At 36.2% G+C, this 72089-nt stretch overlaps 1 protein-coding gene and 2 long non-coding RNA genes across 5 annotated transcripts in view; 2 read left to right on the top strand and 1 right to left on the bottom strand.

Annotated features, from left to right (window-relative positions):
- The window catches only part of LOC140864293 (U11/U12 small nuclear ribonucleoprotein 65 kDa protein), a 5734-nt gene extending 3413 nt beyond the window's left edge, over window positions 1-2321 (bottom strand). The window contains exons 1-6 of one of the 3 annotated variants that reach the window (XM_073268386.1): window positions 2082-2321; window positions 1739-2005; window positions 1583-1664; window positions 1304-1498; window positions 616-771; window positions 360-530 (exon numbers count right to left, since the gene is read on the bottom strand). In XM_073268386.1, coding sequence (XP_073124487.1) covers window positions 360-530; window positions 616-771; window positions 1304-1498; window positions 1583-1664; window positions 1739-2005; window positions 2082-2212 — 1002 coding nt within the window. In that variant the 5' untranslated portion in view covers window positions 2213-2321. Of the gene's footprint in view, window positions 1-359; window positions 531-615; window positions 781-1303; window positions 1499-1582; window positions 1665-1738; window positions 2006-2081 lie in introns of all 3 variants that reach the window. The other 2 variants (XM_073268387.1, XM_073268385.1) reach the window with 2 other exon arrangements.
- Window positions 2322-3451: 1130 nt separating this feature from the next.
- On the top strand, window positions 3452-4218 carry LOC140894468 (uncharacterized). The gene is made up of 3 exons (XR_012153837.1): window positions 3452-3724; window positions 3812-3835; window positions 4103-4218. It is a non-coding gene; the product is annotated as an uncharacterized lncRNA (long non-coding RNA).
- Window positions 4219-23520: 19302 nt separating this feature from the next.
- LOC140867275 (uncharacterized) lies at window positions 23521-52989 on the top strand. Its single transcript, XR_012145097.1, has 5 exons — window positions 23521-23546; window positions 23814-23878; window positions 52054-52114; window positions 52193-52224; window positions 52798-52989. It is a non-coding gene; the product is annotated as an uncharacterized lncRNA (long non-coding RNA).
- Window positions 52990-72089: the final 19100 nt, after the last annotated feature.

Raw genomic sequence — 72089 nt, 5'->3', positions numbered from 1 at the left:
ATCTTTAGTTAAATAACTGATGTTAAAACAAATAATATGAATAATACCATTAGTAAGTATTATAGTATTTAAGAACTGACATTGTGGGATAGTCGGTAAATATATTTCTATATCATTGTAATTATTTCATGCACTACCAGAACATAAATTTTATGAGCTGAACCAGTTTTCATTGACTAAGGACCATGGAGGGTGCATAAATTCATAAAAGCAGACATAAAACAGTTAAATTTATCATCCAAAGTAACAAAATCCTAGTTGGGACTTGGTTGTGTTGATTCCAGACAGATAATTATTAATAGGAAAAAGAACAAAAATTATAATGAATTGATCAACGGGTAGAAGAACAAATTTGATACCTTAAACCTAGGAAGTGATAAAATTTCCTCCGGAGGTAATTTTCCACTATTTAGTTCCTCTAGTGTAGCATAATGTTGCCGATCAGAATTCCCTTGGATCGTTTCTTGCAATTCCGTCACGGTATCATCATCTTTCTTATCAGGTTGAATCTGCTTTGGTGCTATTCTTATCTACAAACATACAAGTGCTTAAATTACAAATTTTCTATAGAAGAAAATCAAGTTACAATAGAATGTAGATGTCAAATGGTGAAACCTGCAGTAGAGGGTTCTTTCTTTTTAATATTGGCTTCTCTTTTGGCAATAAGGCTGCTGGTTTCAATCCAACAGTTTCGTGAGCCACGTCCTTATTGACAGCGGGGCCCACGATAGGTTGTCTCTTGATACGCTTTCGCTTAGGCATTCTCTCTCCCTGCACTTCCTAAACCATAACAAACACACAATTGACACCCACCAATAATGAATTTTCTATTATATGTAAAGCAATAAAGATTTTTAAAACTAGACCAAGAAACAAATGGAACAGCGATACTTCTGCATCAAACACAGAAAAACAGCTCTACCAGTATGCGTTCTCATGATGACTGATTGCAGATTTTGAAACATCAACCAAAATTCAAATGTGCTAAATGGCCTAAATCTAAAATGATTGTAGTTATGTGTTCTCTTCAAGAGCATAAAGCATCTCTTTTCCAGTAAAAAATGCATGAAGTTCTAAAAGGCTTAAGTTAACAACAAAATAAGGTATCATGAACACTCAGGTTTGAATATCACTTTTCATAATCCTTGAACAAAACAGACAGAAAACATGAAAAATGTCCTTACCTTAAGCTTTCCAAACGTGTTTTTTCAGTAAATGGTACTCCAATGAATCTCTTCTCGATGGCACAAAACTCAAATAAATTGGAAAGTGCATAAAAAGAACAGAGACAAGAGTAGATCACCTCATCCGATGACTCCATTTCTGACTCGCTGCCTGATAAATCTTCAATGTTAGTTTCTGAGGATAACGGGGGAGGAGGTGGTGGTGGTGGTGATGAAGGAGGCGGCGGAACAGGCACGGACCCTGGTAGAGGAGGAGTAGGCAGTGCCTTTCGGAAGGGAGCCGGAATATTCATTTTGTTCATTAAATGCAAAACCTGTATTGATGAATAAAAAAAGGATAAATAGAAGGAGAAAATGCAAGTGGGATATGAATTAAAAGGCGTAAAACTACATGTGACCTGTGTATAAAATCGGGGAACAGCAATAAGAGCATTGACTATGTTGGTCAGAATATGGCCATCAGGTGGTGGATATGCATATCTAACGAAACCCAGAGAAGCTATGGTTAGAAGATATACTGAGTGACACAAAAACTAGCATCAATAATCACATACTCAAAGTGGGGAGGAAATGAATAGTCGACACCAAGTTTTTCAGCAATGGGTTCACTCGGCCGCCTAAACCCATCAGAGAAATCTTTGGAAAGAGTAGAGGTTTTAACAGCAGAGGGGAGGTCTTGAATCTTGGTATTTTCAGCCACCGTGTTGCGAGCTCTCTCCACTGACAAAGCCTTGCCAAGAAACTGTAACCCATGAAGGTGTTTCTGAGCTTGAGCTGCCAAAGTTTCGTTCTTGAAATCAAGAAAAGCACAATTTTTCACCCTGCAAAAACAAAATCTTGTTCTTCTGAAAAAACAAAACTATCAACACGCAAATGATTGATGGATGAATAAGGAACCTTGCGGGGCGGACGGAAGAAGCGCCATAGTGGGAGAAGAGTCTTGAAAGAATGTCAGCAGGAATTGCCTCTGGAAGATGGCTTACAAACAGGCAAGCCGCTCTTTCTTCTTCCCCCATCACCTCAGCCATAGGGAAATTTAGGGAGATGGGAGTGGATTGTAAGGTATTTTAGTTTTTAAAAAAAAATACATAAGTCGATTTACTTGTGTTTTAAGGATAAATATATTGATTTTGGGTCTCTCTTATCGATTTTAGGTTTACCCTGGTGATTTTGAGTTTATCTACCCTGATGATTTTGGGTCTATCCCATTGTTTTGGGTCTTTCTTGTTGATTTTGGGTTTTTTGGTCAAGTAGACTCAATCCATTTTGGGTCTACCTTGTTGATTTTGGGTCTATCTCGATGATTTTTGGTATACCATGTTGATTTTGGGTCGACTTTGTTGACTTTAAAACATGAATCCAATAATTTCACTCGTGCATGTTTTAACATATAAATCCATTAATTTCATGAGTATGTCTATAATCGTACATGTTTTCACATATAAATCTATTAATTTCACGATTATGTTCTATAATCGTACATTTTTAACATATGAATCCACTAATTTGACAAATATGTTCTATAATCGTATATGTTTTAACATATGAATCCGCTAATATCACAAGTATGTTGACCTATAATCGTACATGTTTTAACATATGAATCAATTAATTTCACAAGTATGTTCTATAAAGACTAGTAAAAAAATGCACACGCTATGCGTGTGTAAAATAAAAGTTATTTTTAAACATGGAATAAGTGGGAGATTTAGTGGGATAGTTGAGAGGTTATGGATTGGGTGATCATGACTCACGTAATTGCAAAGTTGTGAGAGTAAGGATTGATGTATAAGAATTATTAAGATAGAAATGTGAAGAAAGGGTAAAATGAGAAAAAAAGTCGATGTCCTCAAACCAACAGTTATTCTAACCTACTCAACTATTATAAGATAGTAAAGATACATGTTTTAACATATGAATCAACTAATTTCACGATTATGTTCTATAATCGTACATGTTTTAACATATGTGTAAGGACCCGATGCTAATTACTCTATTATTTGGTTAGATTTGATAATAATAATTTTAAAGTGGTGAATTAAAATAATTAAGCCAGATAATTAAATTGTGTGTTAAAAATATGTATTAGAAAATATCGGTGTATAGACGGTATTAAAATACATATTTAATTTTTATGGCACACAAGAGTTGGAATTAAATTAACCGGGTCAAGTTTGGACTCAATTAAATATAGAACACACACAAAAGCATACAATATATTATTACATGCATTTCTCTCTCCTCCCAATCTTTATCGTGCGCTCTGCTCTTCTTTTCCTTTCATTTTTTTTCAATTTTCGTTGCCTTTGACCGGCGATATCTCCTCCGTCGTTGCTCCAAAAATTATTCCAAGCATAGTTCCAGAATCCTCGCGACGAGAGCTTTCTTTTAGTACCAATTTTGTAAGCTTTTATTAAACTTTTCGAAAACCCATCTCCGAACAGCCGCCTCCTTCGCCGCCCCTAGCCGCCGTCCGACCGCCGCCTGAGCTAGGAGGAAGGTTGTGTGAGTTGTTTGGACCTTCAATTCGGAACTTTGAGGTATATTTCGAATTAGGGTTTGAATTTGGGAATTTTTGGTTGAATTCGAATCCAAATAATTGATATATTATTATTTGTTGGTTGTAGGTGCTATATTTGAGCCGATTGGAGGTATAGATCGAATTCCTTATTTTTATGAAATTATTTTTGAAAATTCAGTATGTGTATATTAGGGATTTTCGAATTATGGTGTTGAATTATTGAATGTTTGGGTCTTGGAATACCTTAGAATTAATATATAATAGTTCTGGTATTTTTGGGAATTTATCGGAATTTTTCAGAATATTAATTTGGGTATTTTCGACCCTAGAATCGAATATTTGAATTGTTTGGAAATTAAAGTATATGTTAGACTTGATGGAATGGTAATTGACTCAGGTTTGGAGTAATTAGGATTGCACCAAGTTTGTAAGAATTACTCTGGTAATTATTTGGCAATTAAGATACGAATTGATCGCTATCTTACAGCCTTTATGAGGATATGTAAAATTTCTAATTGCTATTAGATGTATTGGCTTGTTTATATGTTTTTATATGATGATTGTGATGAATGATGCATTGCATTCATATTGAGCCATTGTCCTCTTATTTCTGATATTGTTATCCACTCTTTGATGAGTTGTTTAGAAATCAGAGCTAGCGTAAGGGCCGCGCAGTTCTGCAGACTGTCCCCCTTGACGCGTACTGATGTAGGGCCGCGCAGTGTTTGAACTGTCCCCCTAGCACAGGTGGCCACATATTAGCTATTACTCTTTGGATCCAGATTTGATACCTGATGTTCGTTGGTACCATTCACGTGCATTGCATTAGTTGTTTTACATATCATTTATTTTGCTATAATTTATTTGATCTTCGTACTGTGGTTTGACCCCTGTCCCTCGGGACTGCTGTGGTTTTGTTGTTATTACCATGGCAGGTAATATAGGCGGTTCTGTTGCCTCTGGTGGTGCATCTGCCAGTGGATCCCAGAGAGGGTATTGAGTCGTTGTGAGTTCCCAGTTATTATATATTATTATTGGAGTTTTTATTAGCCGGGAAGATGCCCCTTGTATCTGTATTGATATTTTTACGACGTTGGAATTTGCTTGTTGATGTGTTTAGTCCTGGCCAATGCGGCTGTAGGTTATGTGTTGTCGAATTGGACACTATTTTCGAGTATTGTATTGATGTCTGAGTTTTTGATTTCCCTGATATGTCCGATTTACGGGGAGGTCATGCCGAATTTTTGGTAGGCCCAAAAGCAAAATTTTAACTCATTTTCGCTGTTTACATTAATTAATCCTGATTGTATGATCATTAAATACTAATCAGAAACGGGCCCTCACATTTGGTATCAGAGCATAAACTGGGATATGCTCGAAATAGAGTCTGGTACACTTGAGTCTAGGCACGAATGAGGATGATTGCGTATTTGTTTGACTACTTTCTCTTACCTTTTATTTGTTATTTGAATGATTTGATTTAGAGCTAGTAGTTAACTGGGCTTTGACTTTTAGTTAAGCTGCTTTGCCTAAAATTACGTTATCATCTTGTGCTATCTTTTTGCCTTAAGATTTGACCTTGGATTTCTTTAGATGGCCCCTAGACTTCGAGGTGGAAAAGGAAAGAATGTTGTCCAAGAATCTGGCGGTCAGAATAAGGTTGGTCTTGATGGAGTTTTGCGTGGGAAACGTGGTCGTCCTACGAGAAATGCAATAAACGATTTTGATACTGAAGTGGACCAGTTGGGCAATCAAGTGGATGAAATGGAGTTGGTGGTTGCTAGGTTTCAAAGATTGAATCCACCCACATTCAGTGGAGATGAAGGCAGTGAAAAAGCTGAATCTTGGTTGAGAGCCATGGACAACCTGTTCGGGTTGGTGCACTATAATTCTGAACGAAGGGTAACAATGGTGGTTCTACAACTGAAAGATACTGCTTAACGTTGGTGGGAGGCTATGAGAACAGCTCTGGTTGAGGCTGGTAAACCTGTTACTTGTGATGTTTTCTGCTCCAAGTTCCGACAAGAATATGCTCCACCTTCTTTTGTGGCAGAGAAAACATCTGAGTTCTTCAATCTGGTTCAAGGTGATTTGAGTGCTGCAGAGTATGCCAGAAAGTTGTCTTCATTGTTTACTTATGTGCCACACATTGCTTCTAAAGATGGAGATAAACTTGAAAAGTTTATGGAAGGACTAAATCAGAATCTTTACTCCTTGGTCTTGGCCAGCAACCCAGTTGATTATGCTGATGCGGTTGACAAAGGCATCAGACAGGAAACAGGGTTAAGAAGGGGTCGACCGCAGTATACGATGCAAGCACCCTCTGGCAGTGCACCATTTTCAGCAAACACCTCTTTTGCACCCCAGCAATCATTTCAGCAAACCAGGCCACAAAGATTTAAGCCTAAGGGAAAGCAATTCAAGAAAAAGTCATTTAGCACTTCCTCTAGTTCTGGTAGTTCTCGTGGTGGGGGATCTTCATGGGTTCCTAGAGAGTCTTGCAATAGGTGTGGAGGATGGCATTCATCCGATCAGTGCGTAGCAGTGTTTTAAAAGGCGTAGCGTTAGCCTGTAGCGTTTTTGTCCTGTGATAGTGTAGCGTAAATAGCGCAGCGCTTTGCGTAAGCTATTCGTGCACACCAATTATTTTATTAAAAAAATAAAAAATATACTTATATAAGTAAATAAGTGAGATAATTAAATAAGAAACCATAATAATTTAAAAAGTCTTACAACTAAATCAACATAATCTATCCAACTCTACGTTACTATCTTCATCAAGACTATCTATGGTTGGAAATTTTCTTCTATCAAAGTTTGTTGAAGCCACTACAGTCTACACAATGAATTTCAGGATCAATATAGTTCTCTTCCTCATCAATACAACTCAATCCTGCTTATTTTTGTGGACAAAAAATCCTTCCTTACCTTTGACCCTCTTACTGCTCTGCCTTGAAATCATCTAGGGTTCATCTTCACCTCTGAAATCAGCTTTAGAAAGTTTTGATTCTGAATTGACTCTAAGTTTTCTTTGCGTGAGGAATTCTGAATTGGCTCTAGGGCTTGGAATCGATTTGTACGTATAAGTTGTAGGTCAATTAAAGAATTCATGGGCTTTTTTCTTTTGGCCCAAAAAGCATGCGCTATTCACAGAAAAGCGTAATAGCGCACGCTATTTGGGCCAAGGCGTGATTCTCTGTCAAATAGCGTGCGCTATTTGTGTAAACTGCTATGGATTGAGCGCTATGTAGCGCTGGGCATAAAAATTGCGCTATAGCGCGCTTTTTAAAACACTGGTGCGTAGGAGTTCAGGGAGTTTGTCGTACTTGTGGCCAACCAGGACATTATGCAAAGGTTTGTCCTAGTGGGGGAGGACAGCAGCATTAGTCTTCTCAGTTTAGCCAGTTTCCTAGAGCTCCAGCTCCTCGACCTTTCACTCCTCAGTTTGCGCCGCAACCCAGTTTCTCCCAACCGAGAGGTCCTTCTCAGCAGCAGTTCCCAGGGCCTCAGCAGGCTAGAGTTCATGCATTGACTCACGACCAGGTTCAGGATGCACCTAGAGGGGTTATAGCAGGTATATGTTTTATCTTTGATCATCCTACTCGTATATTGATAGACACATGAGCATCTCATTCATTTCTATCTGCTGCATTTATTGTTGAGCATAAGATTGCTACTACCTTGTTGATTGATCCAGTGTCTGTGTCTACCCCTGCCGGTGTGTATTTGAGATCGCGTGAGATAGTGGTAAACTGTGTAATCCGTTTCGATGAAAGCATTATGATAACCAACATGATTAAGTTGTCTATGCCTGATTTTGACTGTATTATCGAAATGGATACTTTGACCAACTATCGAGCTACCGTTGACTGTTTTCATGGAGTAGTGAGATTCTGACCGTATGTTGGTGGTAAATGGAATTTTTATGGTGATGATTCTCGATCCCATATTCCTTTAGTGTCAGCCATACAGATGTTTGGGTTATTGTTTACTGGGAATGAAGGGTATTTGATCTATGCATTAGATGCTACTCAAGACAAGGGATTGAAGGTTTCAGATATTCCAGTGGTTGAGGAATTTCCTGACGTATTTCCCGAAGAGATTCCAGGCTTTCCGCCTCAAAGGGAAATAGATTTTAGCATTGATTTGATGCCAGGAGCAAATCCAGTTTCCAAAGCACCTTATCGATTAGCTCCAGCAGAATTGAAAGAATTAAAAGAACAGTTGCAGGATCTCCTGGAGAAAGGTAACATCAGGCCAAGTATGTCGCCTTGAGGAGCTCCTATACTGTTTGTCAAAAAGAAAGATGGATCGATGAGGATGTGTATTGATTACCGTCAGTTAAATCAGATCACAGTGAAGAGGAAATACCCATTACCATGTTGGAACACGGTCGTTCTCCGGATTGAAAAAGAAAGTGATACCCGGTGCAGCGGAAGTTTTAAAATTTTATATGGAACGATTCCATATGGGTATCAAATTCCTACGATTAAAATTGATAATATAAAATTTAAACAATATAAATTTTACCTTAAAATCTCGAAACGAGATTATGGACACCAACAGATTAAACTGCTCTTGTTTTATATCCCAGGAACTGATGAACGAACAATTCTTCAATCAGGTCCACGAACAGAAGTTTAATCCCTCTGATAGACTGCACTAGAAAGTCTATCAGAAGTATCTACGAAGAGATAGAACAGATATGATCTGCTAATTCAGACTGCAAATTCGAAATTCGCAGACTGAAAATTCTCTAAGACAGAGAGAGGGGGCGGCCGAAATTCCTAGACTTGAGGCTAGGATTTTTGAAAATCTGAGTGTAAGTTGTGTCTAATTTCTGTACTGCAATAACTTATTTATTATGTGGGCTGCTAACAGCTTAGGGCCCATTAGTCCTAAGTTCAAGCCTGACAAGCAAAGCCCGCATGTTCAGAAATTAATATAAAATTCATCGTGACTCAGATTGATAAACCAATTTCACTAATATGCACAGAAACCATTTCTGCATCTTTTAAAGTCAAGATAAATTTTCTGAATCCGAATTCAGTGGTTTCCAAAAATGTCCATCACTATGTCATTTTAGGAAATCTTACTCCATCTACTCTTAAATAAGAAGTCCCACTTCTTTATTCACTAAATTTAACTTTTTAAATTTAATTATCTCAACGGGGATTAAAAATCCATTACTTGTGTGACCCTCAATGGTTCAGGGATACAGCTAGCCGTGGGCTCACAGCTCCTTGTGACTCGGAACAACAATTTCCGACTTGCCCATCGAATCATGGTAAGAGCGCCTAGCAACATCGCCCCATGATTCCCTAGGTATCACTGATAGTGCCTGCAAGAACCAATAGATTTTGGTTAGCGTACAGTACGGTCCCTTCATCCATATATCCCGATCGAATCAACAACCATTGGTAAATCGAGAGTCGTTCGAGATTCGATAACTATGCAATGCATCTTGAAGATCAAATAGTGACATCGCATGTGCTACTAAGAAACCATTTCTTAAAACACATCATGTACTCTGGCCAGAGATTCGTCACACTAATATCTCCTCAGATTGCATAGGATATCCACACTCGCAAGTATGTGGTGAATCCTTGACAGCAAAGCATCGACTCCTATATGTGTCGTAACTGTACCCAATTCCGACACCTGATGACCTCAATAGAGTCGGTAAACGAGTCAAAGTACAGTACTAGCATATAGAGTCTCAATGATGTTTCAAGTAGTAAGGACTAATGGTGTACAACCAAAACCGCGGACTTTATCCACTCGATAAGTGATAACCACTTGGAAAGCCCGGATAGGGTAGTTCGATCATTCATCGTATGAATATCCATTTGCATGCTTTGAACATCTCTATGTTCCATACCAATGAAACGTGGTACTCGGCATCGCAAATGCTAGTCTCAATCTCGAGCGATCCTTATCCTTATTTACGGACGGCTCAATCGACTAGGAACTGTTTAGAATATACAGTGACTATAAGATGTGTTTTATGATAGCCATCCCCATGTGCCACCACATCTTACATACATTATAGTATATTCAAGGTCTTCATCTAAACATCTTATAGTATGTCACAACATAATAATATGATAAAAGATAAAGTAAATGCCATTATAAAAGTGTAAATTATATTAAACAAAAGATTGTTTATACATAGAGTCATAAAAGCCCTTAGCCACAAGTTGGCTCACCGGACACCCACTCTTTCAATCTCCCACTTGCCCTAAAGCCAACTAGTCATACTACGTAGTCCCATTGCTTTGCGATGTTTGTCAAATAATGGTCCTGGAAAGGGCTTAGTAAGTGGATCAGCGATATTGTCTGCAGAGGCCACTCTCTCGACAGTGATGTCTCCTCTTTCCACGATCTCCCGGATGATGTGGTATTTCCTCAGTACGTGTTTGGATCTTTGATGAGACCTTGGTTCCTTTGTCTGAGCAACGGCACCCGTGTTGTCACAGTACACCGGGACTGGACCAACAGCTTCAGGAATAACGCCCAACTCTTGGACGAAATTCCTCATCCAAACGGCCTCTTTAGCAGCAGCTGATGCCGCAATGTATTCTGCCTCAGTGGTGGAATCCGCTGTGGTGTCCTGCTTGGAACTCTTTCAAGAGACAGCACCGCCATTGAGCATGAACACAAATCCAGAGGTTGACTTCGAGTCATCCACGTCACTTTGGAAGCTAGAGTCGGTATAGCCTTCCAATTTCAGTTCTCTTCCTCCATAAACCATGAATACATTCTTAGTTCTTCTCAAGTACTTAAGAATATCCTTCACGACTTTCCAATGCATTTGACCGGGATTGGCTTGATATCTGCTCGTGACACTCAGAGCAAATGCCACATCCGGTCTGGTGGATATCATCCCATACATGATACTCCCTATGGCTGACGCATATGGTATATGTGTCATTTTCTCTATCTTTTCGTCAGTCTTGGGACACATAGACTTGGATAGAGAAACTCCATGACACATAGGTAGATTTCCTCTCTTGGACTCATCCATTGAAAACCTTTTCAATATAGTGTCGATGTAGGTTGCTTGAGTGAGTCCTATCATTCTCTTAGATCTATCTCTATAGATCTGTATCCCTAGAATATAGGATGCCTCACCCAAATCCTTCATCGAGAATCTGCCTGATAACCATATCTTTGTTGACTGCAACATCCCTACGTCATTCCCAATGAGTAGGATGTCATCAACGTAAAGTACTAAGAATGTTACCGCATCCTTAACTACTTTCTTGTACACGCATGGTTCCTCCGGGTTCTTGATGAAACCAAAATCCTTTATTGTTTCATCAAATTTCTGGTTCCAACTTCTTGATGCTTGTTTTAGACCATAAATTGATCTCTGAAGCTTGCATACCTTATGCTCGCTTCCCATGGAGGTGAATCCTTCAGGCTGCATCATATAGATTTCTTCCTTAATGTTTTCATTAAGAAATGCAGTCTTCACATCCATTTGTCATATCTCATAGTCATACCATGCTGCTATGGCAATTAGGATTCTTATGGACTTGAACATTGCGACTGGTGAAAAGGTTTCATCATAGTCAACTCCTTGTCTTTGAGTATAACCTTTTGCAACCAATCGTGCCTTATAGGTCAACACCTTGCCATCAGGCCCAAGTTTTCTTTTGTAAATCCATTTACATCCTATTGGAACAATTCCATCAGGAGGATCTACTAAAGACCAAACTTGGTTTGAATGCATCGAGTCTATTTCCGACTGCATTGCTTCAAGCCATAAATTAGAATCCGCATCAGAAATTGCTTCCTTGAAGTTTCTTGGATCACATCCAATATGGGGTTCACTTTGATCCCCTTCAAGAAGAAAACCATATCTAACAGGAGGCCTAGAAGTCCTCTCGGATCTTCTAGCAATAGGCGTGTCTTGTGATGATTCTTGAGGTGTAGGATCGTTAATTTGTATTTCGGGTTCTTCTCGAATTTCTTCGAGTTCCATCATCTTGCCTTTCTTATCCAATAAGAATTCCTTCTCCAAGAAGGTGGCATTCCTTGAAACAAACACCTTTGTTTCAGCAGGATGATAGAAATAATATCCGATTGAATTCTTCGGATACCCCACAAAATAACATAAGATGGATCGACTATCCAACTTATCTCCCACTGTCTGCTTCACGTAAGCAGGACATTCCCAAATCCTCAAGTACGAATACTTAGGAGCTTTGCCATTCCATAACTCGTATGGTGTTTTATCTACTGCTTTAGTGTGAACGTTGTTCAACAACAAAACCGCCGTTTCAAGCGCGTAGCCCCAAAACGATGGTGGGAGCTCAGTGAAGCTCATCATGGATCGAACCATGTCCAACAAGGTTCTATTACGACGCTCCGAAACACCATTCAGCTGTGGTGTCATAGGAGGATTCCACTGAGAGAGAATCCCATTCTCTTTTAGATAATCCAAAAACTCGGCACTTAAGTATTCTCCACCACGATCCGATCGAAGTGCCTTAATACTTTTGCCTAGTTTGTTTTCTACTTCAGCCTTGAATTCTTTGAACTTTTCAAATGCTTCAGACTTATATTTCATTAAATATAAATACCCATACCTTGAATAATCATCAGTAAAGGTAATGAAGTAGGTGTGGCCAAATTGAGTACCAATTCTAAATGGACCACAAACATCTGTATGGATCAAATCCAACAGATTTTGACTACGCTCAGGTTTCCCCTTGAATGGAGATTTAGTCATTTTTCCTTTCAGGCAGGATTCACAAGTAGGTAGAGAGTTAATATCAGACATATCAAACATGCCCTCTCCCACTAGCTTGTTCATCCTCCTTGAGGAAATATGACCTAGCCTAGCATGCCAAAGGTTTACCGGGTTTTGACTATCGATTTTCCTTTTGTTCGTTGTTACCGGTTTATCAACATAATTTATTGGAACGTCTTTTAATTTTAAGTTATATAGATCGTTTTCAAGTTGTCCATTTCCAATCAAACATTCATTCTTGTAAATATTGCAAATCCCATTCACAAAATTGCAAGAAAAACCATCTCTATCAAGCATAGAAACAGAAATAATGTTTTTAATCAAGTCTGGAACAAATAAAACATATCTCAAAAGTAACTTAAAATCGTTCTGTAAAATTAAATAAACGTCTCCCACAGCTTTGGCTTCAACTCTAGAACCATTTCCGAGCCTCAGCTGGGTCTCACCCATTCTAAGCTTGCGACTTCTTGTCATCACCTGCAAATCATTGCAAATGTGAGATCCACATCCGGTATCCAATACCCAAGAAGTAGTATTAAGTGAAACATTTATTTCAATATAAAACATACCCTTCGCAGTTCGCAACTGCTCTAGATATTCCTTGCAGTTACGTTTCCAATGACCGGGTTTCTTGCAGTGATGGAAAACATCCTTGGACTTTTCCATGTTTGAAGCCTTTGTCTTGTTCTTCTTCTCGGGTCCGATTTTCTTGGATGGGGCAGAACGTTTCTTACCCTTTGTACTTGGCCCCTTCTTAGCAGAAGAAGAGGAGCCCACCAAGAGAACCGGTTTATCCTTCTTTAAAGTGGCTTCATAAGTTACAAACATATTGACCATGTCTTCAAGGGAGGCCTCTATCTTGTTCATATTGAAATTCACCACAAAACCGTCAAACGATGAAGGAAGAGAGAGAAGTAATAAGTCCACATTGAGTTCATGCTCCAATACCAATTCAAGCGTTACCAACTTCTGAATGAGCCAAATCACGCGTACCCCATGATCACGGACCGAAGTCCCTTCACGCATGCGACACGTCATTAACTCTTTTACAGTAGCGAACCTTTCAGCTCTCGATTGAGCCCCAAAAATTTCCTTGAGTTGTACGTGAATGTCATTAGCATTCACGGTATCCTCAAATCGCCTCTGGAGTTCATCAGACATCGAAGCTTGCATATAGCATTTGGCCTTGATATCATGGTCCCACCGTTTATCAAGTTTGGCCAACTCTTCCGGACTTATATCAGCTGGTGCTTCCTTCGGAGGAGATTTTTCTAACACATAGAAAATCTTCTCCGAGGTCAAGACAATCTTCAACTTACGGAATCATTCCGTATAGTTTGCGCCAGTCAGTTTATTTTGTTCGAGAATAGAGAATAGTGGATTACGCGAATTCATCTTAATGAAATACTGAAAAGAAACAGACAATAATCAGTGATTGTTTAATTAATTTACTAAGACATAAAATAGGCAAAATTTATTTTATGAATCTCACTCCCACTATTTTAACGATTTCACTACCCTCTAGTAAAAACGAGAAATATTTTCTTTAGTGGGAACATGGAGTCCAATTGACAAACTATAGTCCCGAATAATATCAGCCAACCATAATTTTCAAAAGGTAGAGCCCAATTGCTTCCAAAGAAATCTCCATGTTTTTACCTCATGTCCAATAAGGGCCCAATAATATGACGCCGTTTATTGTGACATGTCAAGATGACCCATCAATATTAAGTTGTGATGGACGGTCGCCATGTGGATCCCCAATAATATGAGCCAATCCCATGGGAGTTCCATCCAACTTACAACATGTGTCGATCCAATGTATAGCTTTCCGACGAACGGGCCCCCCCAATAATATGAGCCGGACCGTATCCGCGGGTAGCATCTCATACATTGATCGTTGATGGAAGGTAGGAACATTTAAACAATATTTAAATTTCCTTTATTTATCTTGATATCAATTTTAAATCATATTTAAAATGAGGGATTTTAATTTTGAAAATTTGTCTCATCATTTAAAATTTGTATGCTTGCGGGATTCATACAATTTAGTCTAAACATGCATACAACGATAATATCATATATTATATTTTAGGATGATCGATTCCATTACTAATCGACCCGTGGTTGCCAATCACGAGTCTAAGTCCAATCCTAGGTGATATGCAAGTATGCAATGCAATCCTATTACATTGTGCTTCCAATTTACATTTATTCAGTCTTTATCATTGCTTGCTGGTCCCACCTCCATCTTCAAAAACTCCCACTATTTCTAGTGAATTTACAATAAATTACTATGACAAATAAAGGGATACATTGTAGGGGTGGGAACGGGCCATAAACCAGGCCCACTTTTATTACAAATGATAAAATCAAATTTGGGTCATAAACCAGGCCCATTAATAAAACCCAACAATCAATAATAAATTCAAATGTAAACAACCTAACATACACCTATAATATTGGTCATGGCAATCGATCATCCTTATCCAATAATATTTAATTCAAAAATTAATTTATTGGATATCATGCAATGACAATAAATATAAATAGATAAAATCATATTTCATACATAAAATCTTATTTTATATATAAAATCATATTTTATCTAGTTTGTCCATAAAATCATATTTTACATATAAAATCCAATTTTATACATAAAATCATATTTTATTATCAATTGTACCAAAATTAATAATTAAAGATTTAATTTATGGGATTAAATTTATAAATTTCCAAAATTCAAAATTTATCCAAAAATTAATTTTTTTAAAAATTTTGGGCTCAAACAATTTTGACCCATTGCCTCGTGGACCAACTGAAACAATTTTCAATCGGACCAAAAACTGGGCCCAAAACCATTTTGGGCTAGAATTCATAATTCACGAAAAAATTTAATTTTTAATAAAAAAAAATTTCTGGGCAGCCCGGGACAATCCCGGGCTGCCCGCCCGTCGCTGGGCTGGACTCGTCCAGCCCAGTCGCTGGGCCGCTCCATGCGGCCCAGCTGCGCGGGCTAGGGCAACGCTTGCCCAAGATCGCGTAGGGCTGCTGCGTGCAGCCCATCTGCGCGTAGCCAAGCTGCGCGCAGGGCTGCACGCGGCGCTGCTCGCTGCCTTCGGGCAGCGGGCAACCTCGAAAATATTTTTTTTTCTTTTCCGTTTTATTTTTCTGAAAAATCGAGGCTTTGTACAATCGATAAAATTTTAATCGTAAAATCCGAGAACAGCCTGGCTTTGATACCACTGTTGGAACACGGTCGTTCTCCGGATTGAAAAAGAAAGTGATACCCGATGCAGCGGAAGTTTTAAAATTTTATATGAAACGATTCCATATGGGTATCAAATTCCTACGATTAAAATTGATAATATAAAATTTAAACAATATAAATTTTACCTTAAAATCTCGAAACGAGATTATGGACACCAACAGATTAAACTGCTCTTGTTGTATATCCCAGGAACTGATGAACGAACAATTATTCAATCAGGTCCACGAACAAAAGTTTAATCCCTCTGATAGACTGCACTAGAAAGTCTATCAGAAATATGATCTGCTAATTCAGACTGCAAATTCGAAATTCGCAGACTGAAAATTCTTTAAGACAGAGAGAGGGGGGCGGCCGAAATTCCTAGACTGGAGGCTAGGGTTTTCGAAAATCTGAGTGTAAGTTGTGTCTAATTTCTGTACTGCAATAACTTATTTATTATGTGGGCTGCTAACAGCTTAGGGCCCATTAGTCCTAAGTTCAAGCCTGACAAGCAAAGCCCGCATGTTCAGAAATTAATATAAAATTCATCGTGACTCAGATTGATAAACCAATTTCACCAATGTGCACAGAAACCATTTCTGCATCTTTTAAAGTCAAGATAAATTTTCTGAATCCGAATTCAGTGGTTTCCAAAAATGTCCATCACTATGTCATTTTAGGAAATCTTACTCCATCTACTCTTAAATAAGAAGTCCCACTTCTTTATTCACTAAATTTAACTCTTTAAATTTAATTATCTCAACGGGGATTAAAAATCCATTACTTGTGTGACCCTCAATGGTTCAGGGATACAGCTAGCCGTGGGCTCACAGCTCCTTGTGACTCGAAACAACAATTTCCGACTTGCCCATCGAATCATGGTAAGAGCGCCTAGCAACATCGCCCCATGATTCCCTAGGTATCACTGATAGTGCCTGCAAGAACCAATAGATTTTGGTTAGCGTACAGTACGGTCCCTTCATCCATATATCCCGATCGAATCAACAACCATTGGTAAATCGAGAGTCGTTCGAGATTCGATAACTATGCAATGCATCTTGAAGATCAAATAGTGACATCGCATGTGCTACTAAGAAACCATTTCTTAAAACACATCATGTACTCTGGCCAGAGATTCGTCACACTAATATCTCCTCAGATTGCATAGGATATCCACACTCGCAAGTATGTGGTGAATCCTTGACAACAAAGCATCGACTCCTATATGTGTCATAACTGTACCCAATCCCGACACCTGATGACCCCAATAGAGTCGGTAAACGAGTCAAAGTACAGTACTAGCATATAGAGTCTCAATGATGTTTCAAGTAGTAAGGACTAATGGTGTACAACCAAAACCGCGGACTTTATCCACTCGATAAGTGATAACCACTTGGAAAGTCCGGATAGGGTAGTTCGATCATTCATCGTTTGAATATCCATTTGCATGCTTTGAACATCTCTATGTTCCATACCAATGAAACGTGGTACTCGGCATCGCAAATGCTAGTCCCAATCTCGAGCGATCCTTATCCTTATTTACGGACGGCTCAATCGACTAGGAACTGTTTAGAATATACAGTGACTATAAGATGTGTTTCAGGATAGCCATCCCCATGTGCCACCACATCTTACATACACTATAGTATATTCAAGGTCTTCATCTAAACATCTTATAGTATGTCACAACATAATAATATGATAAAAGATAAAGTAAATGCCATTATAAAAGTGTAAATTATATTAAACAAAAGATTGTTTATACATAGAGTCATAAAAGCCCTTAGCCACAAGTTGGCTCACCGGGCACCCACTCTTTCATACCACGCATTGACGATCTGTTTGATCAGTTTCAAGGTACGTCTGTGTACTCAAAAATTGATTTTCGTTCTGGTTACCATCAGCTTCGAGTCCGTGAAGAAGATATTCCAAAGACAACATTTCGAACACGATATGGTCACTATGAATTCCTCGTCATGCCATTTGGGTTAACAAATGCTCCAGCGGTTTTTATGGATTTGATGAACCGTATATTTCGAGAATTTATAGACAGATTTGTTATCGTTTTCATTGATGACATTCTGATCTATTCAAAATCGTTGTAGGAACATCGAGATCATTTGAGGTTAGTTCTTCAAACTCTCAGAACTGCACAGTTGTATGCCAAGTTTTCAAAGTGTGAGTTCTGGTTAGACAGAGTTGTATTTTTGGGACTTGTAATATCAGCTCAAGGAGTGTCTGTTGATCCAAGTAAGATTGATGCTGTCCTTAATTGGACAACACCCAAGAATGTTTCTGAGATTCGTAGTTTCTTGGGATTGGCTGGATATTACAGGCGATTTATCGAAGGATTTTCTAAGATAGCGAAGCCTATGACACAACTGACACAGAAATATTGACGTTTTGTTTGGACTAGAGAGTGTGAAACTAGTTTTCAGACTTTGAAAGAAAAGTTAACCACAGCCCCTGTTTTATCTTTACCTTCGGGCTCAGGTGGGTTTGTCGTTTGTACAAATGCTTCTCTAAATGGACTTGGATGTGTTTTGATGCAGCATGAGCGAGTTATTGCGTATGCATCACGTCAATTGAAGCCTCATGAAACTCGATATCCAGTTCATGATTTAGAGTTGGGTGCCATTGTATTTTCATTAAAAATATGACATCATTATCTGTACGGATAACAGTTTGTGATATATTTTGATCACAAAAGTCTTAATTATATTTTCACACAATCTGATCTGAACATGAGACAACGTCGCTGGATGGAATTGCTTAAGGACTTTGATTGTGATATTCAATATCAACTCGGTAAGATGAACAAGTTGCTGATGCTCTTAGCCGGAAAGTTCAAAATGCAATGTTAACATCTCTTACAATCTCTAAAGTCCATGAGCACTTGGGGACTTCAGGTTGGATTTACCAACCTAGTGGTGACTACGTTATAGTTTCATCTATTCAAGTTGAACCACAAATAGTTTCTGACATCAAAATAGCACAAAGGACTGATCCTTATATTCAGAAGTTGAAAGAATTGTCTCAAACAGAACAGTCAGATAAGTTTGATGTCACTTCAGATGGAATTTTGCGTTTTAAAGGAAGACTTGTGGTTCCAAATTTGATAGACTTGAAAGAAGCTATCTTGCGAGAAGAACATTGTAGTCGACACAGTGTTCACCCAAGTAATCGAAAGATGTATCATGCCTTGCGATCCCAGTTTTGGTGGGAAGGTATGAAAAAGGAAATTTCAAACTTTGTAGCAAGATGTTTGACTTGCCAACAAGTTAAAGCTGAGAGGATGAGACCTGGTGGTATGTTACACAGTCTGGAAGTGCCACAGTGGAATTGGGAGAACATTGCTATGGATTTTGTGACACACCTACCTCGATCTGTTCATGGTTGTGATGCTATTTGGGTGATTGTTGATAGATTGTCGAAATCAGCCCATTTTATTCCATATGATCGTACTTGCCCTTATAAGAAAATGGCTAAGTTGTACATTGATAATGTGGTGAGATTGCATGGTGTGCCAGTAACCATAGTATCTGATCGTGATCCAAGATTTACTTCTAAATTTTGGGCTAGTTTGCAATCAGCCTTGGGTTCAAAGTTAGCGATGAGCATTGCCTATCACCCACAGACAGATGGCAAGTCAGAGAGAACCATCCAAACATTGGAAGACATGTTGAGAGCTGTGGTGATGGATTTCAGTGGCAGTTGGCAAGAGTCGTTATCTTTGGTTGAATTCTCTTACAATAACAGTTTCCATACTTCGATTGGAACGGCTCCTTTTGAAGCCTTGTATGGAAGAAAGTGCAGATCTCCAACTTGCTGGGAAGAAGTAGTAGAACGGCGATTGGCTATGCCTGAATTCATTCAGGAGATGAAGGACAAAGTTGTCTTGATCAGTAAAAGAATGAAAGCAGCCCAAGATCGCCAAGCTAGTTATGCAAACAAGAGGCGTAGACCTTTATAATTTCAGGTTGGTGATTATGTTTTCCTGAAAGTTTCATCGTTTCGTGGTACTATGAGATTTGGGCGTAAAAGGAAGCTAGCTCCTCGTTATATTGGTCTGTATGTGATTGTTGAGAAGATTGGTATTTTGGCTTATCATTTGGACTTGCCGCAGAGTTTTTCTGCGATACATGATGTGTTTCATGTGTCGATGTTGCGGAAGTATGAGCCAGATCCATATCATATCTTAAGGGACGAGGAGGTAGAATTGGATAGTTCCCTTAGCTATGCCGAGTACCCAGTGAAGATTCTTGATCGTAGAGAGAAGCAACTCCGGAGCAAGACCATTCCTTTGGTTATGGTTCAGTGGAGTAGACATGAGACAGAAGAAGCTACATGGGAAATCGAGGCAAAGATGCGTCAAGAATGGCCTCACTTGTTTGAGAATGAAGTGAATTATTCCATGTACTCTGATTATCCTGTGTATTATCAGTGGTAGATGTTTAAACCACTTTGTATGTTGTATTATGTGTGTGTTCGATTTTGAGGACGAAATCTTTATTTAGTGGGGGAGAATTGTAAGGACCCGATGCTAATTACCCTATTATTTGGCTAGATTTGATAATAATTATTTTAAAGTGGTGAATTAAAATAATTAAGCCAAATAATTAAATTGTGTGTTAAAAATATGTATTAGAAAATATCGGTGTATAGACGGTATTAAAATACATATTTAATTTCTATGGCACACAGGAGTTGGAATTAAATTAATCGGGTCAAGTTTGGACTCAATTAAATATAGAACACACACAAAAGCATACAATATATTATTACATGCATTTCTCTCTCCTCCCAATGAAACGACCCTAACTCTATAATTATTAAATAAATAAATATGCGGAAATTTTTTTTATATATATACTTACTAAATAAAATATGCACATATATGCCCATACATACATGCACAGAATAAAAAGATTTAAAATAATTAAATAATTAAATAACTTAAATAAAAATTTCATTCTTTAAATAAAATAAATATCTGAGTCAAACATTTAATTAAAAATACTGCATAAATAAAATGATGTAAAATTTGCATGCACTGAAAATATTCAAAACTCACAACCACTGAAAAATAATATAAAATGTGTAACACGCTGACATAATCAAAAACATGCATGTGACTCACACATCTATCACGGTCACGGGGTCACTGCATTTCCGCTCATAGGTCTTCGCCCCGGTAGGAGCTACATCCTCCTCTACGAACTCACCTGCACCATACCAGTGTAGTGAGCCTAGAGGCCCAACATGCTAACATAACAAGGGTTTAAAATAATTTAAAACAATTAAATACAAATACATACATATACATGAATGAGCATGCTTGAAAATATCATAACATAACATAACTTAAATAACATAATACATAAACATTGTTGAGCAATTAATTTTTCTAACATCGCATGGTTGTATCCGTAGTGTAACCTTAAATCATACATTAAATACTGATCAGCGTGGAAACCAACGTACGTGGCGGTGACGAATCACCTCTTAAATTGGCAGTAAACTGCCCTTCAATAGTTCACATATGGGGACGAATCCCCCTTAAATTGTCACACTACTTCAACTTCCAACATAAAATATTTTATTATTGCTCAACCTTAAACATTTAATTATGCATAAAATTATTTCATGAATGCATGTACTTAAATAAAAATGTGTGTCCTTCATATATATTTAATTTAATTTCTTACTAACATATAAATATTAAAATAACTTCAATGCATAAAAATAATTAAATATATAATCAGGACACATGCAAATTTCTCATGGATTGTCCTGGACTGCTGGCCCTAACACTCAAGCCCAATTACTTAAATCTGGCCCAATAACATACTTAAGCCCAATAAAATTGTTCTAAGCCCAATAAAATAATTTAAAGCCCATAAAACATTCTAGGCCCAATAACAACTTAAACTGGCCCAATGGGCCCAAAAGCCCAAAGACTGGCCCAATAAATTTTATGGGCTCAAAAGCCCATAAAATTAATGGACTAACTTAATTAAAATTTTAAAAGCCCAAATAAAATTATTTGGGAGTCCAAATAATTTTATTTCTAATTAATTGGCCCAAAAACCAATTAATTCATTAAATACTTTAAAAATAAAAAGACTCGAGCCCGGCCCACTGAACCCAGACCCGGACCCACTTAACCCGACCCACTACCCTACTGACCCGACCCGGACCACAGACCCGACCAGGACCCAACTGAAAACCCTACTGACCCGACACCCTAGCCTCTTCTCGGCTGCGGCCGTGAGCAGCAGCCACTCCGTGGCTGCTGCCGGCCTGCTCCGGCCGCCCCTGGCCGGAGCGCCGCCGCCCAGACGTAGCCCACGTTTGGGCGGACCTGACCTGCCCCAGCCCCAGCCCCCATGCAGCCTGGACCATCGAACCCGAAGCCCTTTTTCCCGAAACCCTAGACTGCCCTTCCTCGGTCGAACTGCTCTAGTTGCTTCCCTGGGCTCGTTTGGCTTGAGCCATTCGAGTCCAGACACACCTAGGACACCCTAGGGACCCTAGCCAGCAGATAGAACGCACCCATGGCATCAAAACGTGAACATGAATCATGAAAACAAGTAACCTTGGGCATAAACCGAACACTCGAACCATTTTCTGAAAAAAAAATTGAAAGTTTTGATGCATAAACAATCCACACAATATAATATCTGATAGGTACAAAAAAATTGGAAGAAAATCATGCCTTTCACCGAAAATGAAGAGAAAAACGGGCGTGGGACGACTCCGGGACGACGAACGATGAACAACCCTTCGAAACTTACAGAAGTCGAGCTATGGAGTCACCTTGGCTTTGGTTCGAGGAAGAAGATGAAGATGGAGGAGAGGGAGGCGGCTAAGAGCTTTTGGTCGATGGGTTTTGGGGTAGATTAGGTTAGAGTTTTATTTTAATTAAAATAGGTTTTAGGATAATTAAAAGTTTTAAATATAAAAACCTAAAATTTTAAAACTCTAAATAAAAGTTAAAATCTGGTAATTTAAGTTAAACATATACAAAATCCCGAAATTACAAATTTAGGGAATTTTAAAAATAATTAAAAGTCATTATAATGGCTAAATTTGGATAAAAATGGACTCCTAAAATTATATAAAATTAAATACTAAGAATTTTGAGATAATAAAACTCAAAATAATATTTTAGGGCTCTAAAAAGGCTCATGAAATTAATTGGCTAGAAAGTTGTCATCTCGTCCGTCCACGGTCCCGTCTACGCGATAAAATAATTAAAATACTAAAAATTATAAAAATCACTAATTATGGGTTAAATGCTTAAAAATAAATTAAATCATGCACAAATAATTCACATAATTATTTAACCCATAAATCTAAAATTTAAATAATTAAATATCGTAATTATGCATGCGGATTTACGTATTTAAAATACCGGGTGTTACACCCAATCTCTCCCTCTCGACCGTGCGCTCTGCTCTTCTTTCCCTTTCATTTTCTTTCAATTTCCGTTGCCTTTGACCGGCGATATCTCCTCCGTCGTTGCTCCAAAAATTATTCCGAGCGTAGTTCCGGAATCCTCGCGACGAGAGCTTTCTTTTAGTACCAATTTTGTAAGCTTTTCTTACACTTTTCGAAAACCCATTTCCGACTAGCCGCCTCCTTCGCCGCCCCTAGCCGCCTGAGCTAGGAGGAAGGTTGTGTGAGTTGTTTGGACCTTGAATTCAGAACTTTGAGGTATATTTCGAATTAGGGTTTGAATTTGGGAATTTTTGGTTGAATTCGAATCCAAATAATTGATATATGATTATTTTTTGGTTGTAGGTGCTATATTTGAGCCGATTGGAGGTATAGATCGAATTCCCTATTTTTATGGAATTATTTTCGAAAATTCAGTATGTGTATATTAGGGATTTTTGAATTATGGTGTTGAATTATTGAATGTTTGGGTCTTGGAATACCTTAGAAGTAATATATAATAGTTCTGGTATTTTTGGGAATTTATCGGAATTTTTCAGAATATTAATTTGGGTATTTTCGACCCTAGAATCGAATATTTGAATTGTTTGGAAGTTAAAGTATATGTTAGGATTGATGGAATGATAATTGACTCAGGTTTGGAGTAATTAGGATTGCACCAAGTTTGTAAGAATTACTCTGGTAATTATTTGGCAATTAAGGTACGGATTGATCGTTATCTTACAGCCTTTATGAGGATATGTAAAATTTCTAATTGCTATTAGATATATTGGCTCGTTTATATGTTTTTATATGATGATTGTGATGAATGATGCATTGCATTCATATTGAGCCATTGTCCTCTTATTTCTGAGATTGTTATCCACTCTTTGATGAGTTGTTTAGAAATCAGAGCTAGCGTAAGGGCCGCGCAGTTCTGCAGACTGTCCCCCTTGACGCGTACTGATGCAGGGCCGCGTAGTGTTTGAACTGTCCCCCTAGCACAGGTGGCCACATATTAGCTATTACTCTTTGGATCCAAATTTGATACCTGATGTTCGTTGGTACCATTCATGTGCATTGCATTAGTTGTTTTACAAATCATTTATTTTGCTGTAATTTATTTGATCTTCGTACTGGGGTTTGACCCCTGTCCCTCGGGACTGCTGTGGTTTTGTTGTTATTACCATGGCAGGTAATACAGGTGGTTCTGTTGCCTCTGGTGGTGCATCTGCCAGTGGATCCCAGGGAGGGTATTGAGTCGTTGTGAGTTCCCAGTTATTATATATTATTATTGGAGTCTTTATTTTCCGGGAAGATGCCCCTGGTATCTGTATTGATATTTTTACGACGTTGGAATTTGCTTGTTGATGTGTTTAGTCCTAGCCAGTGCGGCTGTAGGTTGTGTGTTGTCGAATGGACACTATTTTCGAGTATTGTATTGCTGTCTGAGTTTTTATTTCCCTGGTATGTCCGATTTACGGGGAGGTCATGCCGAATTTTCGGTAGACCCGAAAGCAAAATTTTAACTCGTTTTCGCTGTTTACATTAATTAATCCTGATTGTATGATCATTAAATACTAATCAGGAACGGGCCCTCACAATATGAATCCACGAATTTGACAAATATGTTATAATCATACATGTTTTAATATATGAATCCGCTAATTTCACAAGTATTTCGACCTATAATCGTACATGTTTTAACATATGAATCAACTAATTTCACAGTATAATCCATAATCGTACATGTTTTAACATATAAATCCATTAATTTCACTAGTATGTTCTATAATCGTACATGTTTTAACATATAAATCCACTAATTTCATGAGTATGTTCTATAATGATATATGTTTTAACATATGAATCCACTAATTTTACAAGTATGTTCTATAATCGTACATGTTTTAACATATGAATCCGCTAATTTCACAAGTATGTTATATAATCTTACATGTTTTTACATATGAATCCACTAATTTCACAATTTTGACCGATAATTAATGTTACGTGGTCATTCACTTTATTCGTGAACGAGATATCAAAATTTTGGGTCGACTAAAATTATTCTGGATCGACCAAAATTATGGGTCAACTAATTCTTCTTGGTCGACCAAGAGCCTCTCTTGGTCGACAAGAGAGTTCTTCTTGGTAGACCCAAAATTTGGGTCTATAAAGTAGAATTCTACTTGGTCGATCCAAATTTTGGGTCTACAAGAAGAATTCTTCTTGGTCGACCCAGAAGAATTTTTTTGGGTCGACAGTTGCTTTTTCTCCATCGACCAAGAGGGGATTTTGGGTCAACTAAATTGGGAAAGGAGCGTGTCGAACGAGAAGACAGAGAATATGAGAATTAATTAACTTAATGTGTTTAATTTTCAGTTAATGCAATAATCAAGAGTCAACTTCTTTTTTTTTCTTAAAAAAAAGTCGGAGTCCTTTTCTAAATATTTTCTCTCTCACTCCTATTTTTTTAACTAGCCCGCCCACCATAAGGAAAGCCAACAATTACAGCCCATGAATTAATAATTAAAGAACAACAAAATTAACATTTCTAAACTTTTGCACCAAAAATAAATAAATATTAAGTTGCTTATGAAAGAGTGGGTGCCCGGATAGCCAACTTGTGGCTAAGGGCTTTTATGACTCTTTGTGTAAACAATCTTTGTTTAATATAATTTACATTTTATTAATGGCAATGACTTTATCTTTCTTCATATTGTTATATTGTGATATACTATTGTTGTTTTGATAAAGACCTTGAATATACTATAGTGTATGTAAGATGTGGTAGTACATGGGGATGACTATCATGAAACACATCTTATAGTCACTGTATATTCTAAACAGTTCCTAGTCGATTGAGCCGTCCGAAAATAAGGATAAGGATCGCTCGAGTTTGAGACTAGCATTTGCGATGCAGAGTACCACGTTTCATTGGTAGGGAACATAGAGATGTTCGAAGCATGCAAATGGATATTCATATGATGAATGATCGAACTACCCTATTCGAACTTTCCAAGTGATTATCACTTATCGAGTGGATAAAGTCCGCGTTTTTGGTTGTACACCATTAGTCCTTATTACTTGAAACATCATTGAGACTCTATATGCTAGTACTGTGCTTTGACTCGTTTACCAACTCTATGGGGGTCATCAGGTGTCGGGATTGGGTACAGTTACGACGCATATAGGAGTCGATGCTTTGTTGTCAAGGATTCACCACATACTTGCGAGTATGGATATCCTATGCGATCTGAGGAGATATTAGTGTGACAAATCTCTGGCCAGAGTACATGATGTGTTTTAGGTTAATGGTTATCCTAGTAACACATGCGATGTCACTAATAGATCTCCAAGATGTTGTGCATAGTTATCGAATCTCGAATGACTCTCGATGCACCAATGGTTGTTGATTCGATCGGGATATTTGGTTGAAGGGACCGTACTGTACGCTAACCAAAATCTACTGGTTCTTGCAGGCACTATCAGTAATACCTAGGGAATCATGGGGCGATGTTGCTAGACGCTCTTACCATGATTCGTTGGGTAAGTCGGAAATTGTTGTTCCGAGTCACAAGGAGTTGTGAGCCCACGGCTAGCTGTGTTCCTGAACCATTGAGGGTTACACAAGTAATGGATTACTAAAACCCCGTAGAGATAGTTAAATTTAAAGAGTTAAATTTAATGAAAGAGAAATTGGATTTCTCAACTAAAGGGAGTGGAATTTCCTAAAATGACATAGTGATGGGCATTTTTGGAAATCACTGAATTCGGATTATCTTGACTCTAAAAGATGCAGAAATGGTTTATGTGCACATTGGTGAAATCAGTTTATCAATCGGAGTCACGATGAATTTTATATTAATTTCTATAACAACGAGCTTGGCTTGTTGGGCTTAAGTTATGGATTGTGGGCTTTAAGGAGTTAGAGTCCTGATACAATTATAACTAGAAATTATCTATAAATAGAGGTGTTGGGTTCGAAAATCAAACACTTTGTGTCTTATAATTTTCGAAATTACACTCTAAATATTCTAAGGGTTTTTCGAAATCCTTGTCCCTCCCGGAGAAAATTCAGACTTGTGATTTTTGTGAAAAATTACAATTCTGAATTAACATATCATATCTGTTTATTCTCTACGCAAAACTTCTGATTGATTTCTAGTGCAGTCAATCAGAGGGTTTCTGTTTTCTGTTCGTGGACCTTATTCCGGTGATTGATCGTGACGCCATCGGTTCCCGGGATATACAAGAAGAGCAGATTAAATTCTGTTGGTGTCCATAATCTCGCTTCGAGATTGGAGGTAAAATATTTAATTAATTATTATTTATTTTACTTGTGTGATTTAATCGTTAAACGTTTTGATACCCATGATATGAAATTGTTTCATATCAAAGAAAAAATAAAAATTTTAAACTTCCGCTGCACCGGATATCGATTCAATTGATCTGAACACGGTTTTCCAACAGTGGTATCAGAGCCAGGTTGCTCAGATCAAACGATTAAATTAATCGATTGTACAAAAAATTTTGGCCTCAGGTTTTTTAAACAAAACATATTTTTAAAAAATCAAAAATTTTATTTTTCAGACGGGCAAGAAAAAGGGCAGCGATTGGATCGCTGCCCAAGGGCAGCGATCATCGTTGCCCAATGGGCAGCGGCGGGCTGCCCAGCCCGCGCCCGGTCAGGGCATGGGCTGCCCGGGATTGTCCCGGGCAGCCCGGAAAAATTAAAAATTGATTTTTGAAAATTTTGAAATTTTGAAATTCTAGTGTTTGATCCGATCGAAAAATGTTTTTGATAAGATCACGAGGCATCGGATCGAATTGTTCGAGTCCGAAATTTTTAAAATTGATTTTTGGATAAATTTGAATTTTTGGAAAATTTAAATATTTTATCCGTTAAATTGAATTTTGAAAATTGATTATTTTGGTACAATTGATGATAAGATGTGATCTTATGGATGAATAAGATAAAATATGATTTTATCTTTTAAATTATGATGCCACAGCATGTTTATCCAATTATTTAAATTTTGAATTTAAAATTGGATAATGGGATGATCGATTGCCATAACCAATTTTGTAGGTGTATGTTAGGAATTTACATTTGTCTTATTGTTGTTGGTGTTTATTAATAGGCTTGGTTTATAGCCCAATATGATTGTCATATGTAATAAAAGTGGGCCTGATTTATGGCCCGTTCCCACCCCTACAAATGTATCACATATTTGTCATCGAAATTTATTGTAAATTTATTAGACTTAGTGGGAGACAAAGATTTGAAGAAATGGTGGGCCCAGCAGACAATGAAGACTGAAGAAATGTAAATGGGAAGCTCAATGTAATAGGATTGCATTGCATACCTGCATATTACCTAGTATTGGACTTAGACTCGTGATTGGCAACCACGGGTCGAATAGATAATGGGATCGATCATCCTTAAATAATATATGATATTATTGATGTATGCATGTTTAGAATAAATTGTATGAATCCCGCAAGCATATATAAAAATGAATGATGAGACAAATTTTCAAAATTAAAAATCCCTCATTTTAAATATGATTTAAAATTTATATCAAGATTAATAAAAGGGAATTTAAATATTGTTTAAATTTTCCTACCTTCCATCAACGATCAATGTATGAGTTGCTACCCGTGGATATGGTCTGGATCATATTATTGGGGGGGGTCCGTTCGTCGGAAAGCTGTACATTGGATCGACAAATGTTGTAAGTTGGGTGGAACTCCCATGGGATCGGCTCATATTATTGGGGGATCCACATGGCGACCGTCCATCACAACTTAATATTGATGGGTCATCTTGACATGTCACAATAAACGGCATCATATTATTGAGCCCTTATTGGACATGAGGTAAATACATGGGGGTTACTTTGGAAGTAATTGGGCTCTACCTTTTGAAAATTATGGTTGGCTGATATTATTTTGGACTATGATTTGTCAATTGGACTCCATGTTCTCACTAAGGAAAAAGTTTCCCGTTTTCACTAGAGGGTGGTGAAATCGTTAAAATAGTGGGAGTGTAATTCATAAAATTAAAATTCGCCATATTTTATGTCTTAGTAAATTAATTAAACAATCACTGATTATTGTCTGTTTCCTTTTCAGTATATCGTTACAATGAATTCGCGTAATCCATTATTTGCAATTCTCGAACAAAACAAACTCACTGGCGCAAACTATACGGAATGGTTCCGTAAGTTAAAGATTATTCTCACTTCGGAAAAGGCTTTCTACGTGTTAGAGAAGCCGGCCCCGAAGGAAGCCTCGGCTAATACAAGTCCGGAAGAGTTGGCCAAACTTGATTTATGGTGGGACCATGATATCAAGGCCAAATGCTACATGCAGGCTTCGATGTCTGATGAACTCCAGAGGCGATTTGAGGATGCCGTGAATGCTGCTGACATTCACAAAGCACTCAAGGAGCTATTTGGAGCTCAGTCAAGGTCGGAGAGGTATGCCGCTATCAGAGAGCTCATGACAAGCCGCATTCAAGAGGGGACTTCTGTCCGTGAGCATGGGGTGCGCATGATTGGGCTCATTGAAAAGTTGGTAACACTCGACTTGACTTTGGAGCATGAACTCAGCTCGGACTTGTTACTCCTTTCACTTCCTTCATCGTATGACGGTTTTGTGGTGAACTTCAACATGAACAAGATAGAGGCCACCCTTGAAGAGATGGTCAATATGCTTGTCACATATGAAGCCACACTAAAGAAGGATAAACCGGTACTCTTGGTTGGGTCCTCTTCTAACTCGAAGAAGGGGCCAAGTGGAAAGGGTAAGAAGCGTTCTGCCCCGTCCAAGAAGAGTGTACCGAATAAGAAGGGGAAGGCCAAGGTTTCATATGAGAAGAAGGATGAAAACGTTTGCCATTACTGCAAGAAGCCCGGTCATTGAAAACGTAACTGCAAGGAATACCTCGATCAGTTGCGAACTGAAAAGGGTATGTTTTACATTGAAATAAATGTTTCTCTTAATACTTCTTCTTGGGTATTGGATACCGGATGTGGATCTCACATTTGCAATGATTTGCAGGTGATGACAAGAAGTCGTAAGCTAAGGATGGGTGAGACCCAACTAAGACTCGGAAATGGTTCAAGAGTCGAAGCCAAAGCGATAGGAGACATTTATTTAATTTTGCAAAACAATTTTAAGTTATTTTTGAGAGATGTTTTGTATGTTCCGGATTTGGTCAAAAACATTATTTTTATTTCTATGCTTGATAGAGATGGTTATTCTTGCAATTTTGTGAATGGGATTTGCAATATTTACAAGAATGAATGTTTGATTGGAAATGGACAACTTGAAAACGATCTATATAACTTAAAATTAAAAGACGTTTCAATGAATTATGTCGATAAACCGGTAACAACAAATAAAAGGAAAAACGATAGTCAAAACCCGGCAAATCTTTGGCATGCTAGGCTAGGTCATATTTCCTCAAGGAGGATGAACAAGCTAGTGGGAGAGGGCATGTTTGATATGTCTGATATTAACTCTCTACCTACTTGTGAATCCTGCCTGAAAGGAAAAATGACTAAATCTCCATTCAAGGGGAAACCTAAGCGTAGTCAAAATCTGTTGGATTTGATCCATACAGATGTTTGTGGTCCATTTAGAATTGGTACTCAATTTGGCCACACCTACTTCATTACCTTTACTGATGATTATTCAAGGTATGGGTATTTATATTTAATGAAATATAAGTCTGAAGCATTTGAAAAGTTCAAAGAATTCAAGGCTAAAGTAGAAAACAAACTAGGCAAAAGTATTAAGGCACTTCGATCGGATCGTGGTGGAGAATACTTAAGTGCCGAGTTTTTGGACTATCTAAAAGAGAATGAGATTCTCTCTCAGTGGACTCCTCCTATGACACCACAGCTGAATGGTGTTTCGGAGCGTCGTAATAGAACCTTGTTGGACATGGTTTGAACCATGATGAGCTTCACTGAGCTCCCACCATCGTTTTGGGGCTACGCGCTTGAAACGGCGGTTTTGTTGTTGAACAATGTTCACACTAAAGCAGTAGATAAAACACCATACGAGTTATGGAATGGCAAATCTCCTAAGTATTTGTACTTGAGGATTTGGGGATGTCCTGCTTACGTGAAGCAGACAGTGGGAGATAAGTTGGATAGTCGATCCATCTTATGTTATTTTATGGGGTATCCGAAGAATTCAATCGGATATTATTTCTATCATCCTGCTGAAACAAAGGTGTTTGTTTCAAGGAATGCCACCTTCTTGGAGAAGGAATTCTTATTGGATAAGAAAGGCAAGATGATGGAACTCGAAAAAATTCGAGAAGAACCCGAAATACAAATTAACGATCCTACACCTCAAGAATCATCACAAGACACGCCTATTGCTAGAAGATCCGAGAGGACTTCTAGGCCTCCTGTTAGATATGGTCTTCTTCTTGAAGGGGATCAAAGTGAACCCGATATTGGATGTGATCCAAGAAACTTCAAGGAAGCAATTTCTGATGTGGATTCTAATTTATGGCTTGAAGCAATGCAGTCGGAAATAGACTCGATGCATTCAAACCAAGTTTGTTCTTTAGTAGATCCTCCTGATGGAATTGTTCCAATAGGATGTAAATGGATTTACAAAAGAAAACTTGGGCCTGATGGCAAGGTGTTGACCTATAAGGCACGATTGGTTGCAAAAGGTTATACTCAAAGACAAGGAGTTGACTATGATGAAACCTTTTCACCAGTCGCAATGTTCAAGTCCATAAGAATCCTAATTGCCATAGCAGCATGGTATGACTATGAGATATGGCAAATGGATGTGAAGACTGCATTTCTTAATGGAAACATTAAGGAAGAAATCTATATGATGCAGCCTGAAGGATTCACCTCCATGGAAAGCGAGCATAAGGTATGCAAGCTTCAGAGATCAATTTATGGTCTAAAACAAGCATCAAGAAGTTTGAACCAGAAATTTGATGAAACAATAAAGGATTTTGGTTTCATCAAGAACCCGGAGGAACCATGCGTGTACAAGAAAGTAGTTAAGGATGCGGTAACATTCTTAGTACTTTATGTTGATGACATCCTACTCATTGGGAATGACGTAGGGATGTTGCAGTAAACAAAGATATGGTTATCAGGTAGATTCTCGATGAAGGATTTGGGTGAGGCATCCTATATTCTAGGAATACAGATCTATAGAGATAGATCTACGAGAATGATAGGACTCACTCAAGCAACCTACATCGACACTATATTGAAAAGGTTTTCAATGGATGAGTCCAAGAGAGGACATCTACCTATGTGTCATGGAGTTTCTCTATCCAAGTCTATGTGTCCCAAGACTGACGAAGAGATAGAGAAAATGACACATATACCATATGCGTCAGCCATAGGTAGTATCATGTATGGGATGATATCTACTAGACCAGATGTGGCCTATGCTCTGAGCGTCACGAGCAGATATCAAGACAATCCAGGTCAAATGCATTGGAAAGCCGTGAAGGATATTCTTAAGTACTTGAGAAGAACTAAGAATATATTCATGGTTTATGGTGGAAGAGAATTGAAGTTGGAAGGCTACACCGACTCTAGCTTCCAAAGTGACGTGGATGACTCGAAATCAACCTCTGGATTTGTATTTGTGCTCAATGGCGGTGCTGTCTCTTGGAAGAGTTCCAAGCAAGACACCACAGCGGATTTCACCACTGAGGCAGAATACATTGCAGCATCAACTGCTGCTAAAGAGGCGGTTTGGATGAGGAAATTCATCCAAGAGTTGGGTGTGATTCCAGAATCTGTTGGTCCAGTCCCGGTGTACTGCGACAACACAGGTGCCGTTGCTCAGGCAAAGGAACCAAGGTCTCATCAAAGATCCAAACACATACTGAGGAAATACCACATCATCCAGGAGATCGTGGAAAGAGGAGACATTACAGTCAAGAGAGTGGCCTCTGCAGACAATATCGCTGATCCGCTTACGAAGCCCTTGCCAGGACCATTGTTTGACAAACATCGCGAAGCAATGGGATTACGTAATATGACTAGTTGGCTTTAGGGCAAGTGGGAGATTGAAAGAGTGGGTGCCCGGATAGTCAACTTGTGGCTAAGGGCTTTTATGACTCTTTGTGTAAACAATCTTTGTTTAATATAATTTACATTTTATTAATGGCAATGACTTTATCTTTCTTCATATTGTTATATTGTGATATACTATTGTTGTTTTGATAAAGACCTTGAATATACTATAGTGTATGTAAAATGTGGTAGTACATGGGGATGACTATCATGAAACACATCTTATAGTCACTGTATATTCTAAACAGTTCCTAGTCGATTGAGCCATCCGAAAATAAGGATAAGGATCGCTCGAGTTTGAGACTAGCATTTGCGATGCAGAGTACCACGTTTCATTGGTAGGGAACATAGAGATGTTTGAAGCATGCAAATGGATATTCATATGATGAATGATCGAACTACCCTATTCGGACTTTCCAAGTGGTTATCACTTATCGAGTGGATAAAGTCCGCATTTTTGGTTGTACACCATTAGTCCTTATTACTTGAAACATCATTGAGACTCTATATGCTAGTACTGTGCTTTGACTCGTTTACCGACTCTATGGGGGTCATCAGGTGTCGGGATTGGGTACAGTTACGACGCATATAGGAGTCGATGCTTTGTTGTCAAGGATTCACCACATACTTGCGAGTATGGATATCCTATGCGATCTAAGGAGATATTAGTGTGACGAATATCTGGCCAGAGTACATGATGTGTTTTAGGTTAATGGTTATCCTAGTAACACATGCGATGTCTCTAATAGATCTCCAAGATGTTGTGCATAGTTATCGAATCTCGAACGACTCTCGATGCACCAATGGTTGTTGATTCGATCGGGATATTTGGTTGAAGGGACCGTACTGTACGCTAACCAAAATCTACTGATTCTTGGAGGCACTATCAGTAATACCTATGGAATCATGGGGCGATGTTGCTAGACGCTCTTACCATGATTCGTTGGGTAAGTCGGAAATTGTTTTTCCGAGTCACAAGGAGTTGTGAGCCCACAGCTAGCTGTATTCCTGAACCATTGAGGGTTACATAAGTAATGGATTACTAAAACCCCGTAGAGATAGTTAAATTTAAAGAGTTAAATTTAATGAAAGAGAAATTGGATTTCTCAACTAAAGGGAGTGGAATTTCCTAAAATGACATAGTGATGGGCATTTTTGGAAATCACTGAATTCGGATTCAGAAAAATTATCTTGACTCTAAAAGATGCAGAAATGGTTTCTGTGCACATTGGTGAAATCAGTTTATCAATCGGAGTCACGATGAATTTTATATTAATTTCTATAAAAACGGGCTTGGCTTGTTGGGCTTAAGTTATGGATTGTGGGCTTTAAGGAGTTAGAGTCCTGATACAATTATAACTAGAAATTATCTATAAATAGAGGTGTTGGGTTCGAAAATCAAACACTTTGTGTCTTATAATTTTCGAAATTACACTCTAAATATTCTAAGGGTTTTTCGAAATCCTTGTCCCTCCCGGAGAAAATTCAGACTTGTGATTTTTGTGAAAAATTACAATTCTGAATTAACAGATCATATCTGTTTATTCTCTACGCAAAACTTCTGATTGATTTCTAGTGCAGTCAATCAGAGGGTTTCTGTTTTCTATTCGTGGACCTTATTCCGGTGATTGATCGTGACGCCATCGGTTCCCGGGATATACAAGAAGAGCAGATTAAATTCTGTTGGTGTCCATAATCTCGCTTCGAGATTGGAGGTAAAATATTTAATTAATTATTATTTATTTTACTTGTGTGATTTAATCGTTAAACGTTTTGATACCCATGATATGAAATTGTTTCATATCAAAGAAAAAATAAAAATTTTAAACTTCCGCTGCACCGGATATCGATTCAATTGATCTGAACACGGTTTTCCAACAGCTTAGGCATAAGGATACCGGAATTAATCATGTGCAGCGAATCAATTTTTATCCGTTCATATTTTTAATAAATAATAATTTCAAAAGTAATATGTATTTTATTATAAGTAACCCAATTAGGATATTATCACACAAAATTTAACCGTGATACCTCTCACATAAGAATTTGCGGGTAATCAAATGGAAGCTTTATAAGTACAACTTATTATTCTTATTATCAAATAAAAAAAATTGTTACGAAATAAATCAAGAACTAATCAAATAATAATAGAAAAAAAATAAGTAAATTCAATATATCAAATGTGTTATATGGGTAACTATTTATAGGTACAAAAAATTAAAAATAAGATCAAAATATATTGATTTGATCATGATTCTTTATCATCTCTTTAAAAATTGAATATGACTTTCTATGATAACTCGATATTTGATTATCTTCATATAATATTGTAACACTCCCTCTTGGATGTCATTTGACAGATGTACCTCATTAAAATCTTATAGGAAAAACTCAATTGGTTAAAAACTTAGTGAATGGAAAAGACTACAACATCTTTTGTTGTTGCTTATCTATCTCGCTAAAAACATTGCCAAGAAAAAAAAATAATGAAGAAGGGGAAAAGTGCAACCGAGATTAACTGCCCTTGTTGCAAGCTTCACTTGAAATATCTAACTCATCGCATTTCGATCTTGTAAACCAATTTCTCAAAAGTTGACATTGACAATGATTTTGTGAAAAATTGGTCAGATTATCACTTGAACGAATTGGTTGAATTTAGTTGAGTAGTGTATGAAAAATTGGTCACATCATCATCCTGTACAGCGAGATGTATCTGCGTACATATTATCTTCGTAGATCTTCGGGATATAGATGTTTCGTCATGAAAAATTAAGCAACAAGTTTCTCATTTTCTTTTGTGCGGATCAACTAGTTGTCTGCATACCTAATCAATCACAAGAATTAAAAGAAAATAAATCGCTTCATTTTCTCATTACATTTTTGTACAAAAACTCATTTGTAATCCACGAGAATTCCTGATTTTGGTTTTTGGACCACAAGTCCAAAAAATCTCATATTTTGCAAGTGAGAGTACTCTTCTTGTATTGCATTTTTCAAACTTGGCCAATCATGTCTATAGAGACATTATTAACAAATTTATGATCTAGATCAGCATAACATCAAATGTCACATCATAGGTAAACTTATTGTCAACAATAATTTTCACTTGATTTAACATTTCACGGTTTTGACGTAATTTATCGATATCTCTTCATTTTCAAATACTTGAATTTCTTCGGGGGTTTGATCATCAACTTATCAGACTGATCAATTAATAAATCACTTTTTTTCAATATGGGAAACTTTATTATTTGCTCCTTTTATTTTCGTGGATTTTATTTTTGGATCTAATTTGTATTCCAATCTTGATTTAAGCAGTTGGCTACATGTTTGACTGTTCTTTCATAACATCAATATATGCTGGAGCATTAGCAACCAGTATGTATGACTTAGTTACCATTTTCCCATTAAATACATCATATAATTTATTTGTAATACCTTGCAAATGTACTGTTATTGAATCTCAAGTTCGCATTCATTTGTCCGATAATCAAATTGATCTAATGATGCACACCAAGTTAATTTAGTTGGTGATGTCATATTTTATCTCCTAATCACCGCATATACAAATTTATTCTTATATGATAAATATTAAGCTCTTGGTCAAAAGCTAGTTGTAAAGAGGAGAATTCATGATAACTAGTCAGTCTGATGCGTGTAAGTGTTGTTATATACAAAATATCATATCCCTAGACACATGTGGAGAGTTTTGTTCTCATTGTTAATGGTTATCTATCAATTAGAGATGATTAATCAATAACTTTGCCAAACCATTTTGTATATGACCATTTGCAACATAATGTTCAACAATTTATCTCAATTGACATACTACAATAGTTATTAAAATTTTGGGATGTAATTTATCAGCATTATCAATAAAATCCTCTTAATTTAAATTATTCAAATTGTAATCTTAGTCAAATTATTTGAGCCAATAATCTTGCAAACACCATTTTGCGATATAATAGTAAACACATATATAACCATATTATAGATACATCAATCAAAACATAAAATATTTAAATGATAGACATGATGGGTGAATGTGCCAACAAATATCTTCTTGTATTCTTTCTAAAAATGTTGGTGATTTAATATCAACTTTAGCTAGTGAAGACTTATAATTAATTTGCCTTGAGAACAATCAACACATTAAAATTCTTTCAAATTAACAATCTTCTTGTTATTTAATTGATGTCCATGTGAATTATCAATATAATTGTTCCGCATAATTGTAAAATTTGGATTTCCCAATAAATTATGTCAAGTCATAAAAATATTCATACCAATGAATTTCTAGGCTAACTATTGCATTCGTCTTCACTATATTCATTGTGTAGTATAAGGCAAAAGTAAATGTCGATTTTCAAAAATATATTTCATTTTTCAACACATCTTTTGTAATAAAAGATTTTTTTTCTTCTTTGTGAGAATCCGATTTTCAAATTTTAATTGTTGCAACCCTAATTTTCCAAACTTGGCAGCCAAGAAATAAGATATTTTTGAAGATAAATCAACTAAAATTAAGCATCATATTATTTCCATGATATGACATTGAATCAACCGAATTTGGGCCAAGAATTAACCAACATAGAAGCAAATCATTTTGAATATTCTCAAACCTTTTTCAGCCCATTGACATATGAAATTAAGGCTGATTAATGCATTGAAAATTCTGCAATTTCGTCTTGCTCTTAGCCTAAATATACACGTTCAATGCTAAATGAAAACACACCGAAAGGCTACATCAAAAACTTATGTTCGTCACTTTTTTGTAAATTCAATCTTCACCGTTCGAAATATACAACACCGTGCTTTAAACATCTAGTACAAATTTTAGTCCAATTAAAAGGTTAGATTTCTTTGAAATACCTTCACAATAATACTATACAGATTCCATGCGAGAAACGACAGTTTATATTCGTCGTTGGGTCGGCGCTTCAAATGATATCAAAATTTAATATCCACCATTCAAAATTTAATTCAAGTCTTCACAAAAGTTTGGACCAAATTTGAGATCGATTCGACCGTTCAAATATTGCTGACGCTTCTTAAAGGTAATTAATTGATTTTCATGCCTATGAAAATCCGAGAATTTCTTTCACTCTCCTTCTTCGTGTATTCTTTTGGTGACTTGTGGCGTATCAAACTAAGGAACACACTATATAATCTCCCAGATTTTGAGCCAATTTTTGTCGATTTTTAAGAAAGAGTGCTACCCAAAGTATTGTCTCGATTCAAGCTAAAGTTCTACCGAAGTGTTGTCCATTTTCGAGAAAGAGTTTCATCCATATATTTGGCACTTTTGACTCACATTTCATGTGATTCAGGGTAAGTAGGCTAACATATGCTTTAAAATATAATGTATTCATTTTAAAACCAGATCGTTGTTGCGTATTTTTCACTCGCAAGTGCACGGTGTCAAGTTTTAATATATGATAAGTAGAATCGTTCCCACGAGAATTGAAAATTTATAATCACATCAAATCTTGTAATTAAAATAATCTCAACTTTGTTTAGAAAATCAAAGTTTTAAATTCAATAAAATAAAATAAATGAAATGAACCAAAATTTCAAGGACGACTTTGGGTACATGATCTGAGACGGGTTTTAGATACAAGATTTCACCCAATTTTCATTCATGTAAATCATATCAGTTGATAATATCATTTATTCCAATTTATAGGCCAAGAACCTTAAGTGTTATTTATTGCCTCTCCCGAGTGTCGATTAACTTTTACTATTCTAATGTCAATTTCGATATCCCTATCAGAAATCAAACAACAAAATAATTTAATCAAGTTCTACGATTCTCTTTCAATGACTTCATAGGAACTTGTAAGCCTTCCAAACTCTACCAAACTCATAGGTTGTGTTTTCCAATGATCCTATTCAAAATCGTCTCTCCCGAGTGCCAGATTTCAAATAAATTTAACATTCAATCTATGACCAGTAAATTGAAAGGCAATCAAAACAAGAATACACAAATAAATTGTTAATAAAAAATAATATGAAGCAAAATAATATTCAAAACATGAAATTCGAATCAAGATCTAGAAAAACTAATAAGTTTATAATGAAATAACTAAACACATAGACATATTCAAAAATCTCATAATAAATCAAGGCAGATAATATAAATCACAGAGTAAATAGATTCTCCGTCCCAGATGAATGTCCTCACTCTTGTGATTCGATTATCTCTCGTCGTTCGCTCCCACGTCTCAAATCTGTGTTCCAAGCCTCCTTGAATGTGTAGTTGTGTGTGGTTGTGTTTTTTGTGTTCCTCTTCTTCTTCTATCAATTCTATCACGTGTGTGCTGCTGTTGTGCGGCTTCTCCCCCTATTTTATACTTCCTTGAAGTCCGTCGAATAAATCCCGAGAAGTCATGTATTTTAAAAACTCAAAATTCTGCACCTTTCTCGCGCAGGCATTGCGCTGCAGCGCTTGGTTTCGGGCGCTGGGGCGCTGATGCTTCATGTCCAGCGCGCAGAATTCTTGCGAAAATCATCTACAAAGTTCTAGAAGTTGGATCAAGATGAAATTTGGAAAGAAGCTTTATAGCATGTTATAATACATTATGAACGGTGAAGATCAGATTCGTATCTCTCTAGAGTTGGCAATAATTTCTGGAAAATTACTGCTTCGTAATTCCTTTTTGTGCCTCTTCTCGGTGCTTAACTTCCAATCCTTGCATATCACAAAAAAAAACAAAAAAACAAATACGCATAAAAGCGATCGATACATCACAAAATTCAAGTCAAATCATTATAAATTAAGTGCATAAAATGCACTTATCAATCGTACACCAATTGATTCACGTCTATGATATGTATATAATTCATTTTATTCCATGTGATTCTTTTATATGTTTTAAGATGTTGTAAGTGGGCTTATATATATGTTTTAAAATATTTTGTACTTACTTTAAAATTCAATCTTCGATCGTACACAATTTAATTCATGTCGTTTATATGTATAAGATTCATTATATGATGTGTGCTTCTTTCATATGTTTTAAGATGTTGGAATCTATGTCTTTTAAAGAATCATGCATATGTGTTAAATCCCTAAGTTTTGATGGTAATAAACAATAAACAATTAATCATTGGTGGGTTGCCTAATCCAAGCAATCCTCGACCGTTCACTATTACAAGTATATGTCACAACAGCTTTTAGGGATATCTTTTGATTCAAGCTACAAACTGTTCAAAGTTGTACAGTGTTTTTCAGTAAAAGTATATTGTCAAGACATGCACAAACAAAAAGGAATCAAGAAAGTCATAATGTTTTCTCAAATTGTTCACTGCTTAGCTGATTATCAGAGACTGTCTGCGACCGTTGCCTTCTTGATTGGGAAAGAACCAAATCTCACATTTATTAAAGCATACTACACTTCAAGAAAGGAAAACATCAACAATACCTTTGCATGAATGATATTCAGATGAAAGTTAAGTCTCTCCATGAAAAAGACACAATATATAGAGATTGCTTGAAGATAGAATAATCACTTAAACTTATTGTTATGTTTTGAATCTCTCACCATGCTAGAAATCCTACTCGAGCACTTGCAAAAGCCATTTTCACTTTGCTTATATCAACCCTTGCTTATCAATAAAGTTATCAAATCTTCTAGGATCAACCAATGGTTTCTCTAGTTCCTCGACCGTTTCAGACAGAAAACTCGAGAAGAAGAGTTTGATAGTTTGGATCTTTGGATTCAAACAAGTGATGCTAAATTTGTAATAGTTTGATAAAAAAAAACTATAATTTTATCTTGTGATAAACTAGGATTTCCGGGTTAGGCATGAGATAAGTCCTAATATTGAAGTGGGTGTGTTACAAGACGTTGTAATAACCAAAGTTTTCTAGTAGATTCCTTCCTGTGTGGAAGAAGGGTAGCCATAAAAGGATTCAGCCTTCGAACTTCCACATCTCCTGTGTTGTTTTCTCTCATTTTCTATTATCTATCTTGTTTTCTTAGTTGGGATTTGAGTATAAGAACTTCATTGAAGGTCCTTGAACTATTTTCGCACTTTTTATTTGTTCAAGTAACTTCAAAAGTTTAAAATATTGGTTCAGTAGATTAATATCTACTCGACCGGTCGTTTATTTCAAAGAAAATTTTAAAAGTGTATATTCAACCCCCCCCCCCCCTCTCCACACACACACCCCCGATTCTAACAAGTGGTGTAAGAGCAGGTTTTCTCGATTGCTGATATCTTTACTTGAATCATGACTTCATTTAACAAGACCCATATGTTTTCTAAAGAAGAATATGATGATTTAAAAATACGTACGCAGATACATCTCGCTGTACAGGATGATGATGTGGTATATCATCACAGACAGACCCATGAAAATCCTCAAAGCTAACATTGCAGTAGCCATATCCAGTTGTGAGCCTCACATGATGGAGAAACACAGATCTGAATAGATCACTGAGAACAAAAAGAAGACAAACATTGACAACATTGCTAAAGATATTCTTTACAAGACACTGTACAAAAACATGTTCAACAAAATCAAGACTTGTACCACTACGAAGGAGGTCTCGGAAAATCTCACACAATTGTGTGAAGAAAATGACCAAACCAAGGAGAACAAACTCACCGTATCCATCCAAAAGTTTGAAAATGAAAAAATGAAGCAAGAACAAATTATGGCTGAATTTGATGAATGGTTTAGTAGTATCATGTTAGGACCCTTAGTTTTGGTGATTACAAAACTTCTCTTTGTTATAATCTGCACTGCCATGTGTTGTAAAACAGGTTGAATAATTTCGACTAAAGGTCAGTCAGAATTGCAAAAAGACTTTCGGATGCTCAACAATCTATTCAGACTGCTCTAAGCTATAAAGTATCTCAAGCAAACACAAGTTGAGAAAAACAGGTCTGGTATTTAAAGGCAACATATGACCAGTCTCAAAGTACAGTCAGACTATCGACAGCATCATAAGTTTCATATACTTGACTGCTCAAACAACTAAAAATATTTAAAGATATATTTCGAAGAAAGTGCCGTTGAATTTCATACATCTACATCAAGAGTTGTGCATGATAAGTCACTGCATTTATATCCCAAAGATCAGACAATTACAAGCCATAAATGCAACTGCATTTAACGTTCAAAAGTTTAACAAAAATGGAACCTGCAAGAAGTTCACTTCAATACTACGAAACTGCTCCTACGAATTTTTGGCAAAAATCTTGTCTCACATTTATGAGGATATGCAGAAGGATTAAAGACGTTTGAGACAAGCATTTCATGAATATATCAGTCGAACTTTGCTCAAGAGTGTCTATAAATAGAGGATGCAAACAAGAGACAAGTAGAAGAATCTCGCACGACATCTACAAGATAATCAGAACATTCTCTGAGAACTTTGCAAGATTCATTTTATCTGCTCATATTTCACACTAATAACAGTTACATATTTGATCATCTAAGATCACAAAAGGCGATGAATCAACTCCCAACTACTCATCTCAGACTGTTGTAGAGGAGTTTCTCATTAAGATTCATTCAACTGCTTTTGCTTTAATTACTGTTGTTCTATGTTGTGTACTAGGAGTTTCTGTCTTGTTTACTTTAACTGCTCATATATCTTGTTATTAGTTTCTGTTTGAGTATAATGAAGTCCAAAAATATTTGGACTGTTTATCTGCACTACTGTAGTGGTCTAAACTCTTTTTGAGGTTAAAGAAACTAGTCTTGATAGCTAATCCTAGCAAGACGATGAACAATGATTTGAAAAATCTTTGAAATATTTTAAGAGTTTGTATTCACCTTCCCTCTATACACACATTTGATCCCAACAATTGCAATCAGAGCGGGTTTTCTTTAACCGCTGATATATTTTATACTCACAATGACATCCTATTTTAACAAGATCCTTATTTTTTCAAAAGAAGATTATGATGACTGAAAAATTTGAATGCAGATACATATCTCTGCCCAAGACGATGATATGTGGTATGTCATCACTGATAGTCCCATGAAGATCTTAAATTCCAATACAGTTGTTGCTTTTATAGGTGGTGGACCACATATGGTAGAGAAGAATAGGTCCACGTGGACTGTAGAGGAAAAAGAAATGGATAATCTTGATAATGTGGCCAAAGATATCCTCTACAATACATTGGATAAGACCATGTTCAGTAAGATTAAGACTTGCACAACCGCCAAAGAGATCTAGGAGAAGCTTTGTAGTAGCCCGGTTCCATTTTACAAGATTAAGTGATTTTAAACATGTTAGAAAATGACATATAATTTTAAAAGTATCAAAACATGTTTAAAGAGTCCTTATTTGGTGAAAATAAGTGGAAAAATACGAAACGTCCAAAAATGGTAGGATAGGTCCCGAGGGTCCAAAAATGAGTTCGGAGGACCAAAAAAATTCGGAGCATACAGACCAGTTCGGACCCTCCAAACCAGTTCGGGCCATCCGAACCACTTCGGGCCGTCCGAACTCCGCAGGGTCCAGGTGTCTAAATGGCTTGGACAAGTGGAAGTTTGCACCGTCCAAATCCAGTTCGGACCGTCAAAACTCCGCCTATAAATAGACCCTCCGGATTTCAGAATTTTCACACCAAATTTCATTTCTCTCTCGGTTCATAGGCTTTTCTAGGGGATTTGGGGTGTTTCCAGGCTTCCTAGGCTTGGTCCGGAGGTTGGCCAGGTGCTCCGGGGTTGCGGCGGAGCGGTGCCCAAGTTATGGGGAAGTCGTCATCAGGGGGCTGACGACGAACGCAGGTATAGCTCTAGCTCCTTATAGTAAATAGGGAGTATGCTATAGAGTAGTTGTAAGGCCCGGGATTATTTAATTTTAATTCGAGAATATTTAATTTGGAAATATTTAGAGTTTAGAATTAAATTCTAATATTCTTAAATGAATAAGGATTGAAATTGAATTAAATCGCTTTTTCCGGGGACTGAATTTCAAATATCCAAAAGTTCAGGGACTAAAGTGAAATTTGGCTATATATATCTTAATTCCCACATGTAATATATCATTATTCACGTGAATTATTAGAATAAAAGAAAGGAAAAGGGCAGAAGACGGCTGAACCTTCACAAAACGCCATTTTTTTATTTGTAAAATCTCCGATAACTTTTGACCCGATCGTCAAAAATCAGAATCGAATATATATCTGCGATCACCGCTCCGAGATCTACGTTTTGGTACAAGTTTCATTCACTTTTCTCATATTTGATTTTTATGTTGAAGATGGGTTTTTATGATTCTTGGATATATGTGTGTATAAGCTAGCACCGATCGTATATTCGCAGACGGATCAGAAAAAGACTGTAGTTTGGATTTCTTATGAATTTAGAAGCAAATTCGAAATCTCCAATTCTGAAATGTTGCTGGACGTGTGTTTATAGGATTGATATGGTGAAGAATATGATGAGATTGGCTTGGTAGATTGATTTTGCTATTGATTCGGTTATCGATTTTTAGCCGTTACGCCGTCGATTTCAAAATTGATATACGTTCAAGCCTATTGACTTAGCTATGCTTTAAATTGAATGGTTAGTTGATATTTGAGCTTATGATAATTCATTTTTAGATTTGTTTTGAAGTGTTGGAACTCGGGAATTCAACGTTCGAATCGGAATAAAAAAGTTTGAGGTTTGAAGTAGTTTGATTGATTGATTTGCAATGACGTCGAACTGACTTGATATGCAGTTTTGATCTTATGTTTTCAGATTTGAAGTATTTTCAGACTCGACATTGAAAGGTATAAATGACAGCAAATCCAGTTGGGATAGAACACTCGAAATAAATACGATTTTCGAGTATTCCCTTTTAAATCACATACTTGTTTTCTTAGATGTTTTTATGTGATTTTGGATGATTGTTATTGTTTGTTGAGTATTTGGTTATGAGTTCAAGTTGTTTTACAGTATTTAATGCATACAGATTGTGTTGCATTCATATTGAACTCTACCTTCACAAACACAGAGGGCTGATTGTCCTAGAGTGTAAATGATGTTTGGAGGACTGTAGTTGAGTGACACGGAATGTAGATATACTTTCAGAGCTAGATGACTCACTATAGTTGCACCAAAGTCAGGGGATGTAAAATACTTGACGTCACCTCGATTGAGTGAGTTGGTGATCGATTAGAGAATTTTATTCCCCGGGATCCCAAGAACCAATATTCGATTGATATCAGATTTGATAGCCTTCTTTTGAAACATGCATTGCATTCACATTTATTATATTGCATTTTTTGTTATTTATACTGGGATTTTATTCTCACCGGAGTTATCCGGCTATTGCTGCATTTTGTATGTGTGCATGACAATAGATGGGGCAGGAGCTGGTCATACTCGACGTGGATAGCTCGAGATAGAGTTTTAGCATGTGAGGACTCGGGTTTTAAGCAAGAGGACATGTATATTGAGTGTATCAAACATATTAGAATAAGAACATGAACCCTTGTATATATGTTTGCGAGTACTTGTTTATGTTTGATTTCGTGTATCCAAAATGAAGGGATTAATGTACTTTACATGTTTATGATTGTGTAGTTGAATAAGAATGCATGTAAATGAGGTTTGAGATTGAATAAGAGTTGTATATCTCATGTTTACAGCTTTGCAATGTTTAATTCTGAATTTTTAGTACAGGGCACGGACCCCGTGACAAGGTCCGTTCAGGGGTCCGTACTCTGCCTTGAAATCCCTTTGTTGTCGAATTCAGCCTTGGGCACAGACCCAGGTCCAGAAGAGGCACGGACCCCGTGCCTTGGTCCGTGCATGGTCCGAACTAAGGTCCGTGTGTGGTCTGCCCATGTAAAAAAAAAGTTATTCTTTTAGCGACGTGTTTTGCATCGCCAAATGTAAGGTTTTGCTTCGCCAATTGTCCTGTATTATTTTTTTTATTATGAAGCAGACTAATATTCAGATTGAATATTTCTAGTTATTAATCGCTATGTAAGATTAGATTAGCACTCGAGGTCCCCACAACAGGTGGTATCAGAGCATAGGTTCTGGACGGAGATAGAAGTCAATGAGCGGGGTAGATTGAGTCTGTCTGATGGATTTATATTGCATGAGATTACATGTTGTATCTAATTATGTGCATTACATGTGAGCATGCTTTCTAATTGCAAGAATTATGTGATTGCATGATTATGTGATTTCATTGCTACTGCATGCTCTATGTGCAATCATATTCCAGATTATCCTCGATCAGAACCTGAATTCTCATGAGAACGCATGAGAATGCTAATCAGAGAAGGATGGAATAACTTGCAAAATATGATATTGTTATGCACTAATTTGTTTGACAATCAGATATGTCTCCCCGTAAAGCACCGGTGACTAGACAGACAGTGACTATTCCTCAACCAGAACAACCAAATATACTACAACCAGAGGCAGAACCTTAGAATACACAGGGTAGTACATCTGTTGATCCTATGGATGCTACTGCAACACCAATGAAAACATTGTTGAAACGGTTTCAGTCGTTCAAACCGCCAACATTGAAAGGAACAAAAAATTCAGTTTACTGTGAGAATTGGCTAGAAGATATTGAACAATTGTTTGACTCGCTTGATTATTCAGATGATCGTCATATCAGACTTGTAATACATCAACTTCATGAAGTTTCCAAGTGCTGATGGATTACTACAAAACGAGCTTTAGAACATCGAGGTACGACTATCACCTAGACTATCTTTAAAACTGAGTTCTATCAACATTTCTTTCCAGTCTCTTACAGAAAAGATAAGGGTGCTGAATTTTCTAATCTGAGGCAAGGAAATTTGAACATTGAAGAATATGTGGCCAAATTTTAAAAGTCTTTTGAAGTTTGCCCCACATATAGCAGCGACTGATGAAGCAATGGCGGACCAGTTTATTCATGGCCTCAATCCAGACGTGTTTACTCTGGTGAACTGTGGACAACCAAATAACTTTGCTGAAGCACTGAATAAAGCTAAGGGATCAGAAGCAGGTTTAGTGAGACAAAGAGGAGCACCGTTCATTCCACAGTCATCTCAACAACCACTATCAACATCAGTGCCACAAAATCTGCCACAGTTTCAGCAACCATCTCCCAGATTTGGGGGTGGAAGCAGTGGCAGAAGGGATTCTAGATTCAGGCCGAAAGGTAAACAATTTAAGAAGTCTGGCGGTAGTTCATCTAGTTCTAGTGGCCAAAGGCAGTATGGTGCAAGTCAGAGGTCCAGTGATTCAGGAGTTTTTTGTGGTAAGTGTGGTGGACGACATGCTACTGATTAGTGCAGAGGTGTATCAGGTACTTGTAATATTTGTCGCCAACCAGGTCACTATGCCAAGGTGTGTCCTCAAAAAGCAACAGACAGAACCACTGGTGCAAGTTATTCTCGACCAGTCCCCCAAGCAAAAAGGCAATCAGTGCATTCATTCCAGCCACAACAATAAACCAGACCAGGAGGAAGCCAGACTGTGACACAACCTCCTAGGCAATATGCTCGAGTATTTGCACTTACTGAGGATCAGGCCCAAGCAGCACCTGACGACGTCATAGCAAGTAACTGCTCTATTTATGGTTATCTTGCCTATGTTTTGATAGATACAGTGCATCACATACATTCATATCTGAAAAATTTGTTATGGTGCATTCTTTATCGTCTCAGCCATTGCCTACTGTTGTTTCTATTTCTTCACCTTTGGGTGAAGGTATTGTATCTATTAGAATTATTCGGAATTGTGCACTACAATATGACGGGAATGTGATTGATTTGGATTGTATAGTACTTGGATTATCAGATTTCGATTGCATTATCGGTATAGACATGTTAACCAAGTACAGGGCGACTGTAGATTGTTTCCAGAAAGTGGTCAGATTTAGACCATAAATGGCAGCTGAATGGAAATTCTACGGTAAGGGTTCTCGAGCCAAGATCCCTTTGATATTTTTGTTATCTATGACTCATTTATTGCAGAGAGGTGCAGAAAGATTTCTGATTTATGCAGTCGATGTATAGAAATCCAGTCCAGCAGTGACAGATATTACAGTGGTGCATGAATTTGCTGATGTATTTCCTGATGAAATCCCTGGTTTGCCTCCAGTTCGAGAAATAGATTTCAGTATTGAGTTAATGCCAGGTACGCAACCGATATCTAAAGCTCCTTACAGAATGACACATATTGAATTTAAGGAGTTGAAGGACCAGTTGGAAGATTTGCTAGCCAAAGGGTTCATTAGGCCGAGCGTTTCACCTTGGGGAGCTCCGGTACTTTTTGTACAAACGAAAGATGGTTCCATGCGGTTGTGTATCGATTATCGTCAACTGAACAAGGTGATAGTAAATAATAAGTATCCATTGCCCATAATCAACGACTTGTTTGATCAGCTACAGGGTTCAGCTACCTATTCTAAAATCGATTTGCGATCTGGATATCATCAGTTGAGGGTACGAGATGAAGATATCCCTAAAACTGCTTTCAGAACAAGGTATGAACATTATGAATTTATTGTCATGCCTTTTGGTTTAACCAATGCTCCTGCAGTATTTATGGGATTGATGAATAGGGTGTTTCAGAAATACTTGGATGACTTTGTCATTATTTTTATCTATGATATCTTGATATATTCCAAGAATGTGCATGATCATGCTGAACATCTCAGAATTGTATTACAGACTTTGAGAACTGAAAATTTATATGTCAAGTTATCGAAATATGAGTTTTGGTTGTAGAAAGTTGTGTTTCTTGGGCATATCATTTCAGGTGATGGCATTTCAGTGGATCCAAGCAAGGTAGGGGCTGTACTGAATTGGCCTAGACCTACATCAGTGCCAGAAATACGGAGTTTTATGGGCTTAACAGGACACTATCATAGCTTTATCCGAGATTTTTCCAGCATTGCCAAGCCTATGATGCAGTTAACTCAGAAGAATATGCCGTATGTTTGGACTGAAGCTTGTGAAGCTAGTTTCTTGGAGTTGAAAAAGAGACTTACCAGTGCACCTGTCTTGACAATTCCTTCAGATACAGGTGATTATGTTGTATATTGTGATGCTTCTCACATGGGACTTGGATGTGTGCTCATGCAGAGAGACCATGTAATTGCTTATGCCTCGAGACAGCTGAAGCCACACGAGTTCAGATACCCAATTCATGATCTTGAATTGGCAGCCATTGTATTTGATTTGAAGATATGGCGACATTATCTTTATGGTGAGAAGTTTGAAATATTTTCTGATCATAAAAGTTTGAAATATCTATTTTCGCAGTCAGAATTGAATATGAGACAGCGTAGATGGCTAGATTTACTGAAAGATTTCGATTGCGAGATTAAATACTATCCAGGAAAATCCAATGCAGCTGCAGATTCCTTGAATAGACAGGTATGTTCTTTGTCCTTGTCTACGATAGGTGTATCTCAATTGGTAGAATATTGTTGTCTTTTTGGATTAGTATTTGAAACAAATATACAACCTATCAGAATTTGTGCTATTAAAGCTGAGCCAGAACTGTTGATGCGAATCAAAGAAGCACGGAAGAATGATCAAAATATTCAGAAATAGATTGAGATGGTCAGATCTGGACATCAATCAGAATATTAGGTCAGTGCTGATGATGTTTTATATGTGAATAACAGACTTGTTGTTCCAGATGTTTCAGACTTGAAACAACAGATATTAAAAGAGGCTCATAGCAGTTGATTCAGTATTCATCCTAGTGGCAGAAAAATGTATAATGATCTGAATATACAGTATTGGTGGAAACAGATGAAAGCAGATGTCACGGATTTTGTGTATAAATGTTTGAATTGCCAACAGGTGAAAGCGGAAAGAAAGAAACCAGGTGGTCTATAGCAAAATTTGTCTATTCTGGAGTGGAAATGGGATCACATTTCCATGGATTTCGTTACACAGCTACGACATTCATCCAAAGGGTGCGATGCCATTTGGGTGATTATTGGCATATTGACGAAATCAGCATGCTTTATCTCGTACAGAATGACGTATAGACATGATCAGATGGCAGAGATTTACGTCAGAGAAGTGGCAAGATTACATGGTGTGTCTAAATCTATTGTTTCAGATCGAGACCCTAGATTTACATCACACTTTTGGCATAGCTTGCAACAAGCTCTTGGTACTCAATTGCATCTGAGTACAATTTATCATCCTCAAACAGACGGACAGTCAGAGCGGACTATCCAGACACTTAAGGATATGCTGAGAGCTGTAGTACTAGACTTTGGTACTACATGGCAAGATTCATTACCACTTGCAGAATTTTCTTATAATAATAGCTATCAGACCAGCATAGAGATGGCTCTATTTGAAGCAGTGTACGGAAAGAAACGTAGATCACCGTTGTATTGGGATGATATCTCAGAAGTACCTGACGTTGGGCCTGATATGATTTGTGAAATGACTGAAAATGTGAAGCTTATACAGAAAAAAATGAAAACAGCTCAGGACAGACAATCAAAGTATTTGAATATTAGACGTTGACCTCTATCTTTTGATCAGGGAGACAGAGTATTCTTGAAGATTTCTCCATTTAGAGGTACAGTCAAATTCGGCAAAAGAGGAAAGTTATCTCCACGTTTTATCGGTCCATATGAGATTATTGAGAAGATAGGCAATCTTGCTTATCGACTCGCTCTTCCTCCATCTTTGTCTGGTATTCATGATGTATTTCATGTATCCATGCTTCGTAAGTATCAGCCTGATCCTTTCCATATTCTTCAGTCCGATGAAGCTGAACTTGACGAGACTCTTAGCTATTTTGAGCAGCCTATTCAGATTCTTGATCATAAAGACAAACAGCTCAGAAACAAACGATTCAGTTGGTCAAAGTTCAGTGGAGTCGACATGGCACTGAAGAAGTGACTTGAGAGACTGAGTTAGATATGAGACAGAGATTTCCAGAGTTGTTTCATTGATGTGAGTTCTTATTCTGTTTTCTGTTATTTCATTATCTTATGAGTATACAGATTGCATATACAGCTTGTTTATGGTTTCGACGAAGAACTCATGTCTTAGAGTAGGAGAAATGTAAGTCCCGGGATTATTTAATTTTAATCCAAGAATATTTAATTTGAGAATATTTAGAGTTTAGAATTAAATTCTAATATTTTTAAAGGAATAAGGATTTAAATTGAATTAAATCGCTTTTCTAGGGACTGAATTTTAAATAGCCAAAAGTTCAGGGACTAAAGTGCAATTTGGATATATATATATATATATATATATATATATATATCTTAATTCCCACTTGTAATATATCATTATTCACGTGAACTATCAGAAGAAAAGAAAGTAAAAAGGCAGAAGACGGCTGAACCTTCACAAAACACTATTTTTGATCTGTAAAAGCTTTGATAACTTTTGATCCGACCGTCGGTAATCAAAATCGAATATATATCTGCGATCACCGCTCTGAGAGCTACGTTTTGGTATAAGTTTCATTCACTTTTCTCATATTTGATTTTTATGTTTAAGATGGGTTTTTATGATTCTTGGATATATGTGTGTATAAGCTAGAACCGATTGTATATTCGCAGACGGATCGAAAAAAGACTGTAGTTTGGATTTCTTATGAATTTAGAAGCAAAATTCGAAATCTCCAATTCTGAAATGTTGCTGGACGTGTTTTTATAGGATTTATATGGTGAAGAATATGATGAGATTGGCTTGGTATATTGATTTAGCTATTGATTCGGTTACCTATTTTTAGCCGTTACGTCGTCGATTTCAGAATTGATATACGTTCAAGCCTATTGATTTAGCTATGCTTTAAATTGAATGGTTAGTTGATCTTTGAGCTTATGATAATTCATTTTCAGATTTGTTTTGAAGTGTTCGAACTCGGGATTCAAAGTTCGAATCGGAATAGAAAAGCTTGAGGTTTGAAGTAGTTTGATTGATTGATTTGCAACGACGTCGAACAGACTTTGATATGCAGTTTTGATCTTATGTTTTCAGATTTGAAGTATTTTCAGACTCGACATTGAAAGGTATAAATAACATCGAATCCAGATGGGATAGAACACTCGAAATAGATACGATTTTTGAGTTTTCCCTTTTAAATCACATACTTGTTTTCTTAGATGTTTTTATGTGATTTTGGATTATTGATATTGTTTGTTGAGTATTTGGTTATGAGTTCAAGTTGTTTTACAGTATTTAATGCATACAGATTGTGTTGCATTCATATAGAACTCTACCTTGACAAACATAGAGGGCTGATTGTCCCAGTGTGTATATGAAGTTTGGAGGACTATAGTTGAGTGGCACGGAATGTAGATTTACTTTCAGAGCTAGATGACTCACTATAGTTGCACCAAAGTTAGGGGATGTAAAATACTTGACGTCACCTCGATTGGGTGAGTTGGTGATTGATTAGAGAATTTTGTTCCTCGGGATCCCAAGAACCAATATTCGATTGATATCAGATTTGATAGCCTTCATTTGAAACATGCATTGCATTCACGTTTATTATATTGCATGTTTTGTTATTTATACTGGGATTTTATTCTCACCGGAGTTATCCGGCTATTGTTGTGTTTTGTATGTGTGCATGGAAATAGATGGGGTAGGAGCTGGTCAAACTCGACGTGGATAGCTCGAAATAGAGTTTTAGCATGTGAGGACTCGAGTTTTAAAAAAGAGGACATGTATATTGAGTGTATCAAACATATTAGAATAAGAACATGAACCCTTGTATATATGTTTGCGAGTACTCGTTTATGTTTGATGTCGTGTATCCTAGATGAAGGTATTAATGTATTTTACATGTTTATGATTGTGTAGTTGAATAAGAATGCATGTAAATGAGGTTTGAGATTGAATAAGAGTTGTATATATCATGTTTACAGCTTTTCAATGTTTAATTCTGAATTTTTACTAGAGGGCACGGACCCCGGGCCAAGGTCCGTTCAGGGGTCCGTACTTTGCCTTGAAATACCTTTGTTGTCAAATTCAGACTTGGGAATGAACCCAGGTCCATAAGAGGCACGGATCCCGTGCCTTGGTCCGTGCATGGTCCGGACCAAGGTCCGTGTGTGGTCTGCCCATGTAAAAAAAAAGTTATTCTTTTAGCGACGTTTTTTTTGCGTCGCCAAATGTAAGGTTTTGCGTCGCCAATTGTCCTGCATTATTTTTTTTTATTATGAAGCAGACTAATATTTAGATTGATTATTTCTAGTTATTAATCGTCCTGTAAGATTAGATTAGCACCCGAGGTCCCCACAGTAGTTAAGGCTTTTAGAATAAGATTATAAAGCATGAGTACTTTGCATTGTAATGCGGATTATAGGCTTGGACATAGTGCTGATCTAGCTTGCCTAGTTTATGAGGTACGAAAGTATTATTCGAGATATCCAGATTGAGTATGCATGTATTATGTGTTTGCATGGATTATGTGATTGCATATTTTATATGTCTTTATATACAGCATGTCATGATTGTATATTGCATACATGAGCATATCGAGCCTTTACCTTAGAGGTATCCTGTAGTAGGGCGCTCACCCTACGAGTTTGTGGATGGTTGGATACATAAGTCTTGTGTCAGGTCACCGTGATGGTTGGACACTTGTACTAGTATCAGGTCACCATTATCCACTGGGTATATGAGCCACATCCTGAGGCGACGACGCAGCGTGCTATATACCCTGGGCCCGGTCTTTGAGCTTGTTTCTTGATCTGAGAGTCTTGATACACAGTTCACTTGCATACATGCACACATAACACCGTATACTCATACTCTCGTACTGATATTATCATGCTCATGTCCCGTACTTTGTTGTATCTTGACACCTTATTCCACGGGGAAGGTCTGCGGGTGGACGATGTGGGTGGTTCCAGGAAGGCTTAGGCGTTGGATGACCAACAGGGCTTTGTCTAGGCTTTTGTTTCAGTTGTATTTGGGTTAATGCACTGGATTTATTCGATATGGTTGTAATCAATATTTTATTGTTGTTTAAGTTTTCCGCTGTTTAATTTCTGATTTATTTAATTAAGTTAAATGCATGCTTAAGCTTCTGATTAGTAGGTGATCATGGTGCGGGTCACAACATTTATGGTATCAGAGCATGCATAGTAATCTTGGAATCTAGATAGTTGAAATTGGGATTAACCTTTAATCATCGTGTAGATGGCGGGTCATGGTGACGAGAGTAGTCACGACAACATAGGTGGACGGTGGGGTGATCAGGACGATTGGGAGCATCGTCGGGGACGTCATCACCATCGTCATGATGATCAGAGGCATTTCAATATGCATAGGTTTATGTAGATGGGTCCAAAACCTTTAATCGGAGGAGAGTCACCAGAGGATGCGGGGAACTGGCTACGACGTATGGAAGTTTGTTTTCGGGAATTTCGATGCACTGAGGAGCAGCGGTACTAAACGACATCGTTTTAAGAACATTAACTGATGTTCTTGACTAGATGTTGACTAGATGTTTGCGCGAACATCTAGTCAACATGTAGTCAAGAACATAAGTTAATGTTCTTAAAACGATGTCGTTTAGTATATTGCCCTTTTTTCGAAGTCAAGAACAAAAGTTAATGTTCTTGAACTCAAACATTGACTAGATGTTCACGCGAACATCCTTATATTTTAATAATTTTCAAATTAAAAACGAAATAAATATAAATTAGTTTTAGTATTTAGTTTTTAACATTAAAAACATAATATTTAGTTTATACTAAAATTTTAGAATATAAAAAATTTGTCTTTAATGACCGAAGGATACATTTTAATTTACATATAAATATAAAACGGTAAAATAATAATATTAATTTGAATATTAAAAATATTTTATTTTCCCCAAATTTTGATAATATTTTGTAAAATAAAATTTTTAAATTTATAGTTTTTAATGAGGAGCTTATATTTGTTAATTTTTCTCCTGCTGAATAGTGATGCCCCAAATTCACTTTCTTTCTAACTATCATGTTTTATTTGTGGTACTATTATATCTTTTTTTTGGTATAGAATAGTAACGATTTCGGTACACAAATTGCAATGATGTGGTATTATAGTTCCTCAAATGTGTGACATATCATATATATAATTTGTTTCAATGTGGTACTATTGTAGTGGATGTTTGAGTTCAAGAACATTAACTTATGTTCTTGACTTCGAAAAAAGGGCAATATACTAAACGACATAGATTTAAGAACATTAACTGATGTTCTTGACTAGATGTTGACTAGATGTTCGCGCGAACATCTTTATATTTTAATAATTTTCAAATTAAAAAACAAAATAAATATAAATTAGTTTTAGTATTTAGTTTTTAACATTAAAAACATAATATTTAGTTTATACTAAAATTTTAGAATATAAACAATTTGTCTTTAATGACCGAAGTATACATTGTAATTTACATATAAATATAAAACGGTAAAATAATAATATTAATTTGAATATTAAAAATATTTTATTTTTCCCCAAATTTTGATAATATTTTGTAAAATAAAATTTTTAAATTTATAGTTTTTAATGAGGAGCTTATATTTGTTAATTTTTCTCCTGCTGAATAGAGATGCCCCAAATTCACTTTCTTCCTAACTATCATGTTTTATTTGTGGTACTATTATATCTTTTTTGTGGTATAGAACAGTAACGATTTCGGTACACAAATTGCAATGATGTGGTATTATAGTTCCTCAAATGTGGTACATATCATATATATAATTTGTTTCAATGTGGTACTATTGTAGTGGATGTTTGAGTTCAAGAACATTAACTTATGTTCTTGACTTCGAAAAAAGGGCAATATACTAAACGACATAGTTTTAAGAACATTAACTGATGTTCTTGACTAGATGTTGACTAGATGTTCGCGCGAACATCCTTATATTTTTAATAATTTTCAAATTAAAAACAAAATAAATATAAATTAGTTTTAGTATTTAGTTTTTAACATTAAAAACATAATATTTAGTTTATACTAAAATTTTAGAATATAAACAATTTGTCTTTAATGACCGAAGGATACATTGTAATTTACATATAAATATAAAACGGTAAAATAATAATATTAATTTGAATATTAAAAATATTTTATTTTTCCCCAAATTTTGATAATATTTTGTAAAATAAAATATTTAAATTTATAGTTTTTAATGAGGAGCTTATATTTGTTAATTTTTCTCCTGCTGAATAGTGATGCCCCAAATTCACTTTCTTCCTAACTATCATGTTTTATTTGTGGTACTATTATATCTTTTTTGTGGTATAGAATAGTAACGATTTCGGTACACAAATTGCAATGATGTGGTATTATAGTTCCTCAAATGTGGTACATATCATATATATAATTTGTTTCAATGTGGTACTATTGTAGTGGATGTTTGAGTTCAAGAACATTAACTTTTGTTCTTGACTTCGAAAAAAAGGCAATATACTAAACGACATCGTTTTAAGAACATTAACTGATGTTCTTGACTAGATGTTGACTAGATGTTCGCGCGAACATTTAGTCAACATCTATTCAAGAACATAAGTTAATGTTCTTAAAACGATGTCGTTTAGTATATTGCCCTTTTTTCGAAGTCAAGAACAAAAGTTAATGTTCCTGAACTCAAAAATTGAATAGATGTTCGCGCGAACATCTTTATATTTTAATAATTTAGAAATTAAAAAAGAAATAAATATAAATTAGTTTTAATATTTAGTTTTTAACATTAAAAACATAATATTTAGTTTATACTAAAATTTTAGAATATAAAAAATTTGTCTTTAATGACCGAAGGATACATTGTAATTTACATATAAATATAAAACGGTAAAATAATAATATTAATTTGAATATTAAAAATATTTTATTTTTCCCCAAATTTTGATAATATTTTGTAAAATAAAATTTTTAAATTTATAGTTTTTAATGAGGAGATTATATTTGTTAATTTTTCTCCTGCTGAATAGTGATGCCCCAATTTCACTTTCTTCCTAACTATCATGTTTTATTTGTGGTACTATTATATCTTTTTTGTTGTATAGAATAGTAACGATTTCGGTACACAAATTGCAATGATGTGGTATTATAGTTCCTCAAATGTGGTACATATCATAAATATAATTTGTTTCAATGTGGTACTATTGTAGTGGATGTTTGAGTTCAAGAACATTAACTTATATTCTTGACTTCGAAAAAAGGGAAATATACTAAACGACATCGTTTTAAGAACATTAACTGATGTTCTTGACTAGATGTTGACTAGATGTTCGCGCGAACATCCTCATATTTTAATAATTTTCAAATTAAAAACAAAATAAATATAAATTAGTTTTAGTATTTAGTTTTTAACATTAAAAACATAATATTTAGTTTATACTAAAATTTTAGAATATAAAAAATTTGTCTTTAATGACCGAAGGATACAGTGTAATTTACATATAAATATAAAATGGTAAAATAATAATATTAATTTGAATATTAAAAATATTTAATTTTCCCCAAATTTTGATAATATTTTGTAAAATAAAATTTTTAAATTTATAGTTTTTAATGAGGAGCTTATATTTGTTAATTTTTCTCCTGCTGAATAGTGATGCCCCAAATTCACTTTCTTCCTAACTATCATGTTTTATTTGTGGTACTATTATATCTTTTTTGTGGTATAGAATAGTAACAATTTCGGTACACAAATTGCAATGATGTGGTATTATAGTTCCTCAAATGTGGTACATATCATATATATAATTTGTTTTAATGTGGTACTATTGTAGTGGATGTTTGAGTTCAAGAACATTAACTTATGTTCTTGACTTCGAAAAAAGGGCAATATACTAAACGACATAGATTTAAGAACATTAACTGATGTTCTTGACTAAATGTTGACTAGATGTTCGCGCGAACATCCTTATATTTTAATAATTTTCAAATTAAAAACAAAATAAATATAAATTAGTTTTAGTATTTAGTTTTTAACATTAAAAACATAATATTTAGTTTATACTAAAATTTTAGAATATAAACAATTTGTCTTTAATGACCGAAGTATACATTGTAATTTACATATAAATATAAAATGTTAAAATAATAATATTAATTTGAATATTAAAAATATTTTATTTTTCCCCAAATTTTGATAATATTTTGTAAAATAAAATTTTTAAATTTATAGTTTTTAACGAGGAGCTTATATTTGTTAATTTTTCTCCTGCTGAATAGTGATGCCCCAAATTTACTTTCTTCCTAACTATCATGTTTTATTTGTGGTACTATTATATCTTTTTTGTGGTATATAATAGTAACGATTTCGGTACACAAATTGCAATGATGTGGTATTATAGTTCCTCAAATAGGGTACATATCATATATATAATTTGTTTCAATGTGGCACTATTGTAGTGGATGTTTGAGTTCAAGAACATTAATTTATGTTCTTGACTTCGAAAAAAGGGCAATATACTAAACGACATAGTTTTAAGAACATTAACTGATGTTCTTGACTAGATGTTGACTAGATGTTCGCGCGAACATTCTTATATTTTAATAATTTTCAAATTAAAAACAAAATAAATATAAATTAGTTTTAGAATTTAGTTTTTAACATTAAAAACATAATATTTAGTTTATACTAAAATTTTAGAATATAAACAATTTGTCTTTAATGACCGAAGGATACATTGTAATTTACATATAAATATAAAACGGTAAAATAATAATATTAATTTGAATATTAAAAATATTTTATTTTTCCCCAAATTTTGATAATATTTTGTAAAATAAAATTTTTAAATTTATAGTTTTTAATGAAGACCTTATATTTGTTAATTTTTCTCTTGCTGAATAGTGATGCCCCAAATTCACTTTCTTCCTAACTATCATGTTTTATTTGTGGTACTATTATATCTTTTTTGTGGTATAGAATAGTAACGATTTCGGTACACAAATTGCAATGATGTGGTATTATAGTTCCTCAAATGTGGTACATATCATATATATAATTTGTTTCAATGTGGTACTATTGTAGTGGATGTTTGAGTTCCAAAACATTAACTTTTGTTCTTGACTTCAAAAAAAATGCAATATACTAAACGACATCGTTTTAAGAACATTAACTGATGTTCTTGGCGTGAACATCTAGTCAACATCTAGTCAAGAACATAAGTTAATGTTCTTAAAACGATGTCGTTTAGTATATTGCCCTTTTTTCGAAGTCAAGAACAAAAGTTAATGTTCGTGAACTCAAACATTGACTAAATGTTCGCGCGAACATCTTTATATTTTAAAAATTTTCAAATTAAAAACGAAATAAATATAAATTAGTTTTAGTATTTAGTTTTTAACATTAAAAACATAATATTTAGTTTATACTAAAATTTTTGAATATAAAAAATTTGTCTTTAATGACCAAAGGATACATTGTAATTTACATATAAATATAAAATGATAAAATAATAATATTAATTTGAATATTAAAAATATTTTATTTTTCCCCAAATTTTGATAATATTTTGTAAAATATAATTTTTAAATTTATAGTTTTTAATGAGGAGTTTATATTTGTTAATTTTTCTCCTGCTGAATAGTGATGCCCCAAATTCACTTTCTTCCTAACTATCATGTTTTATTTGTGGTACTATTATATCTTTTTTGTGGTATGAAATAGTAACGATTTCGGTACACAAATTGCAATGATGTGGTATTATAGTTCCTCAAATTTGGTACATATCATAAATATAATTTGTTTCAATGTGGTACTATTGTAGTGGATGTTTGAGTTCAAGAACATTAACTTATATTCTTGACTTCGAAAAAAGGGCAATATACTAAACGACATCGTTTTAAGAACATTAACTGATGTTTTTGACTAGATGTTGACTAGATGTTTGCGCGAACATCCTCATATTTTAATAATTTTCAAATTAAAAACAAAATAAATATAAATTAGTTTTGTATTTAGTTTTTAACATTAAAAACATAATATTTAGTTTATACTAAAATTTTAGAATATAAAAAATTTGTCTTTAATGACCGAAGGATACATTGTAATTTACATATAAATATAAAATGGTAAAATAATAATATTAATTCTAATATTAAAAATATTTAATTTTCCCCAAATTTTGATAATATTTTGTAAAATAAAATTTTTAAATTTATAGTTTTTAATGAGGAGCTTATATTGTTAATTTTTCTCCTGCTGAATAGTGATGCCCCAAATTCACTTTCTTCCTAACTATTATGTTTTATTTGTGGTACTATTATATCTTTTTTGTGGTATAGAATAGTAACGATTTCGGTACACAAATTTCAATGATGTGGTATTATAGTTCCTCAAATGTGATACATATCATATATATAATTTGTTTCAACGTGGTACTATTATAGTGGATGTTTGAGTTCAAGAACATTAACTTATGTTTTTGACTTCGAAAAAAGGGCAATATACTAAACGACATCGTTTTAAGAACATTAACTGATGTTCTTGACTAGATGTTGACTAGATGTTCGCGCGAACATCCTTATATTTTAATAATTTTCAAATAAAAAACATAATAAATATAAATTAGTTTTAGTATTTAGTTTTTAACATTAAAAACATAATATTTAGTTTATACTAAAATTTTAGAATATAAAAAATTTGTCTTTAATGACCGAAGGATACATTGTAATTTACATATAAATATAAAACGGTAAAATAATAATATTAATTTGAATATTAAAAATATTTTATTTTTCTCCAAATTTGGATAATATTTTGTAAAATAAAATTTTTAAATTTATAGTTTTTAATGAGGAGCTTATATTTGTTAATTTTTCTCCTGCTGAATAGTGATGCCCCAAATTCACTTTCTTCCTAATTATCATGTTTTATTTGTGGTACTATTATATCTTTTTTGTGGTATAGAATAGTAACGATTTCGGTACACAAATTGCAATGATGTGGCATTATAGTTCCTCAAATGTGGTACATATCATATATATAATTTGTTTCAATGTGGTACTATTGTAGTGGATGTTGAGTTCAAGAACATTAACTTATGTTCTTGACTTCAAAAAAAGGGTAATATACTAAACGACATCGTTTTAAGAACATTAACTGATGTTCTTGACTAAAGGCATTGTGTGCTTATCAGAGGAGGGACTGAAACAGAATTTTGTTATGATGTGATGATGAATTGTACACTAATCTGTTTGATTATCAGATATGCTTCCCCGACCAGCACCGACTACTTGACAGACTTTGGCAATGAATCAGCCAGAGCAGACTAATGTTGCGCAGATAACAGTGACAGCACCTGAACATGGACAGAGTAGTACTTCTGCTGATGTGTTTGGTGATTGATAAGCGCGAATTTTATAGCTTATTTGGCACTTTATTTTGTCGTATTCGTGCTTATCTGGCATTTATATTCCGAGTTTTGTGCATAAATCATCATATTTTCTATGTTTGTAGGTTTGACTAAGATTTGAGAAGAACTGAATATTGAAGAAAAAGTCAAACAATTCAATGTCACGTTGGATCTTGGCCGGAGAACATGGAAAAATCTTAAGTCGCCAAGAGAATTGAAGGAAGGAAATAGCACGGACCCTGTGCATACTTTGGAAGAGGGTCTGTGCCTGTTCGAAGCAAAAGACATTGGAAGAAAAATAATACACGGACCCCGTGCACCATCTGGGAAAGGGTCCATGTACCATCGGCTTTTGAGAAGTTATTCACAGAGAAATGCCCGGACCCCGTGCACCTTCTGGAATAGGGTCCGTGTGGCTTCGTAAAAAGTTTGGGCTGGAATTTTTAATACACGGACCTAGGCACGGACCATGTCCGGGGTCCGTGTACACTGCAAATATGAAAAAAAAAATAATAATTCGTGCAGAATTTGGGATTTTTGGAATTCTGATTATTTTGGGCAATATTAGACATTATTTTGGACGAAAATAAAGGAGGTATAAAAGGGAATAAAGCCCTAATTGGAGAGGACTTTTGGAACTTCTGATTTTTTACTGATAGACTTTGGAGAGATTTTCGGGATTTGACAGCTGAGAGCTTGGAAGAGAAGAAACGCGCAACGCAAGCAAGATTCGGCACTATTGCTGAGAATTTTCTTTTCTTCTTTTTCTGTTTTATTTTATTATGAATTCAAACATGAAAATTTTGTTTGATTTTATTATTATGGAGTAGTCGTCTTTTGACCGGGGCCAAAATAGGGCCACACTATTGATTTTTGTTTATGGGACGGATTGATTGAATTTTGATTTATGGAATATTTATTGATTAATGTTTGTGCATAATTCTTGCGTTTAATCTGGCCAATTAATTGCATGTATGTCGTTCGATCTGGACTTGAAAAAGAAAAGATTGAAATTAGCTTCAAAAATATTGATGAACACATGGTTAAATCGACTAGAAATAGTATTCGTTTTCAGTGTGCGATTTTAGGAAAAAGTTAAAATTCCATAACTCGTGAATGCGTTTTTGTTTAATTAAATTCAATTAGAAATAATTGGACAGTTAAATGAAAATAGGGTTATTAATTTTAGAAATAGATTAATAATTATTCTAGGGAATTTTGTCGTGAATATGAATGAGTTTTGTTTGATTAAATCCAATACGTGGCAATTATCGATGTCTGGTACCGTTGTGTGTTCCTGGTCATTTTCCTAAAATTTGAATCAGTCTTAAAGCTTTTCTGTTCATTTAATTTAATTTAAACTTCTGCTTTAGAATAATTTATTTTATTTTAATTAGTAGTTAATTTATAAAAATCCTTTATTTTAATTAGCCTAGATTAATTTGAATAGTCTATATCTTAGTATTTAAATGTTAGTCTCTGTGGGATCGACTTGGACTCTGTCCAACTATATTATAATTTGACCTAGTTCACTTGCTAGAATTTTTTCCAACCGAAATTTTCGGTCAAGTTTTTGGCGCCGTTGCCGGGGACTATTTGTTTACTATTAGGATTGATTATTTATTTGAGACTAGGTTCTTTTTTTTTTTTACTTTGTTTAATTTTTATTTAAGTGGTTGATTTGTGCACTTTAATTTTTTCAGGAGTATATCTCATGTTATATGAGCCGTGCTCGAGATTCTGAAGACCTCATACCACTTGATCTAGAGATTGAAAGCACTCTTCGTCGTATACGTAGAGATCGAAGGCAGCATAACTTGGCTCTAAATTTTGAATCTGAAGAGGAGCTTGAAGATATGGCTGAATAAGAGAATAACCGCACTCTGATGGATCTTCATAGACCATTGGTTGGAGGATACAGATCCAGCATTGTTCGTCCTGCAGTTCAAGCGAACACTTTTGAACTTAAACCAGCCATCATCCAGATGATACAGATGCAAGTCAGATTTGAAGGGGCGCATTCTGAGGATCCGAACGCTCATCTGGAGCAATTCTTGTCAATATGTGACACCTTCAAATTTAATGGAATGACTTCTGATGTTGTTCGACTGAGGTTATTTCCGTTTTCACTACAAGGAGAAGAGATTGAGTGGCTTCGAGATTTGCGAGAGGGATCGATTACTACCTGGGATGGTCTGGTTGAAGTGTTCATGCACAAATATTTCCCACCAACCAAAGTTACACAGTTGCGGAATGAAATCATGTCTTTCAGGCAAAAGGATGGGGAATCTTTGAATGCTGCATGGAAAGATTTAAAAAGATGTTGAGAGTATGTACGGTGCATGGGTTATCAGTGGGCCAACAAGTAGAAACTTTCTACTATGGAGTTGATTCATCTGTTCGTTCTATGCTTGATGCAGCTGCCAATGGCAGCCTCTATAGAAAGACTCCTACAGCAAAACTTGAAATCATATCAAATATGGCTGAAATCAATGTTGGTTGGCAAGACAGCAGGAGAGAAAGGAAAGTTGGATTCCTTGAGATGGATGTCTAACAGCGATTACAACAAAACTCGATGGACTGAACCATCAAGTGTCCCAACTGCAAGCTAATAAATCGGCACCAGTAAAACAAGTGAATCAAGTCCAAGGAAGCAGTGAGGCAGTTGGAGGACCATCAAGTGGCATTCCATTCATGCCAGATGCATTTTTTGATGGGATGCCAGTTTTTGAAGGAGATTCGGTGAATTATGTGGGGAACCAAGGGCGACAACAGTTTAATCCGTACAGTTTCTCATACAATCCGGGTTGGAGAAGTAACCCAAATTTTGGGTGGAAAAGGGCTGAAAATTTTGTCGAGCCTCAATGTTTTAATCTACCTCAGCAGCCTGCACAGCAAAGGCCTCCGCAGCAAACAGTTAAACCTCCACAAGGTACTGGACCTTCTATGCCACCGGGATGTGCCGCAGCAAACAGTTAAACCTCCACAAGGTACTGGACCTTCTATGCCGCCGGGTTTCAACACATCTGAGAACAAGTCAAATCTTGAAGATATGCTTGCAAAATACATAGCTGGAAACGAGATGAGATGGCAGAACCATGATGCCATGATGCAAAGGGTGGAAACTCAGTTGGGACAATTGGCGAACCAGTTATCTTCCCGGGCTCCAGGCTCACTACCTAGTGACACAGTGAAGAATCCTAAGGAAGTGAATGTCATCTTTGTGCAACAAGCTATGACAGTCAAGACAGAGGAGAAAGAAGTCAAGGTAGAGCACACACCAGAACAAGTCATTCTCTCTCCACGCAAAGGTAAGAAAGGTAAGGAAGATGACTTAAATTCTAATGTTGATATTTCTAGTCTTCCTTTTCCCCAAAGAGCTAGACAATTAAATTTTGATCATCAATTTAAAAAATTTCTTGAAATTTTCATGAAACTCCATGTTAACATCCCTTTTGCAGATGCCCTAGCTCAAATACCGAGTTATGCTAAGTTCTTGAAAGAAATTCTAACAAATAAGAGGAAGCTGACCAATTTGGGTACCGTGAATTTGAATGAGGAATGTTCGGCAGTACTTCTAAACAAGCTCCCACCAAAACTTCAAGATCCAGAGAGTTTTTCTATACCTTGTGCTATCGGTAGTATGTCATTTGATAAGGCTTTATGTGATCTAGGTGCTAGTATCAATTTAATGTCATATTCTCTCGCAAAAAAATTGGGTATAGGAGTAATGGAACCTACCACTATGTCCCTCAAGCTTGCTGATAGATCAATTAAACATCCTAAGGGAATAGTGGAGAATGTTTTGCTTAAAGTTGATGAATTTATCTTTCCTGTGGACTTTGTGGTACTTGATATGGATGATGATCGTGAAACTCCTTTGATATTAGGACGTCCATTCTTGGCAACCAGTAGAGCATTAATTGATGTTCAGAAGGGGCAATTAATACTTCGGTTGAATGAGAAGCAAGTGGTGTTTAATATGTTTAAAAGTGATTCCTTTTATCCTAAAGTCAATGATTTTTGTCTGAATGTTGATGCTCGTGGTGTGTAGGTAGCAATGTTGAGGTACAAAATGAAGTGAAATTGTCCTCTTTGAAGACGAAAGAATTAACTGCAATCTCGCAAAATCCAAAATTTTCTGTCGAAGAGGCTCCTGGACTTGAATATAAATCTTTGCCCTCTTATTTGAAATATGTGACGTTGGAAGATTCAAGTATACCTGTAATTATGTCATCTCATTTGGCAGGTAGGGAAGAATCAAAGCTTGCTAGGCTCTTACGCGATTATATTCGCACAATGGGGTGGAGCATCGATGATATAAAAGGACTTGGACCCATAGTGATGGTGGATGACAGCATAGGCAGAAATCGTGGTGACGAAGGATATAGATCCACGACATCAAATGATCCACCTTAAAATTGAAAGGGAAGCACAGTCGGGCTATAGACTATAAATTTAGCGCTTGCTGGGAGGCAACCCAGTTTCTTTTCCTTTTGTTTTTTTTATTTTATTTTTTATTTTGTTTTGTTTTGTTTTTATTGTTTAATTTATTTTTAGTTCTTCTTTAGTTAATCTCGGTGAATTTTTGTGGGTGCAGATTTTTACTGAATCTGAGTAAATCGATGATTGAGGAGGAGAGCACATATATTGTTGGGAATCGTATCATTAAGGGGAGTCCTTGTACATTTTTGCATCCTGCGTGCTTGAGTGTTTTATTTGAAATTCTTAGATGCAAACTAATTTGTGTGGTTTAAGATTGTGAGTTTTAAGGGTTATTTTTTGTTTATTATTTTGAGCTGAAAAAAGGTGACACGGACCCTACACGGACCCTGTATGAGGGTCCGGATATTTAAAATGTGAGAAATTATGAAAGTGCGTAGCTACACGGACCCAATTACGGACCACTATCCGGGGTCCGTGTATTTTGATTATCGTAATCGTCAAGGCACGGAGGTGACATGGACCAGCTTCCAAGGTCCGTGCATTTTTCACTCAGAAATTTTACGCAATGCGTGGGCACACGGATGTAGACCCGTACCAGGACACGGGGTCCGTGCTTTTCGATTTTGGGTTTAAATTTGACAGACTCGCGATCTGTCTCTCACACCCTCCTCAAATCCCTAAATCCCCAAATTCGTTCCTCCTCTTTTCTCCCTTTCCAGACACTGTTCATTCTCCTTCGGCTATCACCTCCATATTCTTCACCCGTATACACCTCCGTGCCGCCGTCCTACACCCAGCAACCAACTTGCCGCCTCTGTTTCACACCACGCCACCAACAAGAACCACAGTCCGCGCCTTTCCTGCTTCTGTTTTGTGTGATCGACAGCCCTAGGCCGCCCTGTTACTTTCTCTTTCAAATTTCGTTCTCACTTTATCTTGGGGTAAATGTGGCTTACCTCCTCCGTTCTTGAGGCACCTCGATTTATTTCTCGGTTTAGGTTTGAATTCTAATTACGGTTGTTGGTCGAGAGTATTGCATGGAGTTTGATGATTGACGTTTTGTATTGGTAACATGGATTATTGGTGATTATATTTCTTTTGCGCATTTGTGACTTCTACGGTTGGTTTCTTTGCCCGGTTTGCTAAAGTGAAGTTGTGCAGGGTTCCGTCCTGGGATTTATTGGTTATATATATTGCTTTGTTATTGTGGTTGTGTGGTTTTAATTGGAGGTTTTGCGAAAGGGGTGGTGTTGGAATTTTTGATTATTTTTCTATGGCGCCGAGAAAATCTGTTAGTAAGCGTGCGCAGGGAGGCGCTTCGTCTTCTCGCAGCGGAAGGGGGGCTGCGTTTGATGACACTAGGTTCACTAATTTGGAAAATTTTCAGTGGTATGAGAAAATGAAGGGTAATTCCATGATTGTTGAGAAATCCATTCACCCGACTATTGATGCTCAGGTACCACTGCGAGCAGAGTTTGATAGATTTGGCTGGGGTTCTATTCTGGATATCCGAGGGGATTACTATCCCGAGTTGGTTTGGCAGTTCTATGCCAATATTGAAGAGAAGGACAAAACAGGGATGCAAACAATTCAGACTTTTGTGAAGGGAGTTTGCATCGAGGTGACGAGTGAGTTCTTGGCCCAGCTTTTGCACATTCCGAATGAGGGCCCTCCGATTGTTTACAACCAATATGATGTTATCTTGTCTGACCCTGCCTACAATTTCAACCTTGCTATGTCGCGCCTCACCTACCGTAGGGTCAAAATTGGTTCTCATTATAGCATCCTCCCTACCACTCTCCCTTTGATTGATCGCCTCATCTGCTACTTCATCAGTGCAAACATCATCCCTTGGAAGGCTGGGAATAATGAGGTGTGCAACCTGGATATGTATTTGATTCATAAGATATTGTACGGGTTGGGAGATATCACTGCGATTCCATTGGCGAGCATCTTGATCTCACATATGCGTACTGTCGCTCACTTGGCTTGTGCTCCGAATGCCAAGCAGCACGCTCCTTTCGCCATTACAGTTTCGAGGATTTTGGCGGCTTGCGGCGTTGATTTGACTGGCGAGGCTTCTCTTGCACCAGTGCCGAAGCACGTGCTCACCGCCCATGCGATGACTGGTATGTATTTTATCTTTCGACAGGGTGGATGGTATAAGAACCCTGAGAGCCGCAACACTCACTATCATGCACGAGATCCCCCAGTCCCACCACCTACAGCTGCAGATGAAGCCCGAGAGGCTCGCATTCAGGAAGAAGCTGCCCTTGATCAGGCTGCTGATCCTCCCGCCGGTGCACACGTCCACGCCAGAGCTCCGCGGGGCACTCGTCGCGTTTTCTCTGCCATATTTGACTTCTTGGATGAGCTTCGCACTGGTATGGTTCGACTACAGCATCATGCCACTTCCCAGTCCTACTCCAGTGACATTCATGCGCCGCCTTTTGATCGCTCTGCCCTGGATGACCTTGCCGAGTCAGCTTCTGCATCGGAGGAGGAGTAGTTTAGAGATATTGTCTGTTGTGGTTCTTTTGGATGTTATGGATATTTTGGTATAGGTTTCGAACTATGTTTGTTTCGGAGTTTATTTGTTGTAGTTGCTTTTCTTTCGACATCTTTTGCGGATACTCTAGCCTATTCTAGTTATGTCGTGGGTTTTAACTGTTGTCGCACTTTATCACCTTTATTAGTTGGAGTTTCATGGATATTGTGGTTATTCCCGCAGAGGTGCTTATTTTTGTTGAATTTATTTTGGGAAGCCTATATGTGTGCTTGTGTGCGTGATTTTTCTATTTTACGCATTTTGGTTGGTTTTGTTGTTCTCTTTGCTCAGGCTGCCGCTTGCCCCTAATTTTGCATGGTCGTCGACATTTTTCAGGGAAGTGTTTTTGCCATTGTTATTTTCCTCTTTATTTTTTTTTTGAGCATTTAACACTGAGGACAGTGTCGCATTCTAAGTGTGGGGGTAGGTCGTTCATTACACTATGTTTTACATCACTTAGCAAAAATTTTCAAAATAAAAAGAGATGATCACTTGTGGTTTACATGACATACCAATTAGTTTGCTAGTTTTTTGATCGCCTGAAAAATTGTTTTGTGCCTAGAACTGAATGAGATTAGCTATAGTTGCAAGGAGAGACTTTGATATGAACTAGTGTTGCATTGACTTTATGAGACACCTTTCATGCACTTTTGTCAGACTTATGCAAGTTAATTGTGAATTGGTAAGAGGTGATCTCATGAAAAAAAAAAAATTTTGGTAAAAGAGAGAAAGTTTGCAGTTTTTATCCCTAGAACTTGTCTGATTAGTCCTCGAAGCGAAAATTTGAATGATTATGACTTAGGGATGATTTAGGTGATCTTTGGACCGTTTGTGCCTTTCCAGCCTACCTGATGCATCACTTTTGTCCCTAGTAACCCCATTGAGCTTGATAAAAATCGAATGGTGTGTGCCAATGGCACACAATTAGACCCCATTCGTCATTCTTTCTGTCCTACATTGACCACCTGATTTTTAGCCTATACACTATTTTTTCTACCTAAGTTTTGAGAGAAACAAACCCTTTTGGCGCTTTTAAATATACAAAAACTCCAAGTATTCACAGAAAAATATTTGAAGGAGTTGGTGAATTATTTTTGAATGAAAGAAAGGGTTGGGTTGAAAAAAAAATGATGAAAAAGAAAAGAAAAGTACCCAAAAAATTCAAGGGGTATTGAAAAGAAAAGGAGAAAAAAGAAGAAGAGAATGGGTTGTATTGATGAATCAAAAGAAAGTGATGAAATGCAATAATAGATGGGGAATGGAGCTTTTTAATTGCGCTAAATGAAAATTTGTTTGTTGTCTCTCATTTTTGTTTTCCTATCCTTTATTGTAGCCGTGAACCGTGGCCTAACGTTATAAGCTTAAAAAACCTATTGACCGATTCATAATTGTTCCACATTTAGTAGAGAGGGATATGAAAGATAAGCATATGGGCGAGAAAGAGAAAAAAAAATATTGTTTGGTGAATAAACATGAGAGATCCTTGAACCGAATAACTTTTGAGGAGTATAAGTTCTGACACTCACACTACACACGTCTCATTATGTTGATCTTTTCTGGGTAGTGTTCGAGTTTTGAATTGCGATGAAAGCGAGGCTTGTGATTTTCGAAGTATGAGCTTTTGATTGGGTGTGACGAGATTTGGTAGATTGAAAGGTTTTGATTGTGCCATTCTGTGTCGATATTTCTCATCTCTAATTTCTTCTGATTTGTTCGAGGACGAACAAAAGCTAAGTGGGGGGGATTTGATAAGCACGAATTTTATAGATTATTTGGCACTTTATTTTGTCGTATTCGTGCTTATCTGGCATTTATATTCCGAGTTTTGTGCATAAATCGTCATATTTTCTATGTTTTTAGGTTTGACTAAGATTTGAGAAGAACTGAATATTGAAGAAAAAGTCAAACAATTCAATGCCACGTTGGATCTTGGCCGGAGAACATGGAAAAATCTTAAGTTGCCAAGAGAATTGAAGGAAGGAAATAGCACGGACCCTGTGCATACTTTGGAAGAGGGTCCGTGCCTGTTCGAAGCAAAAGACATTGGAAGAAAAATAATACACGGACCCCGTGCACCATCTGGGAAAGGGTCCGTGTACCATCGGCTTTTGAGAAGTTATTCACATAGAAATGCACGGACCCCGTGCATCTTCTGGAATAGGGTCCGTGTGGCTTCGTAAAAAGTTTGGGCTGGAATTTTTAATACACGGACCTAGGCACGGACCATGTCCGGGGTCCGTGTACACTGCAAATATGAAAAAAAAATAATTCGTGCAGAATTTGGGATTTTTGGAATTTTGATTATTTTGGGCAATATTAGACATTATTTTGGACGAAAATAAAGGAGGTATAAAAGGGAATAAAGCCCTAATTGGAGAGGACTTTTGGAACTTCTGATTTTTTACTGATAGACTTTGGAGAGATTTTCGGGATTTGACGGCTGAGAGCTTGGAAGAGAAGAAACGCGCAACGCAAGCAAGATTCGGCACTATTGCTGAGAATTTTCTTTTCTTCTTTTTCTGTTTTATTTTATTATGAATTCAAACATGAAACTTTTGTTTGATTTTATTATTATGGAGTAGTCGTCTTTTGACCGGGGCCACAATAGGGCCAGACTATTGATTTTTGTTTATGGGACAGATTGATTGAATTTTGATTTATGGAATATTTATTGATTAATGTTTGTGCATAATTCTTGCGTTTAATCTGGCCAATTAATTGCATGTATGTCGTTCGATCTTGACTTAAAAAAGAAAATATTGAAATTATCTTCAAAAATATTGATCAACACATGGTTAAACCGACTAGAAATAGTATTCGGTTTCAGTGTGCGATTTTAGGCGAAAGTTGAAATTCCATAACTCGTGAATGCATTTTTGTTTAATTAAATTCAATTAGAAATAATTGGACTGTTAAATGAAAATAGGGTTATTAATTCTAGAAATAGATTAATAATTATTCTAGGAAATTTCGTCGTGAATATGAATGAGTTTTGTTTGATTAAAACCAATACGTGGCAATTATCGATGTCTGGTACCGTTGTGTGTTCCTGGTCATTTTCCTAAAATTTGAATCAGTATTAAAGTTTTTTTGTTCATTTAATTTAATTTAAACTTCTGCTTTAGAATAATTTATTTTATTTTAATTAGTAGTTAATTTATAAAAATCCTTTATTTTAATTAGCCTAGATTAATTTGAATAGTCTATATCTTAGTATTTAAACGTTAGTCTTTGTGGGATCGACTTGGACTCTGTCCAACTATATTATAATTTGACCTAGTTCACTTGCTAGAATTTTTCCCAACCCAAATTTTCGGTCAGTGATGCTAATCCAATGGAGAAACTTCTGAAACGATTCCAGTCATTCAAACCACCAACGTTGCAAGGAACTGAAAATTCTGTTGACTGTGAGAATTGGCTAGATGACATCGAGCAGTTATTCGAGTCCCTTGACTATACAGATGATCGTCGTGTGAGACTAGTAATTCATCAACTACATGGCCTTGCAAAAAGTTGAGAGCAGTTGAACATCAAGGTACAGTTATTACATGGGTTGTATTTAAAACT

This window comes from Henckelia pumila, chromosome 4 (assembly GCF_033568475.1).
Source record: "Henckelia pumila isolate YLH828 chromosome 4, ASM3356847v2, whole genome shotgun sequence".
NCBI lineage: Eukaryota > Viridiplantae > Streptophyta > Magnoliopsida > Lamiales > Gesneriaceae > Henckelia > Henckelia pumila.
This window is presented reverse-complemented; position numbering and strand designations above follow the sequence as displayed.